Source organism: Typopeltis vanoorti, chromosome 19 (assembly GCF_054136105.1).
Source record: "Typopeltis vanoorti isolate ZY-2024b chromosome 19, IOZ_Tvanoo_1.0, whole genome shotgun sequence".
Taxonomy (NCBI): Eukaryota; Metazoa; Arthropoda; class Arachnida; order Uropygi; family Thelyphonidae; genus Typopeltis; species Typopeltis vanoorti.
This window is the reverse complement of record NC_143567.1, coordinates 84,234,338-84,306,426: the sequence shown is the minus strand read 5'-3', so window position 1 is coordinate 84,306,426 and position 72,089 is coordinate 84,234,338. Positions and strand designations below refer to the sequence as shown.

At 36.1% G+C, this 72,089-nt stretch overlaps 1 protein-coding gene across 1 annotated transcript; it reads left to right on the top strand.

The window, feature by feature from the left end:
* Nucleotides 1-33,594: 33,594 nt before the first annotated feature.
* On the top strand, nucleotides 33,595-57,550 carry LOC150096307 (synaptotagmin-15-like). Its single transcript, XM_090409028.1, has 8 exons — nucleotides 33,595-33,670; nucleotides 41,883-42,030; nucleotides 47,779-47,997; nucleotides 49,759-49,877; nucleotides 50,577-50,710; nucleotides 55,740-55,901; nucleotides 56,954-57,071; nucleotides 57,216-57,550. The coding sequence occupies exons 1-8, from the start codon at nucleotides 33,595-33,597 to the stop codon at nucleotides 57,548-57,550; spliced, it is 1,311 nt and encodes a 436-aa protein (XP_090265154.1).
* The last annotated feature ends 14,539 nt before the right edge of the window (nucleotides 57,551-72,089 follow it).

Genomic DNA, 72,089 nt, shown 5'->3' with positions numbered 1-72,089 from the left:
TCCAAGCCTCCATGGTATCCAAAGACTCATCGCAGGAGGTCGAATACTCACAGACCACATTAACTATCATACCTTGCTTTGAACACATTCAGTGTTGGAACACTCGCCACCCATTCTGGCAATGTATTCCACTTGCACACCACCTGCCAAGGGAAAAAAAATCTATTTTTCACCTCTTTCCTCTTGACCCTTGTCTCCAGGGATGACCTGTAGTTCTTACATCACCCATTATTCCATGCAGTTATCCCAACTGTGTCTATTTGGTAGGCTCCTCTCACTAGCTTATATATATATATCTCAATCATATCATCCCTACTTTTCCTATCTGCCAAACTCTGAAGACCACATTCCCTCAATCTGTCCTCGTACTCACTATTACAGAGTTCTGAAACAGTCTTGATTATTCACCTCTGCATCTCTCCAATGTTTCCTTATCATTGATATAGCCAGGTGTCCAAATCTGTTCATAGAAATCTAAATGAGCCCTAATTAGCAACTTATCCTTACATGTCAGCATTCTTTGCATTATAACAGCGCTATTTTTTTTTGGCCAACCCTTACAATTACAATACTCCAAACTTCAGTTCCCTATCCACCAACATGCCCAGATCTCTTGCTTCCAGCTCCTGAAGCAAAGTTACTCCAATGTGATAAAGCTCATTCCATCTTCTCTGGCAAGATTGCATAACTTTACACTTAGCAACATTGAAATGACATCCCCATTCTTCAGCCCCAAAGCACCAACCTATTCAAATCCTCTTACAACAATGCATCAGAACTCCCTGGTATTACTCTTCCTAATTTAGCATCATCAGCAAACAACTGAATTTTTTTTTTAATAACGAAACCTGTGGTGCGTTCATAATTAGAAGAAACACACGTATAAACCACAGTGAAAATTATTTAATTGTAAATATTTCATCCTAAGTATCTTAGGACATCATCAGTACAGTATTTAAACAAAATTAGGAATAACATACAGTTAGGGCGCATGATTACAATAGAATCTCATGAAAATAATCTAAATAATTTTCACTGTGGTTTATACGTGTGTTTCTTCTAATTATAAACAACTGAATGTCTTTTTTCACACTGTGAACTATATCATTAAGATATAAATTAAACAGCGCTGGTCCCAGAACAGAACCCTGTGGCACCCAAGTTATCACCTTCCTTATCTGAAACACTGTACCTCGTGCACAACTTTCTAGCTGCTATTAGTCAACTAGCCTTGTAACCAAGCTACCAAATGATTATCCTACTTCATCTTACCCAATTTCAACAGCATTTATCATGTGGTACTTAAAAAAATGCTTTGCCAAAATCCAAATAAATCACTGTATAAGTATCTTCCTCATCCAGTACACTAGTCACCCTATGATAAAATGTAACCAAGTTACTAAAACATGACCTCCCCCTCCCCTAAGAAATGCATGCTGCTCTTGAAAGCTTTCCATTCTCATCAATCCACGTTTGCGTTCTGTATCTAAGCAGCCTCTGTAACAGCTGCACCACTACAATTGATATACACATTAGCCTATAGTTTGACATTACTGACTTAGATTCTCCCTCATGCAGTGGCACTATTTTTCCTTCTTTCTACTCTTTTGTGACTGTGCCTGTTGCTGGACTAATGTTGAACAACCAAGTCGAGGATATGGCCAGCTCTTTTGCATTCCCTTAATATATGTGGTGATATCCCATCCAAATCCCACAGCCTTATTAACGTCAAGGTTATTTAAAATTCTAAACACTTCCCATCTCATACTGTCAGTTGTCTGCACTCCTTTATGTTGCTATTCAACACTGCTCTTAGCCTTCCTACATGAAATACACTAAAAAATGCTAATTAAACATTTCCACTATATCTTAAACAGATGTATCTCTTGTTCCATCTGCAGCAACCAAAGTCAACCTACCATATTCATCCTTTCTTCTAATAGTAACATAACTATAGAATTCTCTAGGACTTTGCTTTGCTACTTCAGCCAATCTCTTTTCATATGTCAATTTCTCTTTCCTTATTACGCATGTCAACTTCCATAGCTTGCACCGTATACTCCTCATGTTGCTAATGGTACCCTATTCTTTATACCTCCTCCATAGCATCCTCTTTCTTAGAAGTTCCTGTATAATTTCATGATTCAGCCATTTCACTCCTACTTCATTTATTCTTCGAACTTTAGGAATAAAATCTTACCTTTCCATAAGTAATTTATTGTGGACCAAGTCCTAGGTACTACTGATTTCTCTCCCTTTCAACTGATCGAGCCACTGCACATCACCAATCTGTTTCCTTAATTTATTGTAGTCCCTTGTTTTGTAATCCACAATTCTCTTGTTCCATGAAGCCTGTACCTGACTAGTAATTCCCCACGTCAAAACCACATGATCACTCTCCCCAACTGGTGGCATTGCGGTGATATCTGTCATCAGTGTATGAGATGCTATATTAAATCTAACACTCATGTCCCACATGTGGCCTAAACTACATGCTACATAAGATATTTGTTCCTGAGTAACTCAAGGAAATAGATGTCCTTACTAATGCATGATATTTCCTTCCATAATTAAAGTCTCCCATTATGACAACCCTCCTGTCACTCATCAGTTGCATCTGTCTAAACATTTCAGAATTTTCTCCCTCTGCATTCCCAGGCCTGTAGTAACATCCCAGTAAATGTCTAAAATTTTTGCTAACCACAACTGCACACCAAATGGCTTCAAATCCACTATCATTAAGTTGTACTTTGAGAGAACATAACTGTTCTGAAATCATCAATAATACCCCACCTCCTCTCATCTTTTCTGTATTTTCAAAAAATGCTATAGTCATCCCATTCAATTCCTGTAAGCACATCACCTCTGTTAACCTTGTCTCAATGGTATTTATGGTATAATTATGATTCTTCAAGCTGCATCAATCTGCTTTGCATGTCATTCTCATTTCTATCGCAAAGGACTGTATCTTGGAAATGCATGGTTTCTGGGACATACATTTGTTGGAACCTTTTCGTTAGTTTTGTGGTGTGAATCACTACTGTGTAGTAGTATGTCTAGTTTTTGTAAAGCTCTTTGACAGATTGCCACATAACAAGTTGATATTTAAAACAGAATAGATGGAGTTGAATAGGAGATGAGTAAGTGTATAGATATAAATGAGGAAGTTGTGGAGAAGCTGAATTGCAGTAGAGGAAAGCTAAGTATGCTTTAAAGTGAGTATTGTTAAATAATATTGGGACAGATAGAACTCTAGAGCTTGAGAAAGATAACCAATTACCATTTCTGGACATTTTAATCAAGAAATTAATAGATGGACGTATCAACCTTACAGTTTATCGCAAACCCACCAATATAGGTAGATACCTGCACTTACTTCTTCACACCATATTTCTCAAAAACTCAGCATTGTACACATGCTAAAAAATAGAGCCTCTCTCATTACGACAGATGATAAAGACTTCGAAGCTGAATTTTCCTGGATATCAAATGATCTTACAAAGAATTGTTATCCTAAGAAATTGATCCACAAGATACTTTTCTGTGACCCCCCCCCCCATACACAAAGACAACCTGAACATATACATTATAATTTTATCATTGGGATTCCGTTTGTAGGGACAATTTCTAATAAGATTGCCGGACTCCTCAAGCCACATGGTATGCGAGTAGCTTTTAAACCTGCACAGACCATTCGCCAATTTTTAGGATCTCCAAAAGACAGTCATCCATTTTTAAAATATGCTGGAGTTTACAACATACCCTGCTCGTGTGGCTTGAATTATATTGGCCAAACTTCAAGAAGTTTTGAAATCAGGAAGAAGGAGCACATAGGAGACGTCAATAATAATAGAGAAGACAAATTGGGGTTAGCCTTTCATATTGCTATGACTAATCACATTATAGAATGGGATAAAAGCTCAATGCCCTACTTAAAGGAGGACCTCTGCTCCCGAATTATAAAAGAAGCCACAACAGGTCTTCGTTCAAAACAAAACCTTAATAGAAACCAAGAACTGATTCTTCCCGAGATCTGGAAGACCCATATTACATCTTTCAACATGCCAGAACTGAATTTTGCCGTCAACTACAAATCATTCCTATCCAACAACTAGCAGATCATACACGCGCAATGCGTACGATGTAAGCGTTCTTCTGCTTTTATAAAAAATACAATTGTATTCGGTTTATTTTACGGTTTTAGTGTTAACAGTTTTTTGCAGGAGCGGATGTAGCTCAATAGAAGTGGCGTTTGCACTCTACAGCGCTTGACCGCACGACGAAAGGCGTTCAAATCTAGTCGCCGACTGGAGGAACTTTTTCTAAGCCTTTTCTTGACCGATTCCAGAGTCAGTCGATCTTTGGCACGGGCTAGCGGGTTATTCCTTCCGGAAACTCGGGTTTTTCGTCCCGTAAACTCAAGAAAATCGACTGTCGAACCCACACTATTTTTAGACATTAAATATATTGTGTTAGGGTTAGCGACCACCAGATGGCGGCACTTACTAGCAGCCTTCACTGCGTGCCGAATAATTAGTGATAGATAGCCTTGGGCAAGCTATCTCTGATTGGATACCAGTGGAGATTGAACTGCCCACTCAGTCTCCAAAAGTTAGATAGGGCTAAAAAACAGCCTCGCCTACTCCTTATACAGGAATAAAAAGGTATTAGCTGATTTTTTTTTCAGTTTTTAGCATTTAAGCGTTCTTACTATTTTTATACATCTTTTATCCTGATGAAGTCATCAGCCACAGTTGGTGAAAATAGTTGGCATAACTTTGTTTTAAAATAAAACTGACCAAAAAAATCCGAATAGTAGTCATTTTTTCTCTCCTATTGGGAGATGTTTGTGAATGACCTTAGGTGGGAGATGAATATGATTAACCAGTATGAGACCACTGTTATGCTTATTGGAAGCCGGAAGTGACTTGAAAAAAATTGCATATGTGCTCTCTAAAGCAGGATTTCCAGATTATCTAAAATACTAGATATAAATTAAAAAAAAAAAAAGAAATTTTAAAACATTTAATCACAAACAACCTCTTAGCCCACTCAGTACTAATGCATTACAGGTGGACAATGTTTCATGGGTAGGAATCACATAAAAACAGTTGTTTGCAATGATGCAAAATTGGGAGGGGGGGGGGCTATGTGAGCAAATGCAATGTGGTCCTCCTCCAGAAAGATTTGAATCGACTTTCTGTGCAGGCAGTTAGTCCATTCATCTGCCTGCACAGAAAGTCGATTCAAATCTGTTCAAGGCCTCGATCAGGCTAGATTTGGAAAGCTGTATGCAGGTTTGGTGATCTGATTTTGGGTATAAAGATAGATTAAAAGAATACCATTTCTTCATAGCTTGATTGATAGGAGAAGGATGATATGTCATATTCAGTAAGACATGCACTAATAGCTGTTTACTAAATTAATGTATAACTTTTTTTCCGAAGGTTGAGGGAAACGGGGACATTGAACAAGAAGCCAACCCTAGAAGTTTTTTTTTTTTTATGAAGGGTTTTAACAACAGAATGAAAATCACATGTAAGTGGAATGTATTTCCTCAAGGTGTGATGAATACAGAAACAAAGTTTAAGTTATGGTTTGACAAACATTGTGTATTTTAGTGTGGACCTCTAACATAATTAACAGATGTTAATTACAAAAAAAAGTTATCTTCTGAAAAAGATAGTGAGCTAGGTTTATCCTTGGTGGAATGTTCTAAGGAAAACAGTTAATCGACAGGAAATAAGGTAGGCAAAAGTGTTTTATTATATTGTTTCGGAGATTCCATTAATGATGGAATTGTTTATCTATTACACACGTGTATTTTTTAGTGACAGACTTGTACACATTTATGATTACTAATGACATTAAATTCGTTCGAGAGACATATTTCAATTTTTCAAGAGAATTTTTCAATCGAATGTGAGTTAGCCACTCTTATATGGGGGTAGCAGGGTTTTCCATCCTGCACATAGACAGCATTCAATTTACAGAAAGCATGCAATTTACAGACCAAAAAATACTAGTGGTAGTTGTAGTGGGGAGTAGATGGTGTTGATGTACATCAGTGGCGAATTCTCCATGCTTGCTGCGCAAGCTCATTAATTGAGAAAGAAGTAATATTTATTTGTTAATAAATGCATGCATTTATAAGCATTCCATTTAGGCTTTTACTTTTGTAGACATAAGACGTCTTAAGCTTGCACGGCAATAATTGAGCTTTGCATTGTGTATCGAAGGCCGATGCTTGCTCGTCTAGTCAAAGCTACCTTGGCTTGCTGGATTGTAGGCACTTCTAGGTCCTCGCTGCGGGACTCTGATTTCATGTGCGCGCACACACAGCCATTTCCGCTCCCTTCACGTCTTAAACACAGGCCATACGCAGTCAAAGTAGCTCTATCCAGTGAGCTTCAGCCAGCCTTTACAAGTGTGCATGTTGCTTGGGAAAATTAAGTTACAACTAACGTTTTATGACGATGTTATTCACCAGTTCATAGAGAAGAACCGTAGAGTAGAATTTGTATTCAAGTAGCTAAATTGAAAAAGACAGAATATCATTTGTAAAATAAATGTTGTATTTGTATGACTAAATGTACATAAATTTCTAAATATATAGTTTCAAATGGTCAGTAATTCATTATTCCGCTAATCAGACTTCAATCACACCTCTCACTTCCTGAATAATAACAAGAGCAAGTGTGAATTTCAAGACCAGCATTCTCCCCTGATGTAGATGATGATGGTAGCAGTGGTTTGGTGTAATTGGTGAAATAAGTGGTGGAGATGGAGAGTTGTTGAGTAGGATGCCCTCCCTCAATGACTCTTTGGACTCCGGAAATGTCATGAAATAATAATAATTCAGTTAGGTTTAAACCTAACAATATCCCACACATGATAGCAATGTATGAATAAGCGATCTAATTTAAATCAAGGTCACCTGTATTTGCACACCACAGTACTTGATCGCTCAAAGAAAGACCTAGATTCAAGCTAGTCGACAACTAGAGGAACATTTTTTTAAGCCTTTCTTTGAATGATTTCTGAGTTAATCGATCTCTGCACGGGCAACAGGATTTTTTTTTCCTCCTGGAATTTCGGGTTTTTCGTCCGGTAAACTCAAGAAAATCGACCATAGAACTTACACAATCTGAGGCGATAAATATATATAATGTTAGGATTAGGGACCACGAGATGGCGGCTCTTGTCACTCGCCTCTTCACTGGATGCTGGATATTGTTAGCGATAATCTCGGGCTAGCTGTGGAGATTGAACTGCCCCTCAAAACGTTAGGGCTAAACGGCCTCGCTTATTCCCTGCAAATCAAAGGAATCAAAGGTTCATTCAAATCAATTAATATACTCGTACTGTCACTAGAACTCATAAATCATTTTCGAAATTCATTGGTGTGCCACCTTTTGAGTTATCAATTACATTTAAGATGATCTTTTAGTTCCAGATCAAAATTAGAAGAAGCAAACAAAAAAAAATCCTAGAGCCGGTGTAGCTCAGAGGTGTGGTTTGCACTCTATTTGATTGACTGCACGAAGAAAGACCTGTAGTTCATATCTCACCACCAACTAGAGGAACATTTTTAAGCCTTTTCTCGACCTGTTCCCGAGTTGGTTGATCTCTGGCACAGGAAAGCAGGTTTTTTCTCCCTAAAGCTCAAGAAAATCGGCCGTCGAACTCGCACTATTTTCAGACATTAAAAAATTTTGTGTTAGGGTTAGGGATCATGAGACAGCGGCACTTGCTAGCCCACCACCGCCTTCACTGCGTACCGATTAATTAGTGATAGCCTTTGGCCAGCTATCTCTGATTGGCTACCAGTGGGGATTGAACTGCCTACTCAGTCTTCAAAAGTTAGATTGGACTAAAACGGCCTCGCCTACTCCCTATACAGGAAGAAAAAAGTGTTAGCTGATTTTTTTTTTAAAAACATTAGCGCCTTTTTATTTTCTTATTGGGTAGGTGAAGCTGTTTTAGCCCTATAACTTTCTGAAGACTGGGGGAAGTTCAATCTCTACCAGAGGCCAATTAGAGAATTAGAAAAAGCTGGCTCAAGACTATCACTAACATTTTCGAGACTGAGTGGACATTTCAATCTCCACTGGTACCCAATCCGAGATAGCTTGTCCAAGATCAGCAATAATTTTCAGTAGAGAGATGGCTAACAGATGTCGCTATTTCGCGTCATCTAACCCCAATGCAATATTTTTAATATCTGAAATGGTGTGGAATCTATGGTCGATTTTCTTGAGTTTCTGAGAGAAAAAACCTGGTGCCAGAGACCGACTAACTTGGGACCTGTTGAAGAAAAAAGTTCGAGTCTGTGACTAGAATCGAATCTAGTCATTTTTTTGGTGGCCTAGCGCTGAGGAACAAGTGCAAACACCACCCCCACTGACCTACAAAGGCTAGAATGAAATATTGGTTGTAATCAAATTCCTGATTTGTACTGTGAAGAGGTTTACAGGATACTATGACAGTACTACATGATGAAGTTTATATTATTATTAATATCCAATCAGCAATATTATTTCAAGTTAATCTGTCACTGGTAAGAAATCAATATTGTCACCTTAGTCTTCACCAGGACTTCTGGCATTCTGTTTAAGCAACAGTATCCCTAAAATTAGCTCTGCTCGAACATTTTTTAATGCAATGTTACATGTCTTTCTATTATTTCCATCAAGATAAAGAAATCAGCTATCGCCTTTTATTCCTGTATAGGGAGTATGTGAGACCGTTTTAGTTCTAACTTTGGAGACTGAGTGGGCAGTTCAATTTTCACTGCTAACCACTCAGAGATAGCTGACCAATGGCTGTCACTAATTAAGTGGCATGCAGTGAAGAGACAGCTCCATTTTATATAACGTTGCAAAGGGATACAAGTTATGGCTTCCAGCCAGGGCTGGCGGAAGCGAGCATGCAGAGCATGCGGTGCATGCGGGCGCCGCCACGAAGGGGGCGCAGCTGCCGGGGTATGGTTAATAAGTTCATTTTTAGGAAACAAAATTTTTATCATAAAAACAAAAAAATTCTTAGAATGATCAATATTAAAATAAATAAGGCCGGATACACTGAATAAAAATTAAAAAAAAATTGTATATTGTCGCCTCTTTGATCAGCCGGCTGTTTACAATTTCGCAGCGAGAGCTGCAGAATGTTGTGTCTACTGCAGCCTATCTGAAGTGAAACGGTGAACGGTTTTTATGCGCAGAAACGAATTTTACCGACAGCAGCGCAGTGCGGACTATTATTTCGTCTCTGTGTCGTGTTGTGTAATAATTTCATGTGTGTATAAAATAGAAATGGAATCAAAAATTTAAAAAAAAAAGTTCTCCGGTGCACAAAATCGTAAGCGTCATGCTGCGACAGAAGCAGTTATTAAGAAACAAACTGGGGCTCTTAATAAATTTGTTAAAATATTAAAATATTCTGATGCAGATTGTAACCAACTCGATACATCAGAAATTAGAGTTGAAGAACCGTGCATATCATCCAGTTTTCATGAGAGTACTATTGCAACTGAACAAGATAACAAGACGCATGATTTAAGTGAAAAACAGTTAGAAGAAATTTAGTTGTAGTTGACCACGAAACTAACACATTGTTTGTCTCTGTAAATTTAGAAGATCCAGGTGAATGGGGAAATATTGATGAAAAATTAGGAGTTGTTTTAATTGAAATGGGGCCTGTTCAAAAGAAAAATATAATATATCCCAGAGATACATAGGTCGTAAATTTGGCGACACGTATTATAATAGAAAAATGGAAAACGGGCAGCTCGTGCCAAGAACATGGCTCATTTATTCCGAAACTTTAAATTCTGTTTTTTGCTTTTGTTGCAAACGTTTTGCACCTACTGAATCAAGTAGTCTTGTAGAGGGTTATAACGATTGGAGAAATTTAAGTAAAACTTTGCATAAACATGAGACTAGTTTAACTCACATGAAAAATTTCTTAAAATGGAAGGAACTTGATAAAAATTTAATAATCAAAACTACTATTGATTGCCAGACTCAAAGCATGTATGAAATGGAAAAGAAACATTGGACGAGTGTTTTAGAACGCTTGAATTATAAAGAAATTATAAAATTCCTTGGTAGCCAAACTTTAGCTTTTCGCGGACAATTTTATTATCAAATCGAAAATCTAAATATTATTCCATAATTTTAGACTGCACACCTGATGTAAGTAAAACAGAACAAATGACCATTATTATTCGCTTTGTTTCCTGTGACAATGGAATTGTCAAGATCAGGAAAAACGTTTTAGGTTTTGTAGATATATCAGATTCCACATGACGTGGTTTATGTGCAACAATAATGGAACAACTGGAAAAATGGAACATCCCCATTGAAGACATGCGAGATCAAGGGTATGGCAATGCGGCAAATATGAACGGGAAAAAAATATTGGCTCCAAAATTTCCTTTTGAACAAAAATCCTCGAGCTTTTTACGTGCCATTTGCTGCTCATACTCTAAATTTAATCATTAACGATGCAGCCAAAGTGAATGCAGATACAATTAGTTTCTTTGCAATTATTCAAGAAATATACAATTTCTTTTCATTCTCTTACAAACATTGGGAAATCCTTTTAAAGTTTGTAAAAAATTTAAAAGTTGAAACAGCCATCAAAAACGCGATGGGAAAGTAAAATCAATGCAATCCGCCCTCTACGATATCAGTTAGGAGAAATTTACGATGCATTTTTTGAAATTTTAAATAATGAAAATTTTAATAAAGAAACTCAGTATGAAGCACAAACATTATGTGCTAAAATAAAGGCCTATATATTTATTTGCTCACGTATAACTTGGCATGATTTACTTAACAGAATAAACCTCTGAGTGAAATGCTTCAAGACAAAAATATGACAAATTGTAAAGCATTACACTTGCTTTACAATCTGTCGAAAACTTAAAAATATTCTTACAAAAGTATCGATCAGATACAAATTTTAAAGAAGTTCTAAAAGAGGTGGATGGAGAAGAAGAATTTAAAACTGGTACGGAAGTTCGACGACGAAAGAAGACACGACAATTTGACTACGAGCATCAGCGAGCGGTGAACGTTCCTTTTCCAAGTTGAAATTGATTAAAACCTACTTAAGAGCAAGTATGTCACATAAAAGGCTTGTTAGTTTGGAGTTAATAGCTATTGAAAATGATATATGTGCGGAATTAGACATTAAGACCATTATTTCTAATTTTGCGAATATGAAATCAAAAACCCTGAAATTTTAATTAAAAAAAAATTGAATATATTTATGTAATTTAATTATTTACGTTATTCTGTAAAGATGTTATTTTTTGAATACTTATAGTAAATGTTCTAATTATTTCTGAATTCTTTTGTTATTTTCCCATCTATCTTGAGTTTCTTTTATTTTCCTAAAAGATAGTTCCACTTATAAAAATTATTAAAAAATTTTTACAAGTTACTAAGAATTTACTAACTTGTAAAATGAAAGAATTTTGTAAACTTTAGTTCAAATAAATTTTAACTTTAATTAAAATTCAATTTAATTTTGTTAGCGATTTGGGTCGGTGAGGAGGCCCGAATATAATCCCTGTATCATTATATTCAACGATTAAAGTGAATTGGCTTTGTCAAAATTTGCATTAACTTTTAAGAATTTTTTGAATATTCCGGTTTTTAACGATTATCCTGGCTAGTCAACACCCCTGGTTCGTTACATTTAGCGAACCAACGTGTGGCTGTTCTGTCAAAATTTATTTAAGAAATTTCAAACAATTTAAATTTTTATTATCGTGAAAGAACCACACACGCCAGGATCGTTACAGGGGCGCTTAGATAGAAATTGCATGCGGGCGCCAAAGACCTTGGCGCCGGTTCTGCTTCCAGCGATTGATCAATTTTTATTTCTAACTCAACTCTCTGATCCATAAGTTAAAGCTGGCTTTAACACTGTATTGTATACTACTAGTTGAGCGTTTTAACTAATTTCACTCTTATTCCATATAGATATAAGCAGGTGGCTTCCCACCATGCCAACTCTGCTTATTCTGTTGTCTGCTTTTCCAAATTTAATTTGGCATCTTCGCTAAACATTCTGCCTGAATAAAGTGAATATCTCTAGTTTTAATATCTTTTGTAGTTCAGTGGAAGTGGCGTATACACTCCTCTGCACTAAACCGCCAGAAGAAAGAGCCCAACTAGAGAAACTTTTTCTAAGCTTTTTTTCGACCAGTTCCCAAGTTAGTCGATCTCTGGCACAGGAAAGCGTCGTTTTTCTCCCAGACACAAGTTTTCGTCCCATAAACTCAAGAAAATCGACCGTAGACCTCACCATTCTCAGACATCGAAAACATTGTGTCAGGGTGACATACCACGAGATACCGACACTTGTTAGCCATCTGTTCACAGCATACCATCTTCGTGAAGCCTTCAGCCCAAAGTGGAAGCAGATATCAATGTTCCTGCAGCTGATGCGAGGTCAGATCATAGTTGATTCGGGGTAGCACATCTGTTTTGGCAAGCAGATATTGGTCACCCATTGTGATTGTAGCCCATGGACTTCCTTCACTGGATCTTCAGAATACTGTTTCTGGAAGTGGTTCCACAGTCTTGGAACCACGGAATGACATGTGAAACTATCTGGCTACCTCCGCTTGACTTTAGCCAATCTCTAGTCTCACACTGGTTCACCATCTGAATTCGTAGCCATTCTTCAGGCGGCCTAGTACTGTTGAAGCACACGCCACTTCTACTGAGCTACTTGTATCATTATCTGAACTACCATGAACACCTGCTACAACATCTGTTTAGAGCTCTGGTCCAGTTCCAATCATCCATTTCACCTTTAGACTCATAGGCGTTTTAAATTAGAGGGATTTTTCTCAGATTTTAATGCCTTTTCTCGTAAGCGTATTACATACGATTCATCGTACAACAACTGCAGCATTAGAAAAATCATTCAACTTATCCTTTTTGCAACAACAAACAAGAACAGTAAATGCGTCCCCACAAAGGTTCTCTAAACCTACACCAGTGTAAGAGAAAACAAACGTTAACAATACCAAACGTGCCATTCGGAGTGGTAGAAGGATAGATGTAGTTATACACATGCCTGTGTGTGTGTATGTGTGTGTGTGTACTAATATAAACTTCATCATGTAGTACTGTCATAGTATCCTGTAAACCTCTTCACAGTACAAATCAGGAATTTGATTACGACCAATATTTCATTCTAGCCTTTGTAGGTCAGTGGAGGTGGTGTTTGCACTTGTTTCTTAGAGCTAAGCCACTCAAAAAATGACTAGGTTCGATTCTAGTCACAGACTAGATTTTTTTTTCTTCGATAGGTCCCAAGTTAGTCGATCTCTGGCACAGGCAAGCGTGGTTTTTCTCCCAGTCACTCGGGTTTTCGTCCCATAAACTCAAGAAAATCGACCGTAGAACTCACTATTCTCAGACATCGAAAATATTGTGTCAGGGTGACATACCACGCGATACCGACACTTGTTAGCCATCTCTTCACTACGTGCCGCTTAATTAGTATCATTAAGTATTAGTCATTAATCATTAGTATCATTAATCAGAGATAGCTGGCCTTGGGCCAGCTATCTCTGATTGGCTACCAGTGGAGATTCAACTGCCCACTCAGTCTCCAAAAGTTAGGGCTGCAACGGCCTAGCTTACTCCCCATATGAGAATAAAAGGTGTTAGATGATATTTTTTTTTATTTTTTTAGTTTTGATATTAGGTTTGCTGTAATTTTTCTTCATAACCTGACCGATATAGATGACGAATAAGAGTGAAGACAGTGTTTGTGCCTTACACCGGATTTTACATCAAACGGCTTTCTTGTACTTCCTTCAATTCTAATTAATGAGTTGTAACTTATATATGAAGACTGCATTGTTATATACAAGGCTCCATGTAACAAAAGTTTCGTTTTAAAAAGTTCTCGACGTTGCCGTATACCTTTTTCAGATCTACAAAACTTATATACAAATCCTTGTAATATTTCGATAATTCTCAACTATTTGTCTTAAAGGGGAAATCTGATCCCTACATTCCTGTCAGACTAAACAGATTGGTCTTTCAAGTTCCGCCTCCACCGTTTAGCAGCCTCTTCTCAAGTATGCTTGCACAAATTTTACTGGGGATATCGATTAAGGAAATTCCTCTGGAATTCTCACATTCTGTTATTTCCCTTTTTTTATGGATGACACTATGACAGCCTGCAGCTGTCATCTGGAATTTGATCTTCAGCGAATGCCCTCTCAGTTATGTTATGCAACCATAATAAAATATTTACACATGATATTGCCGTATGATCTACTCCTAGTTCCTTTTCAGATTTCAGGTTTCTAGTTTAGAGAAGCAATACATCGAAGTAGATTAGGATAGCTGATGAGCTACAGCCAAGGAGAATAGAAGTGGAACTGCAGGATAGAGAAAAGAGAACATTTGAGGCTATTTGGTGTGAGACTGAAACTAGCAGAACAAAATATACAGTTGGGTGCTGTTATAGACCAGGGGATGGAATAGATGGTGGAGATAGTATGCATAAGCAAATAGAAGAAATGAGTGGAAGGAGGGTAATTATTATGGGAGATTTCAACTATGGTAACATTGATTTGAAGGAGGAGAGGACACATGGGAAGAAGGAATTGGATTTTATGCGGTTATTATGGGATAACTATCTGCAACAGCATGTAGTGGAAAATACTAGGCGTCAGAGAGTGCTTGACCTAATAATTGCATCTTAGAATTTGGCTGTAACGAATATGACCACGTTGCCACCAACTGGTGAGAGTGATCATAAGGTCTTGACCTGGGAGGTGGCTAAAGGTGTGGAAATTAGAATTAAGACACGGTACATGTGGAATTATCGGGCTGGTAAGTAAGACAAGCTTAGGAGATTGGTTGGTTCAGTGCCATGGCATGTACAACTGCAAGGGCTAGAAGTTGATAGTGCATGAGAGGCAGTTAAGAAGTGTTTGCATGAAGCAATGGCTGACTGTATACCTAGAATCCGAATAATAAATCAAGTAGGGGTTAAATGGATGAATATCACCATTAAGCTTGAGCTGCAAAAAAAGAAACAATGGAGGAAATTTAAGGAGAAAGGTGACTGGCAGGCACATGAGCGGTATAAATCGCAGGCCATAAGGGTAACGAGTGTAGTAAGAAATGCAAAAAAAAAGATTACGAAAGAACATTGGCCATGCAGGCTAAAGAGAATCCTAAACAGTTTTTTCGATATGTTGCAAGTAAAAGAAAAAATGTATACGGCATAATGATTTTAAAGAATGCCGATGGTAGGGAGGTAACCGAATTAGTTGATATAGTTGAATTACTGAGCAAGCACTTTGCAAGAGTGATGACATTGCAGGAATGAATGAACCAGTAGATTATACGGGAATTGTGGTGAATGAAGTGGAGGTGAGTAGTCTATTGCAAAACCTCAATGTCAATACATCAGTGGGATTGGATGGTATGCCAGCTCGTGTCGTACGTGAAGCGGCTAAAGAATTGTCAGTACCCTTGATCATTTTGTTTAATTTGAGTCTTGGGTCTGGGTTAGTCCGGAGTGGGTGGAAAGAGGGGAAAATAGTTCCACTGCATAAAGTAGGTTCCAAGACTGCTGTTGTAAATTACCGACCGATTAGCATATCAGGAATCGTTGTCAAGGTCTTGGAGAAATTAGTCAAGAGAAGAATACAGGATTAGATAGATGAAAATGGGATACTGTATGGGGACAACATGGTTTTGTGAAGGGTAGATCATGCCTCAGTAACTTGCTCGCGTTTTATAACACAGTGACGGCTGAACTGGATAATGGGTTTACAGTGATTCTACTGGACCTTGCCAAGGCCTTTGACAGGATACCACATGGAATTCTAATCCGTAAACTGGAGTAGAAGGGGATGGATATAGGGTTGGTGAGATGGATAGGAGGGTGGTTGATGGAGGATACCAGAGTGGTTTATTCAGGAGTGGAGTCCAAAAGACGGCTTGTGATAGTGGTGTGCCGCAGGGTTCTGTTCTTGGACCACTACGTTTCAATTTGTTCAATAACAATATAGGAAAGGATCTTAGAGGAAGTGTTCACTTGTTTGCTGATGATGCAAAGTTGGGTAGAGCAATTGTGAGTGCACAGGATGTCAAAATTTTGCAGGATAATTTGGATAGTTTGGAAGACTGCGCTTGGGAAAATGGATGTCAATTTAATGTGGCAAAGTGTAAGGTTATGCATTTTGGAGTGAAAAGATTAGCAGGAGATTGATGAGGCCAGGGATTTTGGAGTGTTGGTGGACAGGGAGTTGAAGTTTAGGGGGCACATTGCAAAAGTGGCTAATTCAGCTCATCAAATCACTTGGTTGCTCAAAAATACTTTAACAAGCAGAGACAAACATGTTATTGTTCCTCTATATCGAGCCGTGATAAGGCCCCATTTAAACTACCGTGCCCAGAAATTCTCTTAGTTCTAGGTTACTTTTTTTCTGTAGTACGAAGGTGATCTGAAACGTTCTCGGCCTCGACCATAGATGGCAACACTATCGGCAAGATTTTTTTTCTAAGTTGGTACATCTGTCATAAGCATCCACGTGAAATTGCAAGTCATTCTATCAAGTTTTTTGGTTTATACAACTGTCTGTATCCCTTGAAATGGATAAAATTGAATATCCTGCGGTTATAAAATTCTTTGTAAAAGGTTTAACGCCAAAAGAAATTCATTCAAAGTTCATAAACGTTTATGGGCATTCTTCTCCTTCGTTTTCGACAATTAAGAAATGGGCTACCGAGTTTAAACGTGGCCGTACTAGCCATGAAAATGATCCACGTGATGAACGTCCAAAAAGTGTAACAACACCAGAAATCATTGATCAAGTGCACGATATGGTATTGGATGACCAGCCAGTCAAAGTGCTTGAAATTGCTGAGACTATAGGGATTTCAAAAGAACGTGTAGGATATATTTTGCATGAAGAATTGCAAATGAAAAAGATTTGCGCAAGATGGGTGCCGCACTCGCTCAGAGCAGATCAAAGACTTGCTCACATGAAAATCTCTAAACAGTGCTTGGAGCAGTTTAACAAGAATAAAACTGATTTTGTGCATTGATTTATTACTATGGATGGGACTTGGATTCACCATTACACACAAGAATCCAAACAGAAGTCAAATCAGTGGACAGAAGATTTTGTTCATTAACTGTCTTGAAAAGGGTAACCGGGGAATATAATTCCGATCTTTTAACCAGACTACACGAAAAGGTTTGTGAGAAAAGACCTGGTTTGCAGAAGAAAAAACATCTTTCATCAGGACAATGCACCTTCCCACAAAGGTGTTTTGGCAATGGGAAAATTAAGGGATCTGCACTATGAATTGTTGGAACATCCACCCCATTCCCCAGATTTGGCTCCCTATGACTTCTATCTCTTCCCAAAACTAAAACTCATCCTCGCTGATCAACGGTTTTCTTCGAATCAAGATGTGATTACAGCTGTAGAGGGTTATTTTGCTAATCTTACTGATAACCACTACAGGGACGTGATAATGGCTCTGGAGCATCGCTTGAATAAATGTATTAGTCCTAAAGAAGATCATGATGAAAAGTAAAAATAATTTTGAAATTATAAATTCGTTTTTTTAAATTTTAGACTGAGAACTTTTCAGACCATCCTCATAATAATCGCCATTGTGCCATTATTACTACAGAAGTATTAAAATGCTAATTGTCCACCTTTTTTTTTACAATTTATTTCCTGACAATGATGAATGAAATTTAAAATTATTTTATCATTCTATTTCTGTTAATGAAATATAAAAAAAAATGCTTATTTTAAAATATTTATTTTAAAAATACTTATTTTTAAAATAAATATTTCATTTTTAAGTATTTATATAAATATAAATATTTAAAAAATATTTATATATATATATATATATATATATATATATATATATATATATATATATATATATATATATATATATATATATATATATATATATATATATATATATATATATATATATATATACTAGTGGGCTCTGCCCCATCCCCCGGCGCCAAACCCAGAGTTCCGGGCTGGAAAAGTCGGTTCTCCATTGTTTTGAAACGTCCAACAAATTATTTTCATGAAGGCAAACACATCGTTGGAAGTGAAACGTTTCAAATTTCGGCTTATCAACTTAACGGCTTAACCAAGCTCAAAACAATGAAAAGACAAAAAACGTGACATAAAAACGGTTCACATTTCGGCTTATCAGATTAACGGCTTTACCCGGCTCTAAACAATGAAGAAACAAAAAACGTGGCAAAAATATTTCAAATTTCGGCATATCTTTTTATATATATAGAGTGGATATATTATTATTATTATTATTATTATTATTATTATTATTATTATTATTATTATTATTATTATTATTATTATGGGCAACTCCAAGGAGTCCTTAGACTCATCGAGGGAGGCCTAAACATCGTATTAAGAACAACTATTCAGCATTCGCACAGTATCTATCATACTTTGCTTTGAACTCATTCACAGTAATGGCACTCACAACAGACTCCGGCAGCTTATTCCACTCATTCACCACTCTCCAAGTAAAAAACGTAGTTCTAACACTCTTGCTAACTACATCCTTGCTCAGTTTCCATGGATGACCCCTAGTTCTCCCATCACCAGATCTGTTCTGAAAAATTTCATCTGAATTAATCTTGTAAAAATCCTTCAGTAATTTGTATGTCTCAATCATATCACCCCTTTTCCGCCTATCAACCAATTTCTGTAACCCACAGATCTTCAGTCTGTTCTCGTAAGGTTCATTCCATAGACCTGCTATCATCTTGGTCACTCGCCTCTGGATCCTCTCCACCTCCTCCCCATCAAGAAGAAACCCAGAGTTCCAGATCTGGGCACAGTAATCAAGATGGCGTCTTATCAAGGCTCGATAAAGAGGAACAATAACTTGCTTATCTCTGCTCCTCAAAGTATTCCTCAGTAACCAAGTGATCTGATGAGCTGATTTAGCCACTTTTGCAATGTGGCCCCTAAACTTCAATTCCCTATCTACCAACTCCCTGGCTTCGTCAACCTCCTGGAGTACAGCTCTATCAATGTGATATACTGTTGCTAATTTTTTCACCCCAAACTGTACACTTTGCTACATTAAACCGACATCCATTCTCATTAGCCCAGACTGCCAATCTATGTAAATCATCCTGCAAAATGTTGACATCATGTGCATTCACTATTGCTCTATCCAACTTTGCATCATCAGCAAATAAATGAACAGTTCCTCTCAGATTATTTCCAATATCATTAATGACCAAATTAAATAGCAGTGGTCCAAGAACAGAACCCTGCGACACACCACTAATAACAAACCTTCTTTTGGACTCCACTCCTGAATAAACTACTCTCTGATATCTCTCCATCAACCACCCTACTATCCATCTCACCAACCCTATATCCATCCCCATGTGCCGCAGTTTACTGATTAGAATTCTATGGTATCCTGTCAAAGGCCTTAGCAAAGTCCAGCAGTATCGCTATAAATCCATTACCTTATCCAGTTCAACCGTCACTTTATTATAAAACGTGAGCGAGTTACTGAGGCATGATCTATCCCTCACAAAACCAAACTGTACTCCATGCAGTATCCCATTTTTATCTATCCATTCCTGTAATTTACTCTTGACTAATAGCTCCGAAACCTTGACAACGATTCCTGATATGCTGATCGGTCGGTAACTTGCAACAGCAGTCTTCGAACCTCCGTTATGTAATAGAATTACTTTCCCCTCTTTCCACCCCCCTCAGGACTAACCCAGAGCTGAGACAAATTAAACAATATGGTCAAGGGACTGATAATTCCTTTTCCGCTTCACGTAAGACTCGAGCTGGTACACCATCCAATCCCACAGGTGTGTTTACATTAAGGTTCTGTAATATACTATTCACCTCCATTTCATTTACTTCAATTCCTGTCAGCCATTCGTTCTCTCATTCCTGCAATATCACAGCCTGGATGATATACCTCTTGCAAAGTGTTCGCTTAGTAATTCTACTATTTCATCTGATTCAGTTACCTCCCTGCCATCGGCATTCCTTAGAGTCATTTTGCTGTATAATTTTTTTCTTTTACTTGCAGCATATCGAAGGAACTGTTTGGAATTCACTTTAGCTTGCAGTGCTAATTTACTTTCATAATCTGCTTTAGCTTTTCTTACAACACTAGTTACCCTTCTGACATTGTGCTTTGTACTGTTCATGTGCCTGAAAGTCACTTTTCTCCTTAAATTTCATCCACAATTGCTTATTTTTTTTTTTTCTGCAGATCAAGCTTAATGGTGTTATTCATCCATTTAACTCCCACTTGATTTACTCTCCGGACTCTAGGTATGCAGTTAGCCATTACCTCCCTCAAACGCTCCTTAACCTCTTACCATGCACTATCAACATCCAGCCCTTGCAGTTTAACATGCTGTGGCACTGATCCAAGCAATCTCCTAAGCTCTTCATACTTACCAGCCCGGTAATTCCACATGTACCCTGTCTTAATTGAAAATTCCACACATTTAGCCACCTCCCAGGTCAAGACCTTATGATCACTCTCACCGATTGGTGGCAACGTGGTCATATTCATTACAGTCAAATTCTTAGATGCAATTACTAGGTCAAGTACTCCCGAACCCTAGTATATTCCATTACATGCTGTCTCAGGTAGTTATCCCTTAGTAACTGCATAAAATTCATTTTCTTCCTCCCATTTGTCCTCTCCTCCCTCCAATCAATGTGACCATAGTTGAATTCCCTCATAATAATTACCTGGCCTCCACTCATTGAATCTATTTGCCTATGCATACTGTCTCCATCGCCTGGTCTATAGCAGCACCCAACTGTCAATTTTGTTCTGCTGACCTCAATCTCATACTAGATAACCTCAAATGTGCTATTTTCACTATCTTGATATTGAACTTTTATTGTCTTTGGCTGCACTTCATCAGCTATCATCAATAACACTCCTCCCCCATTCTTTTCTTTCTGTCTTTCCTGAATACACTATACCCCTCACATTCTATCCAACTAACTATATCATCTTCTGTTAGCCATGTCTCACTAATGCCAATAACCTGTGGCCAAGAAGAACTAACCAAGGCCAAAAATTCCTATATATATATATATATATATATATAGGAAACAGACAAATATATATATATATTTAAAGGCAAAAAAAAAAATATATATATATATACAGTATACATAATTAATAAATTATATATATACTTAATAAATTAATTATTTATATTAAATTAACATAATATATATACAGGGTGTTCGGGATAAATTTGACAGTTTCGTAAGGAAAAAGAAAATCTTCTTTGTATCTATTAAATTTAATGAATTGACAAAAAAACATTACAGGCAGAGTTAATTACAATACTATCAACAAGATTTACTCAAAATAACCACCATTAGCATCGATCACAGCTTCAATTCTGCTTCGGAACCTCGAACAAGCTGATGCTACAGTCTCCCTGGGAAGGGCCGCAAAAACTGTTTTAATTTTATCCATTAACTGGGCTTTTGTATTACTGGAAGTGCGATTGGTGTCTTTTTCAACTGCGCCCCATACAAAATAATCCATGGGGTTAAGGTCTGGGGAGTTTGGAGGCCAAACATTTGGACTGGTGAAGTCGTAGAAATTTTCAGACAACCATTTTTGACTTTTCCCAGAGGTGTGGCAAGGGGCCGAATCCTGCTGCCATACATACGGCCTACCATTGGCTACCCTTGTTATCCAGGGCTTGGCTACAGTTAGCAACTCCACGAACAAAGCCCGAATTCCAATGCCAGGGTTCTTCAACACCTGTTCCTGCAGATTTGCGAGGAATTCTGCTGTACGAACGCAATCAGATCGTCTGCTAGGGATTTTTCTTCTTGCTACATCCTCGTAGTCACCATTACAAGTCTCTAGTTCATGCCTGATTGTTTTTACTGTATTCATGGAGCATTGGGCAGCAGTCGTAATATCCTTATTTTGATGGCGGGCACGAATCATCATGATACAAGTTATTCTCTTCCATGATTCAGGTGGGTTCCAGCTATCCATCCTTTCTGACATCTTGTATATGAATGAAGAAGGGTCCAAACTTTTAAATGAAGAGAAGTCTGTGTTAATACATGTAACTTACGGAAAAATATAATTAATTATAAATATGTCAAATTTATCCCGAACACCCTGTATATATATATACTACTTAAGAGTATATTATAATAAATAAAAGTAAATTATTTATAAATAATTAATAAATAATATATATATATGAAAAAAAATCCTTATCGCACCCACATACAAATGCACTAGGTTTACTAATAATCTTTAGTGAGTGGAAACCACATAAAAAAAAAATGAAATCAAGAATACGATATAATTTCTACGACTTGGCACATTTATCCCCTGGGTGATGACTTTCAATGGCTATTGAATCCAATATTATTAGCAAAACTCACGTACGTCAGTTGCATTCCATTTTACAGGTCCACTCAATAAAAGAATGTTACCTTCGAACTTCACTTGCATTTTTATTAACCGGTATTATCCATTATTCATATAATCCTCCCACATTCACTTTCCTAGAAATCGTGTAGAAACTTGTATATTCGTAAGCAGTGTGCAGATATGTCGCTGTATAATGGATGCATTCAGTCTCATTTCTACAGCCATTCCAAGCAATATACGTGTTCGCTTTTCTCGGAAAGTAACCAACCAGTTACTAAGTGCTTCGTGAATATGTCAAGCTCGTTTTAGTAGATATAAACTTTGAAATTGACTTGCCAAGCACAGTATACTGTAGCAATGTGTATCCTTCATTTACGAACATGAAGAGGTTTAAAAAAAAACAAAAAAAAACTATATAATCTGTATATTATAACAGAGGATATCAATAGTTATGTGTCACTTATTTCTTTAGGCATTCAGCAGTGATTAGGGATGCCATATTGATGCCATATATACACGAAAGACATTTTACACTCTAAGTAATTTAGCATATGCGTGTGATACACGTTTATCTGAAATACAATTAGCATATCGACGAAATCGTGATTCCTTTAAAAAAAAAGTAAAGGTTGAGAGGATTACTTTGAGCTTCAAATTCAGTACGTCAAAATGATGTAGACTTCAGTGGCGGCCGGTGAAAATTTTAAGTGGGGATGTTGCATATACAAAATAAGAAGAATAATTCATTTTTTCCTAATCAGTACTAATTTATTAATAAGTAAATTTACGTATTAAAAAAAGTGCTTTATTAAAAATATTTGACCCTCACTACGAACTCACATCAATAAAAGTACCGTACACAGAAATAACGCACGTAAGCATATGATTTATCTGTAGCTACACTGCTCGAAGTGCAGTGTCGGATTCGCTTGTTACGTGAAGTGACAAGAGCAAACGAATATCGGCGAGTCTAGCCAGAACTGATCGAACTTGATAATTCTGACACTGCGTTAGATCGCAGTGCATTTGTTTCGTAATCTAAAGCGCTAATGGAACAATTCCAACAATTAACTATTCAATCAATGTCGAAACATAAGCTGTAACCTTTAACATGTTGTATTGCATTTATATAATGTTGTAAGCATTGTTATTATTTATAAACACAAACAAAATTTAAATTTTTCATTTTTTACTTGGAGGTGCTGCAGTGTCGCAGTGCTTGTACAAGCCGCCACTGACAGACTTCCTACTTTGACCTTATATCAAAAACAATTTTCAATTTGTTTGTAAGTATGATGTAAGGCTTTGAAACATAGAAGAGAAGTATAGGATCAATCGTTTGTCAGAGTAGGTTAGGAATCTATTATAATAATTATTATCTGAAATAATATTAAGATTTACAATGATGGGTTTCATTCGTCCGGAACCTGCTAAAATGGAAATGTTTCCGCAATAGGTTTGCTTAAAAGGGAATTCAAAAATCTTCATTATCATCTGCTGCTGCTGATGATGATGATGTGAGTAAAGTTAACTATCGATATGGGGAGGAAGGAGGATGCTAGGTTTCTACAGTATTTCCTGTCAATGTGGAACTCAGTAATTCGGACAGTCAGGCACTCTAACAATACACATTTAAAAAACCCAGGGTGATTCACAAATCCCAGTTTAAATTAGAAAGACTGTTCACCAGTCACAAGTTCTACAAATCACGGTTAATTGCAATAAAACCGATGATGTTATCTTGCATAGTTGTTGGAGCACTTCCTGTCTTCTTTTCAGATAGGAAGTGCGCCAACAACAGCTCAGCATCAATAACATAACACTGCTACGAAGAGCGCCACTATCGTCCTCCATTCACGTGACTGTTCGTGTTCTCGAGGTCATTTCGTTCCCTGTCTGAATGTGTATTGTTCAAGTGCCTATAATGCTAGCTAGAGCTGGCGAAACTTTGACCTGCAAATAATTAATTTTATTTCATAAAATATTTATTTACATTTCAGGTTTGGATAGTTTTTGTTCTAGATACTTCGACATGATTCATTCGTCTCTAGACTTTCTCTAATGTTCATTTATTATCCCGATGTCCAGCTGACCAGATCTGTTCATGGAAATCTAGTTGTGTCAGAGAGGTGTAACGCAAGGAGTGACACCTCTCTGTTCCTTCTTATCATTATGACAGCAACGTTTTTGAGTAAGGTTTATAACTTTGACAATATATCCTTGTGAATTTCAAAAGTGCATGAATTTACACTTGGAAATATCGAGCCGTTCTCATTGATATGTCCAACGGTCCATCCTATTCAAATCCCATTATAAGAAAGATATAAACATTGAATTATATCGTTGATACACTGTGAGTATAATAAACAATAATCTCTTAATATATCTTGTGGCACACTGCCATATGTCCCCCTTTTTTATAATAGTAATATAATAAGTTAACGCCTTTTAAATATTTTATATGGGAGTAGGCGAGGCCTTTAAACCCTATCTATCTTTTGGAGACTGAGTAGGCAGTTCAATCTCCACCGGTAGCCAATCAGAGATAGCTGGCCCACGTCGCTGCCCATTTTTGTTTTCGGTATATTATTCATGATATTCGCAATTTGCTAGTTTATATCAGACAATCATCCCTGCTTCCAGGCTATCAAGTGACAATCCAATCTCTTCCCATTCTACTCAACAGCTGTTTTTCTTGCAATAAATATCAAACACCATTGTGAAATCTAAGAAAAAGAATTACTGTCCAAGCATCTCTGTCTCCAATACAAATAATACTGTATTAGAAAGCATACTTCGCCAACAGCTTAATAGATTTGTATTTAATATTACCATTACCAGATTTTAACATTGTCCTCTATCTAAGCTACATCTGGCATAAGATGTTCAAAACATCCATCTTGCTACGAGGAGTCTTCCTGCAGGTCATTTCTTGTCAATTTTAGTTGTAAGTACTAGTTTGATCAATTGGTCATTCATTCCCTTCAAACATGGCCAAAGAATTACTTTTTCGTTCAAAATAATAAGTTTTATATTATTTCCCTTCGTTGTTGACTATTTTTCACAACACAAATTTATACTGAGTGTAAGTATTTGTATAGTTTTCCTTTGAATCTTCTTGGTAATAATCTGGATATTAGAAGTCGTATGGTTGCAAAAGTACTGGCATTCGTAATTCTCCCCTCTGTCTCTTGATGAATAGTATTAATTGTTAGTACTGATCTTGATATTTAAAATTTTTCCACTTGTTCAAGGATATAATTATCAACAACAAAGTTGGATATTATGATAGATCCTGTAGTCTTTTCCTAGTTTGTGACAAGCCCATAGACTTACTTCCCTTAAATTATTTGTAGTTTGTATAACATTGTGATGAGAGGCCCTGCTAACAATGTTATCAGCATAAGCCAAGAGGATTTCTCCCCATTCAGTTTCATTCTCCCTTATTCATTCAAATTTCTAATAACTTTACCCCAGTAGTGGATTAAACAAGTTAAATGAGCGTATCATCCTTGGCGAAGTTCAGATTGTATTTCAAAACTTAATGAATATTCCTGTAGAACACATACCTTGTATATTTTTACCTGCCACTTCCGTACGCTAACTTACCGTTAATTGAAAAGTCCTTCTAAAGTTGTTCGCATCCTAGACTTCTAGGGTATTGTCGATCCTGATAGCTACTCAAGCTGTGGATTTTCAGGAGAGAGATTTATTTATTATTTTATTTATTTTTATTGTTTTGAGATGCTGAGTGACAAACCAGAGATTTCCCTGGAGGCAAAAAACCTTGTCCTTGCAAGAAAAAAAAACAGAGATCGAAAGAAAGACTCAGAATGGGTCGAACAGTCAGAAGATATCTCTGTAATTATTGGTAAACATCGGATCTCGTTTCTTAAAAATAGGACAAAATTTCAGTCCACTGGAATTTCCTCTTTTCACCACGTTAACTTCATAAATCCCACTTGTTAAGGGGAGATCCTCCTTTTTTGTTGCAATTTTGTTTTCATCGTCTGTCTTGTTATTTTTTAGTTTTAACGACATTCTTGACTTCAAACAAAGTGCTTCCTCAGTCGAAGGCTCTTCAACATATTCTTCTGGACACCGTATCTCAGGTATAAGGTTACCATCTTGTGGTCGTGGTGATCTGTTTATGTTTAACAGAATTCTGTTCGAATTTTACAATTTTATTTTCCTTGCGTAATTAAATCGCCTTAGTTGTTTATCAGTATTCAAATATGTGGTTTATATCCTTTTTTTCAAGTGTTCCACTGCATATGAAGTTTATTTAAGTAAAAGGTCATTTAAAAGAAATCTCACCTTAACAAACCCATGTTGCTACCTGGAAAAATTCCTATTGTCAAAATTTGGGGAGAGGAGAGGTGCGTGGAATAAAATGGTATATACACTGTCAAAATACTGACCCTGTGTAGCTCCGTGGATGTGGTGTTTGTACACCACGGCGCTTGACCGCACGAAGGAAGACTTGGTTTCGAGTTTAGTCGATGACTAGAGGAAATTTTTGCAAGCTTTTTTTCCACCGGTTCCCGAGTTAGTCGATCTCTGGCAGGTGGGCTTTTTCTCCCGGAAACTCGGGTTTTTCGTCCCGTAAACTCAAGAAAATCGACCGTAGAACCCACATCATTTCACACATTAAATATATTGTGTAAGTGTTAGGGACCACGAGATGGCGGCACTTGTTGAGCCATTCCCTTCACCGCGTGCCACTTAATTACTGATAGCCTTGGGCCAGCTATCGCTGATTGGGTAGCAGTGGAGATTGAACTGCCACTCAGTCTCCAAAAGTTAGACAGGGCTAAAAACAGCCTCGCCTACTCCCTATACGGGAATAAAAAGTCGTTAGCTGATTTTATTTATTTATTTATTTTTAATCTTTTTCTTCTGCAGCTCATGCATAGCGTCATGATTCATCCATTTTTCTTCTACTCTATTTATCCTTCTAACACCAGGGATGCAGTTCGACATTGCTCTCAGTAAATGATGTCGAGTCATGTCCAGAACATTTATACCTTCTCAAAGCTATTTATTTTTGTAATTGTAATAATACAATGATGCACACCTTGTTTCAGATTGCTTGTTGTAAACTTGCACCAGAAGAAAGAGAGAAACGGAAGCTTAGTATTGCGAAGGCGGATATTTTGAAAAGGTTTTGTACTTTCCTGCTTCAGTTTTTCTGTTCTTTAGCTTGGTGAGAAGTTTGATAGTTCGGAAGGAATTTTCGTACGGACGTGAAAACTTTATAGTGCAATCCAACCATGCTGGAGTAAAGGTAATAACGTATGTATACCATTCTTCATGTAAACAATTAATGTCAACAGTGGATAGCGCCATCTGAGATAAAAGAAAGTATATAAGGATTATGAATGCTGTTTCGCTATCTATAATTACTGGTGTCAACAGACATTCATCTAAGGTGAGCTCTGGAAATAGTAGATTTGTTTAGTTGTATTTTATTTTTCTTAAAAAATAAACATTTCTAAGAATTTAGAAAAAAAAACGAATTAAGTTTTATAGTATATATTAATATTATTAATGCTATTTTGAATTTGAGTAATTTTTGTGGGGGAGCAAGGGATCAGAAGTGAAAATTTTATTTCTTCGAGTAAAATAAAGTCAGTGAAATGGGAGGAGAGAGTTACAATTTTAGTAGTGAATTTAATCCCTAATAACAACAATTTTAGGATAAGAACTCGTACTTTTTTTTGTTGCTGTTGTAAACTAAAGTTTAAAGGCTATTTGATTGCCCGAATTGACTGCCGTAGACAGGATCAATGATAGTGAATTAATTCGCTATCACTGATTGTTGTTGTTGTGTGGGATTCCCCAATTTTCCTCATCTGTCCCTTAGGACTAGCTGACTCCTCCAGTGAGGGATTTTAAGTATGTATTTTTGACTGTAAATCCGTGCGTGTGTGTTCACTGGCCGATTTGCCTGTTCTCAGGGACGAAAAACCCGAGTTTCCGGGTGAAAATCCCTCTACCTCCGTATGAGACCGGATACTTCATTTGTCTACGTAAGCGGCTCATTTCACCAGCACAAGAAAGTACAATGAACGGCTTAGACGAGCTACTTCATCATTGTCATCTTGTACTTGTGGAAAGAAATCTCTATTTGTGCAAGTGAATTCTGTAGAAATTCAGAGTGGTATTGTTGTGTTTGTTTTGCGTGATATCTTACGAGACTACAGATTCCCAGTTTGTTGATGGTTGTTGGTTGAACTGCAATAAAGGAATCCCACATCTACTCATCAACTTTACGAGTATCGTGGATTTCAATTAAACACTTAGTTTCGTCATATTTGATGTAAATTTGCGGTTGCTTTAGATTTTCATCATTAGAGTGTTCAAATTAATGGGGATAATTTACTGCAAAGGTCATCCAAAGATTTTTTTAAAATATTATTATTATTATAACCAAATTTCCATATCTATGTGTTTACCACATAGTTTTTTCACATGTGTTTTCCACAAATATATATAATGGATAAATGATCCGTAATCTCTACTCGAGATGAATTTTTTCAAGCCACTTCGAGCTTCCAGTAAAGCACGGTGATGGTCTGACATCTGCCAATGAAATGATCTCCCATCTAAATACATTCACAAATATTCTTGCCCACATTGAAATTCGAGCCCATAACATGTCTGTTAGAGAAAGGAAACGCATTCTTATAGAACCAGCAAATATACTGTTTGTTTTGCTTATACTATCACTTTGTTGTTCGTTGCCTTTATTTATAACCAGAAGTTTATCCCGGCTAACTACAGCAGCAACTGATGCTTAAAAAAGGTGAAGGACTTCTTATTATCCGCTTATGTTGATCTTAATTATGAATTTGTCGTATCATATTTGTTTACAACGTAGTATTCAGATGAAAAATAAAATAAGCGGAATGAGAAATATCGATTGTCGCTCATGTCTATGAGAATGATTTTAATGTTAACAAGCTGGTAATATTAGATTCAAAAAAGAAAGCATATTGCAGCAAAAAAAAGGAATGTTAATTAATGTCATAACATATTCGATATTTTTATAACGACAAAACAGGAGAAGCCAAACTTTTATTTTTATTCATCCAAAATTTTAGAAAAAAGAACTTTAATAGCCTTCTAAATCTCATGGCTATTAAGATTTTTTTTTTAAGTAACTCATTAAAAGCAGTTTTTTTTTAAACCTTATTGGCAAAGAATGTTTTTTGTAGCACTCTATATACGGAACAGATTTATTTTCTAGTGGTAGAATAACTCTGGACTTTGCACAATGGAATGGTGAAATAGAATAGTATAAAAGATATACGTGTAAGCTCTAAGGATATTGGGAAGGATTTGACAGGAGACATACAGCTATTAGCTGATGATGCAAAGATAGGCAGGGTAATCAGGAATGCGTCTGATATGCAGTACTTGCAGAATGATTTAAATTGGCTAGAATTACGAGCATGTGAAAATGGCTATCAGTTCAATGTTAATAAATGTAAAGTCATGCACTTTGGCTTGATTAGATATCCAATGTCGTGTTATATTGGAGGGATTATGCTATAAGAAACTGACCAGGGTAGGGATCTAGTGTTTCTAGTAGATGGGGGAAGTTGAAGTTCAAGGGCCATATAGCAAAATTGCTGATTCATCTCAGAGAATCATTGGAATGCTGAAACGAACGTTGACATGTATAGATAAGGAAGTCGTTTTGCCTCTTTACAATGCCTTGATAAGACCACTTGGACTATTGCGCGCAGGTCTGGTCTCCTGGTTTCTGTAGTGATTCTGGTACGGTGAAGAGAGTACAAAGGAGAGTGTTAAAAATGATATCAGGATTGTGGAATACTGATTATGAAGACAGATTGAATACTTGAATAGCCTGCAGACATTAGCTAACAGTAGGCAGAGGGCCGATATGAGATGAAACATCATTTATTATGCAAGAAAGAAACTAAGTAATTTGGGAAGGGGATGCTGGTATAAATAGAAGACTATGAAAATACTGATGACAGAGATAAATAGATGTCATTGAGGAGTCTTATCGTAAACAAATATTTAGGTTCTAAGGAACGCAGTAAGCAAGTCATACTAGTTAATGAAAATTATTTCAAATTTCTTGTATTTATACGAATGAACGCTGGAAATATAATTAATAAACTTCTTAAATTTCGACTAATCATCATTTTCACGAATCATAATTTAATATGTCTAACAAAGACATGATAATCGTCCTGATATTCAGGACTTTGAATATCGTGTAGGATTATGTTACTGATTAGAATCACATCCTGTACGAGCATTTCTATTTAATGATCCTGTTATGGAATTTGGAGCATTATTATATCTTCAAAATATTCCCATGTATGTATGTGGTTAAGCTCAGTAGTAGTTTCCAGCTCAGTTTGTTCCAGTGGAACTGCCCTTACTACTGAGTTTAACCACATACACAACACTTTCCTCTCCAATGGCTACAGCGAACACAGTATCAAAAAAATAATCAGTTCCTCCCCCATTCCCCGTCCGTCTCGTCAACAAGATTTTAAAAATGCCATCGCCATACCCTACATCCGTGGCACATCTGAAAAAATAGCCAAGATACTAAAAAAGTACAACCTACACACAGCATATAAGCCCTATCGCAAACTTGCTACCCTTATCCGTTCTACGAAAGATCAGCTCCCTCCTCTTTCGCTGCCTGGAGTTTACAAAGTACCCTGTTCCTGTAAGCTGGCGTACTTTGGACAGACAGGCAGATCAGCATCCATCCTCCTGGAGGAACACAAGTCTTACATCTGTAAACACAACTATGGCCATTCAGGCTTGGCTGACCATGTTTTGGACACCACCCACAGAGTATCATGGAAGAAAACCACCATGCTCTACCATAGCAAATTCAAGAAAGAGAGACTTTTCTTAGAAGCAGCAGCAGCTCTCAGAAACCAACCAAATCTTAATAAATACGGTTCATTAAGCTTCCGAAGATTCGGGAAACACTCATCACCAGAGGTCCCACCTTACATTCCAGGCCACCTACTACCGCCCGTAGAGGGCGCTCCACCTAGATATGACTTTAGTGTCACCCACGTGGTTGGGCTTAGTATTGTAAGATTTGTGTGTGCATGTTACATTAATTGTTTTTGTGATCCCGGTAGATGTCCTAATGACTAGGACGAAATATAAGAGGTATTAAATTCTATTTTAATTCTTTTTGAGTGTTGTAAAAAATCCATTAAGCCTCCAACATGATAGCTTCAAATAAGTCCTCTCGAGTTTACACTATTCATTCTTCACTGGTAAGAAACCAATGCGAGACGCCATGAATCGCATGGTTGCAGTTACTGTAACAACACGAACAAAAACAAGTCATCCTTTCTGATAATCCATATTAATTACCAACGGTGACTTTCAATGATTTTTTACATACCTTAAATGCACCCAGAAATACGATTGAGGACATTCAAAAGAAAGTAATACAGAATTTGAAGGTATTTATAAAACAAAAATTAAATTGCTAATGCATTGAGCAGTAGCAGAAGTATCGATGTAAGTTTTATTTCAAGATTATTTTGAACTGGATAAAATTAATTAGAATCTATCAATAAAATATGTTTTTGTAATCTTATCTCGTATAGCTTAGAGCAGCTCATCTTTCACATTGTCCAACAATTTCATTTCCTTTTTTTTTTTCAATGGAAAAAGTCGCTTGTTTTATTTATGTTGAAGAACCAATGTGGTAGTAGTTGAATTCTTTTAGCGAAGGTTGGAAACGGCTATCTACAGTTAATTAGAAAGCTGTTCAGTCAATCAAGATGCAGAGAAATGGGAAATTGAGATGTGGTGTACTGTTTCATCAAAACAACATGTTGTCTACGGTTTTCTTTGTTTGCGAAACCATTGCAAATACTACAGTCAAACTACTCGGTCTATTTGCGACCCACGAATGCGTTTTGTTTGTTTCCAAAGAGAGAGAGAACTTTCCGGATAGGAAATTCAACTATTTCAAATCCCATTGCTCAAAATAAATAAATGCATTTCGATAGCCAAATGGGGACTCAAAAATTTCGAAATTTGTGTCTTTGTTTTATTAAATGTTTATATTTTTATAGCACATTATAATAAATAATTTATGATTTCTCTCATCGGTATGCCAAATTAAAGAGTAGTTTGTTTTGTGAGTCACCGAATAATTCTTCATAATGTTTAACATCTAAGTAATTTTTTTATTGTTTAGAAATAGTGGATAAAATTGTTTCATTCGAACATTTTTAATTTACGAGTTCAAACTACTCGATTGGTTTCTAAGTATTACGTCATGGTATCGAAGCCTATCCATCCCAAAACACTCTTAGATGACCGAATTCAACACCTGAAGAGAAATTCCATGTTTCAACTGAATTGTCCTATACGAGATGTCCTACAATGTTATTATTCGCCATCCCTCGGGATGAATGCTTCGGCAAACGAATTGTTTTTGTGAAGAGTGGATCGATTTTAACAATCTGGGCGCGTACACACACACACACACACACACACACACACACACACACACACACACACACACACACACACACACACACACACACACACACACACACACACACACAATCAATAGATCCAGTCCCAATAAGAAGTCACTTGGAGATGATTTTGTTGTGTGGTTGAATTTCTAAAACAGAGTCCATTTTGAGCAGGTTTCAAAACGGATATTTATATTCAAATATTTTTCAATTGTGATTTTATGAAGTGAACGAAATTCCCCAAACTTTTTTTTTGTATTATTATTATCCCCTTTTGACTTATATAATAAACTATATTGGTTTGGTAGGAAATGTGCAAAAATACCCCTTTCGCATGGACCGTAAACATCAAATTAACGAACCATGCTCCCGTTCCAAGCATCAGTGCTTTTGTAATAACATTTACGATCGATTGTCATAGCAAATGCTGATGTGAAACTCCCACATTACCCTTCAGTGTCGCTTCGCTGCTAACTACGCGTGCCCAGACAAAGCCCGACAGATGTGAATAAAAGTTTTCTAGCGACTCTAGTTCTAAGTTACTACGACAACAGGTGTCACAGCACAGGATCGAAGAGACGATGCCGTCGCACGTGTCTCTCTTTCCGGATAATGCTGAATGGACAGGAAATAGCACGTGCTCTTCATGCAAGAAAGGTAACTAAAAGATATATTTTTTGCGAAGGAACATTATAGGCTTGGGGTTATTGAATTTTCTGTTTAATTTTGGAATTTCGTTTTAGATACAAACCATGTATGTGTTTTGGATGACGTATATCGGTGACCTTTATTGATAATAGAAGATTCTTTCAAAATCTGAACCGAAAATTAGGTGCATGTTTTGTTTTATGCTTTGGATTTTATTTAGCTAAGGTTCTATTAAAAGTTCGCTAATAATCGTTTTATATTTTGCCCGTGTTGAATTTGTATAACGTGTTTTTTAACTGACTAGATGACATTTGTGCTTGATTTGGGTTATGCTCATTGTTTCGTGGCTTATTTACTGTCTTTCGAATGGTAATCAAATGAACAGATCTGTCACCACGTCTCTGGATGAGTCCTGAGACTCGATGAAGGCTTCATGTAATGACAACAATTCAACAATCAAAACTGATATATTTAGTGATAAGCTTCAGTGACATCTAGAAAATTACTCATTAACTATCCATGTTAAGATATATTTGCATTTGCTAATGTCAGATGTGTAGATTGATAATAATATTAGCTGTGGTCTTGAGAAAACGTTTTTTAGACATTATGATTTAAAACACCGTATTCGAGACTTTTTTTTTATGGACTTAAGTCTGCTACCCACCCTTTCTCTACCATACAGTGTATAGATTTAACTTTTAGTCATGTTCACCATTAAGGATACTCACTGATATAGGTTTTCTATACAGAGATACATTAAAGAACCAAAACGGATTCCGTAGACTGCAGCTATTATACAAGTAGCTAAAAATAACATCTGTGATGTTTACACATCGGCACTGCTAAGATGAGAAGCGAACAGGTTGCGACGCAGAACTGGGGGTTGAAAAAATTTATATAAAATCCCTTGGTAACGATTTTTTTTTCTTTCTTTCTGGAACGTCTGTCGTAGGAAGGGTTGTATTTCACATTCTGTGTTAACAAAATTCTTTACGGTCATAGGAGATATCCTCGAAAAAAAAATTGTCTAACAAACAAACGCATTGTAAATCAAATTTGCCTTTGCAATATAACATTGCAGTGTTGAAAAGGCAAACCGATTCCAGACAGTCTAGCAAGGTTTAATAAACAGATGCAAGTCTAGCAAGGTTTAATAAACGGCAGAAGGAAATATTAAAAAATGACGTAAGGCATTGGGCATTTTGATGTCAGTCACCTTGCTGCTTATTTATATCCTTTTAAAGGTTGTATCAATACTTGCAAAATTTTACTAATACAGTGATCATCGGTTGATTGCTAAGGTAGCAATGTGATCGTCAGACATCCGATGTATAAAAGAAGAATAATATCTCCCGTCCGCGATGTAAACAAGATTTTTCCCTTGATTGGTTGCTAAGGTGTATATATATATATATATTTCGAAATCTACGAGCTTAACAGCGTCTTCAACAGGGGAAAAATTGTGGTGAAAGAATTAAATCGAGCAGCACTTTTTATCTCGGTTGTTGTCAGCTTTTAATAATGCATTGGTAATTCTAATTAGACTATGAAAAGTCTAATAGTGTCGTCATGTAGTACACGCATGCAGGAGGGTATAGAGGCTTACTGCCATCAGGAATTAGGAAGTGTAAAATGACATTTTTAAGGGAAAGAATGCATTAATTAAAAAAAAAGAGAAACAAATTCCATAGTTTTACAAATTGAAAAAAAAATCTTCTTAAACCAACTGTTTTCATAATGAGAAGTCTGCATCCATATTGCTTATATTACGGACATTGCGAACTCTTTGCAGTGAATTCAGTTAACTGACCAAATGATGTGTTATACAGCTAGTGGTAAATTCTCCTCAAGCTGTTTTTTTTTTCTTTTCCCTCCGGAAACTCAGGTTTTTCATCCTGTAAACACAAGAATATCTACTGTAAGAACCGATATTTTTCCGACTATAATATATAGAGTTAAGGACCACGAAATGGCGGAAGTTTACCGTATCTCCTCCCCGTTTGTCAATTAAAGTCAGCCTTGAGTCAGCTATTCTGTGATTGGCTAGGGATGGAGACTAGCAGCCCACTAGACTCCTTGCCTATTCCCTTTAGGGAATAAAAGGCATCAAAGGATTTTTCGATTAGTAATCCTTAATTCAGAGTTCTTCCGTAAGACAATTAGAAAAAAAGATGCAGTACATACGTTTCGGTAGGTAACCTTCTATGAAGAAAAGAGACTTCCACAAGTTCTTTAAGATACTCTAAGTCAGAAAGTCACACACGCATGTAGTTAGAGTTTTATCTCCCCCCCCTCCCCCCAAAAAATTTTTCTGCCTCAATGCATGCAATTAATAGACAGTTACTAGTAGTTTCATGGCTTTAGTTGACTTTTCTTTTCTAATTCAAATCCATGTTGATCTGGTATGGAGGCGACAAGTTTTTATTCCCACAAAGCAGACAAACTCTCTTGAGAATGCCCTCAATAGATAATTTACTTTCCTTATCGTTTTAGTTATTTTGGCCGTCATTCCAACCAATTCTTCAAAGCTAATTAACATTTGAGAGCTTGTCCGAATTTAAACAGTGTTTGCTTCTCCCATACCTCGGTTGTTAGATTCGTGTGTACGTATATATATATAATTAGTATACCTTTCTTTTTCTTCCCACCTGTAAAAGCTTTATTACCACAGTGTTCCGAATATGGAAAATTTTATGCTTTAAATTTTCGTTTTGGTTTCTGCGAGTATTTTATAGTAGTCACACATCCGATAGGTTGCTCAACCTTATGGTGCATTAATATCATAGATGGACAGGAAGTTTAGGAGAAAGAAAGAAGTAGTTAATATTGGATTTGAACACTTCTAGTTGATTACAGTTACAGACGAAGTTTAGGCAACCTGTAATTCCAAACCAGGTCGTTCTAAGAAAAGGATATACGTCACGACAAATTACTGAGGCTCTTTTCGAAGACCTGCGAGTTGTAATTTAGAAATACAGATGATATGAATAAAATGGATTTTTTATTTTTTTTTAGTAATTTTGAAGTTAAAATGTAAAGGATTGCTGACAACATTGCATTTACACATTTATTGGAAGGATGAAAAAATTAATTATGAAAAAAAAACAACAACTGGAAAGATGAAATTACCAAGTCTACTCTGAGGAAAAGTGACCATGGAAAGATCTGTAGAGAAGGCACACAGAAGAATGTTGTCTGCTGACTTTTATGGTGTGTCCTACCTCCACCAACAAGCAAAGTGGAGGTAGGACTTTACACCAAAGGAAATCCATCTTTCATATAAAGACATTCACAAAAGAGTTTGAAACCTATGGCCTATTCGTTGGAGAGAGAATTATCGAGATAAAGGTAATTTGCAGCACCCCCAGTGTTTCTCGATATATAAATATATTTATTAATTTATTTATATTTGCTTGTAATATTTAATTTTATCATCAACAGTTCTATACAATTCTCTTATTTTGTATTAAAAAATAATAAAAATCCATCTTGTAGCGCTTAGGAGGGCGAAGGCTGCTAGCATCATTGTGTTTACCGCAGTGTCATATTGCTACGCGCGCAAGCATATGCACGTCATAGCGAGATGTGAGCTATTAGCGTAATGCGGCACTGTCCGTCGCGCAGTTCCACTGTCGTTTATATGCAGTTTGCGCCAGTAGTAGAGTATTCGTAGTGCTTATCGTGTTTACTCCGTCTCTTTAAATATTTGGACATTACAAGTAAAGACATAACATTTGTTATAGTTTTTATTTTAGAACATTATTGGGGTTATTGATAATTATGACCTCAAGAAATAAGTACGGTGACAGTAGTGACTATAAGTGAAGTAGAAAAACTTAAATTTTCACAGTTGACTCTCGCTGAGAAAGTTTCTATTAAAATAAGAGGCCGTCCCTTTACCCGATATTTAAATATCTCAGCAAGCAATGATAAGAAGAACATTAGAAGTTTTAATACAGAGTGGTATAAAAAAAAGGTTAAATGCACTGTCGATGATTTCAACGAAGAAAAAATTCTTCAACAGTCACACAAACATCAAGGAAAAAAGTTATTGACCTTTTCGCTCGAAATAAAACAAGAAGAATGGATTTTATTTTAAGTAATTTTGAATTATACTAAACTGCATACTTTTATCGATAATAAACAACATTTTTTTTATGTTTAATGTTTTTTAAATTTTTACCATAATTTTGATATTTTATCATAATTTGGTATTTTGCAGTATACACTGTACTTACAGTGTGTATGTATATTTCGAAAGTCGCAGTACCCCCACGATTTCAAGCCACGAGCCGCCACTGTTTATCACCATGATTACTCTTTTCAGTACTGAAGGAAGGAATTTTAGGGAACCCTTAGGGACACGATCTCAAATCTGAAAACAGTATTTATGGATTGGGCTGATCTGTGTGAGATACGAATGCAGGGTCTCAAATTACTTAGGGGAAAAACGCACACCTTGGATAGAAACATAAAAACAGTTATAAATTCAACAATACGTTTATTAAATATATTACATGCTACAACTTGCAAAGAGTTAACAGTCTCCGATTTTCGGCAAAGTTATTATGTTCTCAACTCTCTTAAATTTTTAGCTGCTTCGTTTTGCGGTCGAACTAATTGAAAGTTACGACAAAGCAGTGTTCGTCTAGAGTCTAGACAAACACATGTTGACTGACGACGCTAGTCGGAGAGCTCATAGTTACTGCATTATTGTTTCACTTCAACACCCACCACCGTAACCATCACAACACAAATCTCCAACTTTCACAAATGCCAACGCGTTTGCTTCAGAAAAAAATACACAATTTAATACAACGGATTGATGAAATGTTCATATTTATGTTACGTACCAAGTGCAGGACCCTGTTCGACTATGAATCCGGTCCCGATTTATGTCAAGAAAAATTGGAGGTTAGAGTTCTCCGAAGAACCAAATTCTTTTCTAGGGATTTGAGTAATTTTAAGACATGATTGAATTTATCAAGCATTATTGTTAACAAGAACGACATGTGCTGTAAAAGCTATCAGGTGGATTTACTATCAAATGAAGAAGCTCGATGATATACAAAAGAAAGAGAATAAGTGAAACAGCATGGTCCTGTAGTATCCTATAATTAATTGCAAGGTCTGAAGCAGGTAGAGATTTATCCATCTTTGAAAATAATGTGTCGCTACAGAGTAAGCTAACTACCTAATTTCAGAAGCCAGAAGGTAGACCATGGAAAGATCTCTTCTTGATTGTCAATATCGGAATCCATGCTGCCAATCATTTATCAGTTGGTAGTTGCATGTTAGTAAATTTCTTCATTATTCTAGAAAGGATCGGGAAAAGAAATATGCAGCAACAATTTGCGATCAGAATCAGTTGAGTATGAACTGATTTCCAAGCTTCACAATAAATAACAATGGAATTAGAAATAAATTTAAAAAGGTGGCATAAAAACGAGTTTCAATGCTGAGAAACTTCGAATTCGATTTAGTCAGAATTACTACCTCAGGAGCAATTAAGGCTAAGATTGCAGTAACTTCTGTCAGTTAATTGTGCTCATTCTTTGTACCAGTTTGTCTGTTCTTTTTCTTTATGGAAAAACCGAGTTTCTTGGAGGGGGAAATTTTGTCACCTCTGCATGACACCAGATAACTCTTCTTCTTTGAAAGCCCTTATAACTTCGTTTGCTAGATGGATTCGATCCAAATCTTTCCACCCAATATAAATGTCGTGCGATTGCGCTAAAGAACAATGGGATAAAAATTCATAGACTGCTAGTATCCAATTTAGACAAGATTTAGGTCTCTTTCAGAGGAAATTAAGATGGCTTGTTTTTTCTGTGGGTAGCAATGTAACAAAGGTTATCAAAAATAAGTGGATCTAGGATTTGTGACAGCCAATGTATTTGGCAAGGGACTAAAACATGACTGTCAAGCAACTCTGTTGCATTTTATCCCTTTCGAAATCAGTTTTGGATGTGTTGATAGTTTGATTACAACCATTTCGAGTTTTAGCATAAACAGAAAAAGGAAGACTGAAATTTCAATGGAACCCGCTTGCAAAATTATTTTCTTCTCTCGAACTTACTTAATACACTTCTTGTAGTAACCAAAGAGAATTTAATAGCAAAATGATGTTTCTATACGTAAGAAGAAGAATTGTATCGGGAATGCATTCCTTCTAAATGTATGGGATTAGAAAACTGGAAAGAATAATCCAACATAAGAAATGAATCAAGGAATCACGCTAATGTCATCCGAACTGCCTAGAAGGAAAGAAAAAAAATGTTCTAATTAGAAGGATAATTGATGAGGAAGAGATAATACTGTTCGGAGAATGATTAGGATTAGATAGTGTTCTGATAAGCATGTCAGCAACTTATATTACTTTGTGTGGGACAGCAAAAGACTTGGAATCTTTACCTGCTAAGCCAGTTGGAGTTTTATTATTATTATTATTATTATTATTATAACGTGACACCTCCAAACAGTCCAAAGACTCATCGAGGAAGCGCACCTACTTTTACAACTCTTCTTCTCCACCACTTAATCCACCAACCATCAGCGCCATCTACCTCCCACCACCACCACCACCACCACAACAACAAATATTTTTTATCTGTAAACTGCGTGTGTTCTCAAGGCTGATTTGTCTGTATATGGGATGAAAAACCCAAGTTTCCGAGAAAAAAACCCTGCTACCTCCGTATGAGATCAGCAAGCTCACCTTCAATTGAAAAACCCATATAAAGATTCCTCTCGTCACGACCAGAATCGAATAAGGCCTTTTTCCAATCAAAGGACTCAACGTCCTGTCGTTCTTCCAGTTGCGCTACGGAAGCGCTATGAACATTAAACATTATAAACATATGAAGATTAAAATCTCCACAGAAAATGATCTCGCTATTTGGAAATTTCTACTAATAGCAAAATCAAGATTTAAAGAAAGGAAATCAAAAGTTTGGAATTTTGGGTGACATGCTCTATAAAAATAACAAACGACTTGATAGAATAAGTTGAAGAAAAGTGTCCAACTTAGAATATAATTCGTTTATTCAGATAAATGAAGAATTTTTAGGCCTATTCAGCCAAGGTTGAATCAGTTAATAATAATATTATTACGTGATACCTCCAAGGAGTCCAATAACTCATCGCTGGAGTTCGCTCTACTCCACTACGCCACAAACATCACACCGTCTCTCTCTCTACTACTTAATTTTCTCATTACATATAACTACGCATCTATCGCCCATCACCAATAGTTTTTCTTTTTCTTTTTTTTTGTCTGTAAATTGCGTGTGTTCTCATGGTCGATTTGCCTCTACGCGGGATGAAAACCCTGCTATCGGATTAAAGTGGAAAGGTGTTTCCCCTTGCCCTTCTTTGAATGCGTCTTTTATTCCCTCTCTTAACACGGTGCCATTTAGAGGATCATAGCTGTCGTAGAAAACATAAAAAAACATGACACCCAAATGTTACCACATAGTGTATACATTTCATTGAATATTATTTGCATATGTTTTTCATTCTGCGGTGTGCTATCACGTGTGAAAATCGGAAAGAAATCCAAATATTTACAAAATCTTACAGCGGCACAATATTAAAATCATTGACGATGAACATCTTACTTAGATTCATCGATCCGATGCGCAGCAGTCTGGTTCAATATTGGCACGTGCATCGTCAGATAAATAATGAAGAATTGAAACGAAGTTTATTCTGAAAAGAATAGTCGTTGAAACCTTCTACGAATGCATCGCTATAATAAATTAAAATGTTTAAAATCATTACATCAGTCTATTTCAACCTTCATAAATGGTGTTGTAAGTGCTGTGTTACTTTCTGTCCTTATAAACCGTGCAGCAATATAACAGAACCCAAGAGAAGATGGAGCGCTTCTGTTTCCACTATCAGACAACAGTTATGCAATTCTCGGAGCTTTCTGAGCTTCAAGGAAGCTGTTAAAAGACGTTTTATCAGCTTTACATCAGATGCCTACCGACTACAACATCTTTTACAGATTTAACGTAGCGTCCAAGCAAACACATCAACTTACCAGTTTCCACTAATCCTAACCTTTATCTGTCTGTCCAATTTCGAGCTTTCTTCAGCTGATTTATGGTAGAGAAATCTCGGTCAGTTATAGCGCATTGCGCCGATGTAAATCGTCTACTGAAGCGTGACCTTTACAGGCTAACAGTTTTCTCTTTTTGTCTCATTTCTGCAGGAACATCACCGGTGTTCGTGGGTGTTAGCGTGGGAGTCACGGCGCTTGTTGCTGTGGTGCTTCTCATCTGTGCCTATCATAAGAAGCGTTCCTGGGCAAGCGGCAAGGTGATAAACAAGACATCCCCAGATTCGCTCAAAGATAACTGGTAAGCATAAATAGAATGAAGTTCAAGGGCAATCCATAAAATGTTTGCATTTCGAAATTACACTTACCAAAATCCTATCGTCTAAAGAGTGTGTCACAAACTTGAATGTAGTTATTTAAGTTTTTTTTTTTTTACCTTGCTCGATTCCCATGCGTACATACCACTAATAATAATAATGCACGCAATTTCTTGTGATTGTTTGGATTACGATTGGTCTGCTGCTGCTGCTTATAGAACGCTATAGTGTTTATATTAGTTCGCTATACCTGCACTTGGGCACTCATAGTGCAATCCTATTGTCTAGAATGTTTCTGAAAGTTCTTTGTCATAATCTAACACGCATTTCTGAGAGGAAATGCGTTTACTATTGATGACAATGTTGAAGAGACGTTGACACATATCAATGGTTACCAGACTGGATACATCAAAATCAAAGAATCACAAATGTAATTGTAATTGGCATCTAGTCTCCCCTGTGCGCATCAGTCTAGCGAAGCGATGATTAAGAGCCAAGCCAAAAATTGCCCGGGTTTTGAATTATAGAGGAAGCTTGTTCACAATTCATTTAATCTTATTTTTAGTATTTTAGATTCCTCTTACTTTCCTCTTTCCCTCAAAATGAATTCCAATAGGATAATGTGTGCTCAATTATGAGCACACACACACACGTATGAATTCCTAATTAACTAATTAATTACTAAACAAATAGGAATTCTTATAGGACAGTGTTTGTACTCACAGGCTGCAATGCCCTTTTATGATTAATTGGTTTATTATTGCTAGCCTATCTTGGCAGATCAAAGCACACCTTTTCCTTGCTTAGTTATGCAAAGTAGCCGTTCTGTGCTCTTTCGTCTTCTTCTAGGTACACTCTATTACTGCAACTCACTCACTCATTCTCTCTCTCTCTCTCTCTCTCTCTCTCACACACACACACACACACACAACTACTGAAGAAAAACGGGGGCATTTGTTTTAATGAATTCCACTCAACAAACGTTCTAAACTCACTGTGCATTTAATATTCTGAGTAGATTATACTTAGATAATCCAGCAACCCCGCTCTAGATACAAAAACATGGAAATTTACAAGATACTATACAAAGTCTACCTCTGAACAGCAAAACATATAAAACTTTGAGCTAAATTAAGGTACAGCAATTTGTCATTCGTCTTATAAAAAGAATTTCGTATCATGAGTACCTTAATTGCTTTACTTGGAGTTAATCGCCTAGTTTTAAAAAAATACAATGTTAATAAAGAAAAATGAAGACCTCCAGTGTAAAAAATTCAGAGTTGCATTTTAATTAAAATGTAGTTTTGCATCTTAAGCAGAATGGAAAAAGATTAAAAATGTTTATTAAATTTACTCTAGAATTCAAAGAACGCAATTAGTTGGTAAACATACAGAGTTGGCCTTGATACGTAGCTTTTTTCAGAATGTCCTTGAGGTAGTCCAGGTACCTAGAACCACCCACCCACACACACAAAGTGCTGCGCTTTCTCGAAAATCAAGGTCTGAAGAAATTCGAGATTCTTCTAAGATATTGGTTTCTGGAACTCCTCCATTGTATACTTAAGATTTCGTGGGAAGTAATAACTCGACATCCGGATTTCCTGTAAATAAAAAAAAAAAAAATCTATATATTTTGCACTAAAACGTAAACACTTATAACGCGGGAAATATAATTTCTTCAAGAAATGTTTTCCGCTATTCTGCCTCTCAAAAGATTAATATGTTGCTTTTCTGTCATTCAGTGAGTGGCTGCTGAACATTGGCAATTCCACTGTTACCACCATGTAAAATTATTTCTCCAACTGACGACAATATGAAACAAAAAAAAATTAATTTGTTCTTCTATCTGGATCTAGCATCCTCTGCATCTCATTTCTCATTAACGACAAGCATCCTATTTTCTTATGTAATCGTTTTTCATTGCGGTTTTCGGCCCATCTGAATACGTCAAGAAGAGGCATAAAAGGTTTGCGATAGAATGCGTAGATCTGTCATAGCATTTTCTTGGAGAAGTAAGAAGAAGATTTCACCTTTAATATTTTATATTCAGCGAATATCTGGACCAGCTATCTATGATTAACTAATGGTGGAGATGACTGTCCCAGTTTTCAATTTAGGACTAAACGGCCTTGTTTACTCCCTCTGGGGAATAAGGGGTGTTAGCAGACTACTATTATTATTGTTATATTCATTATTCCGAATATGTTCCTATCTACGAAGGCTGGGCAGATAAAAAGTGGGATATAAAACATACACTATTTTTTCGTGTTATTCACCTTACTTGCTGAGAGGCATTCCAAATGCAAAGTTAACACATCCACTCATTCATAGAATAACTTCATCTATTGCATAAGGAATTTTTTGACCATGCACAGCAGGGTCTTCCATCCCAAAACAAATGCACATATATCGCTTGTTTAACAATGGAAGCTTGAATGCTTGAACTTCACTTAAAGGCTTCCATTTTTACTGATACTTGCAAATGATACTGGTTTTCATAAATGTCTTCTACATAGATATTCATTTCCTTGTGTGATTTTTTTTTTAAATTCTGTAGTTTTCTTTTATCGTTTTCTTTTGTTTTTCCTATCTCTCTTTCCTTGTCATTGTTTCCATTTCGATAATTCTGCCAGATGCCACTTCAGTAATGTGAGTATTAGGTTAGAATCTGCACGTTTTCTTGATTCCATGCTAATTTTAAGTCTGTTTCCATAACAACCTTCCCACGCCAAGCGCACGTCATTTTCATGATATAATGCAACGATGACATTTTACGACTAGAAGTCTACGAGATAATAAATTCAATGTTAGGTTAATCCAGATAGGTAGGGTGTGGCAAAAAAAAAATGGGGAACATGGTTTGATTGCAAGATTTCTTTGCTGAAATGATTGAACGGTCACACATTTTGACGAAGGAAAAAAATTTCCTTGCTTTTTTTTCATGAGTTTTAAAAAATGCAAGAATTTCAAGAATTTTGAATTTCTTTCTTTCACATGTTTGTGCTTGCATACATGGTTTCGTTTAAATAGTTGTAGTACACGTCATTCACAGAAAAAAACAGTGAAAAGAGGCACATTACGTATTTATGTATCGACCCACATTGTTGACGTAATATCATTCATGTTTGGTTTTACCCTCTTATTCACTTTCACGAGGACCTCTAGTGGATGAATGGAATATCTCTGCCGAAGAAAGTTTATAAGGCTTTAATGTTATTGTAGAATGTTATTGTAGAATAGAAACTCGAGTTCTATGTAATTCACTTTAAATGTCATTATCCTTCTCCGTAAACAAAATGAAGAGAATTAATTTCTCCTGAATTCAAAATATAATATCAGCAGACGATTTCGTAAATGTCATGCTACTTATAAAAGCAATAATTTCTTCATTTTACAAAGGCAGTGCGCATGCTCTGAAAATTATCTCATTTTACATAGAAATTATTTACTGTACCCTGCTGGCTAATTTCATAAACATTTGAGATTTTTATATTATTATTCCTTTGGAATTGCTCACATTTCAGCTTAGTTTAACTTATTATAATAACAACGCATTAATATTTATGTTTTATTAATTTAGTTTAAGACAGAGAGGTACGAAAAGAAAGAGAAATAAATAAACCATAAGTATTACTAGAAAATGTTACCTTTAACATTCAAACGAAGTTGTTGAACGGCATTTTGCACGTGTGGGTGTCACTCTCTGTTAACGATGACAAAACATAACATCAATATGGAAAAGAAATACTTTTCACAATACTTTAAACAAACAAAACAAACCTAAATCGAGTATCGCCCATGTAAAAGTTAAATTTGGAAACTAACTCGCTTTTGAATTTTTTTACATGAATCACACTAACAAAATGTAATAAACCTGTCATACATTGAATACCATAGGTAACTTTTCCAGCCACTTTAGGCCTCCAGTAAAGCAGGCTGGTAGTTCCATACTGGGTAATAAAAACCATTTATGAACTATAGACGTTCATAAGCACCCATGTTGACTGTCTACTGGTTGAAGATCGGCAAAACTCGGATAAATGATTCTAGATGACGTAATAAATTGTAATACCGATATCTTGCAATTAACGGAGATTTTACGAAGGAAGAAAAAAAAACATGTGTGGACTACAAAAGGGTATTAGATTTTTTTTCTAACTTAATTCTTTCTCTTCTCTTTTATACTATGGGTATCCTTCGAAGTGTAATGGGCACGGAATACACTATTCTCTATGTACCATAGAATAGAATTCTCTATTCTATGGTACATCAGTAGAATAGTTTTCTAAGACAGGTAAAGCTTTTGGCCCATCAAATTTAAAAAAAAAAATACCGATAACACATACAAAATCAAAAAAAAAAAAAAAAATCAGCTAACGCCTTTTTATTCCCGTATACGGGAGTAGGCGAGGCCACTGAGCTACACAGTCAAGAAGCAATAAAGGAATAAAATTCTCAAAACTATTGCAAATCAGTTTCACTGATATGTGGCTTAAATTTCTGTCTCAGAAGTTCAGCATTATGTTGAATATTATGTTGTTACTATAATACACGGAACCAAGCTATCTTTAATTCCAAGAATTGTAATTACTTCTACTAATCTCTGTAATTTCCTCCGTAGCTCAGACAGGAGGAAAATGTGACATTCGCTTTTAATTAGAAAGAAAATTAGTTTGAATCCCATCAAGGTGGGAACCGATGCAATTTATTTTCAAGTAAATAAAATTTACCGACTGGCCCCATTTGTTGAGAGGTTAGCTTATTTGTTCTCCAACCCATAAATCCCCATTTGGACTTGGATGTCTGTGACTGTCTTCAGATGCAAGATTAATTTCATGTGAGACTAGCTTCCCGCTTATTGGAGGCCTGAAGTGGCTTGCAAAAGTTCCATGTTTGGTCTCTGGAGCAGAGTTCCGGAAGGATTATGTACAAAATAAAGATACAAAAAATTAATAAGATAAAGGAAATTCTTTAACCCGTTTACGGTAGTAATATACTATGGGTTTACAACATTTCGTGGTGGATGTCGACATAAAAGTGAAACAAAAATCTTAACATCCAACTTCTGCATCACCTAAGATGTATTCGTTGTGATAACAGTATCCGAAGAAATCCAGCCTATGTCAAGTGAACTGGGAAAATTACCATGGGAAGGTGCGCCGAAGCTCAGGGTGTTACTCCTCACAACTATGAGATATTTCACTAGATCTCTCATAAAGGCTCTCTGAAGCTACTCCCATCTTCCTTCTGCATTTTGCAATACGATATCTACTTTTCTGCTTACTCACTCACTGCGTGTGAATAAATAAGGATTAATTTTTATCCCAACATAATACACTTAGTAGTTCCACGATTCTTTAAAACGTTTTTGACTCGTTCCCGTCTGTGCTGGATTACTCAGTAAGCTTGTTTCCAAACGTAAAGAAAATTTGATAATAAAAACAAATAAGTTAATAAATAAAATGCAAGTGACCATTTTCGTGTTTTCTGCGTGTTTTATTATTTATTTAATAAAAAAATTTATTTTGCACAATAAAAATATTTTTCAATAAAATGTTTTTGGGATCGTACCTTGTGTAACGTATATTTATAATTCAGTTTACCCTGGATGAATCTATTAAAGTAAAATAAACATTAAAAACATCTTTGCATTCTGGATCATTTGTCTTTAGAAAAATGTTTAATATTTGTGAAAATACTATAAATCGAGTCTCCCTTTTATTGTATCTTAGGAAGGGATTACCACCAAATGTAGTCTGCAACAATTCTGGTGATTATACATTCAGTGCTCATCGGCGATTATTTCAATCAGCATCAGTTGATGTACCTCTTGTTCATCAGTTTCAACATCGCCATATCCAACCGTCGGTAGCATTACCTCGATGGAATTCTCTTGGAAACTCTCACACAATACGCTGCTCAATAGGAGAAGTTCAGCCTCAGTTGTATAGGTAAGTTAGTTTTACTGCTTCTGGAACAAATACGAGTAGATCACCCGAAACACACAAATTGCTTTGTTGCCTGTAATAACCATTTATAGACTGCTGTAACTGCTAAATATAGGGACAGAGTTCCTATTACTACTTCTTTCAGCAATTTCCCGTCAGCTTTCTGTTTTGTATTGTTTTTCTCAGAACAAAAATGCTAGATTTATTTAAAATTGGAATGCGGGTTAGTTAAGAGTCGTCCGTTAGATACAGAACTCCAGATTCCTAAGTCATAACCTTTTGCCAAGTCACTATTGGAACCCACGGCTTTGAATCAGTTGATTTGTCATTTGTTGAAAAATAAGTCAACGTTACTATCCTCATTATACCATTCAATTTATTCTATTATAATAAAAATGCTCGTTCTTTAAAACCTCTGAATTTCGTTTTAAGTCTTTTGCCATAATAGAACGAATGATAATCAATTGAGGCAAAAGCAGAGCAGTCAAGCTGAGCCTCGTAAATATGCACAATTTATTCAAAATGCGTGGGAGCGTACTTTATTGTCTGGATAACGAGTTTGACAAAGTTACCGTGGAGCTGTTCTTTACGATTTCTCTCCTCATATATCCTTTTTATGTCTCGTGCTGAGAATAAATCGTAAAAGCTTTTGTAAGTGTAATAAAAAATGGAAGAATAATTTTACTTTCAGAATCGTGCGAATCTCTGAGTACTCTAGTATGAATCTCCTATTAACCATGTTCATCTAATGCTCTGGGGAAAAAAAAAAAAAAAAAATATATATATATATATATATATATATTGTTTTTTTGTGGGAATGGATGACGAATAAATTAATACTAATATGTGGTTACGCACCGAAAATAATAAAAGAAAGTATTTTATTATTCAGATAGAAATATTTTGATCATTGGACTTAGATTTTTCTTTTAAAATGAGCAATAGGTTTACCCTTTTTTTGAAGAACGATTCATTTCCAGATTCTTACTTAGCCAAATTACTAAACCAAATTCTTACTTCACTATTTCTTAAGCCCAACGTGTATAACATAACAGTAACCTAAAGGTGCGCAGATTATCATGATGCACTGAAAAAAGATATCTGAGTGTCATCACTAGTAGTAAATGAAGAATTTTTTTGAAGGTATTTTCCAAATGAGAATCGGTTCGGACACTCTCGGATGGTAATGGCGTGGCTTTATTGTCCTGAAAACGAAGAAATCGAGATAGTCCTGTAAACAAACTCTGGAAGCAGGTAAATTGATGATGATTCTAGAAATTAACCTTCCCTAAAAGCAGTTAAGACTCAGCACTCGCAACTTATAGTATCTTTTGCATTTCAGACCTAAAAACTAGAGTTTTTGGTGCAGTTAAACAGACTAGCTGCATGGAACATAAATAATCAACAGGCGTACTGGTCCCATGATCTTAGTTATCTCTTTCGTAATTTCGAATAAAATCCAAAACATTTTGAGCTAATTCAAATAAATCGCTACAGTTAAAATCATGTGTATTTGTCTGTACGATGATTGGTCAGCATCACTTGAATCCTTGAAAAAATACTATTTTTATAGTATAAATGATTAGTGGCCGATCATGTATCCAAAGTGTTACTAATGAGAAACAACTAGTTTATAGGGAATTTGAGAGGGTTTTCCTAAAGTGTTTTGTATTAATATTTCTTTATCACAAGCTTTTATACAGCATTTTATTACCTACGACTTTTGATACCAAAAGTGTAATTTAATACAAATTTTTGTCGCAGCTGTCCGACAAGTGGAAAAGACGCATCACCTTCTTGCAGATATGGCAGGATTTGGTTCTCCATGAGGTATCAAGATCGACACGTGGAAGTGAATCTCATGAAGGCAAAATATTTAACAAGTGAGAAATGTTTCCGAACTTTGTCATTTATTTTCCACCTTCTTTGAATTTCATTTTATTATATATATATATATATATATATATATATATATATATATATATATATATATATATATATATATATATATATATATATATATATATATATATATATAAGTATGTAAGAATGTATATACACGGTAAGAATATATATATATATATATACATTCTTACCGTGGATGGAGCTAGTTGTTTATTACTAAAATTAAATCGTCTTTTGGCAAATCGCCTCGCTTTTTTCTATGGTTTTTGGTATCAAGTTACCTACAAATATTAAAATAATATTAATAGGCAATTTGATACCAATAACAGCGAACTATGTGCTAAGTGAGCATTGCCTGTAGTTAGATCAACAGTCCGGACAAATATGAAGGATGCAAACATAAAGTTAAAGAACATAGAAATGTCTATTACGACTAAGACAGAACACATTTTATAGCATCAGATTATAGCGAGGTGCGTAACTATCTGATACTGTTTATATAATGTTTGACATATCATTCCCCGTTTAGCAGTAATTTTCTTAATGCTTTTTTAAGAAAAACATTAAGACAATGTGACTTCTCTGTTCTTTACTTCTAGTCCACACTCTGTGTTAATTACTTTAGTTTTTCTATATCTACATTTTACTGGAACCTTTGCGTTTAATTCTGATTCAAGGTCGAGAAGCAAGAAACAGTGGAGGTGATTTAATAGTAACAGGTTGCCTGCTTCCGGATGAAAACTGCATACAGAAAAGTCAAGTGCGCCGAAAAGTTTCTTCTCCAAAATTTACAGACACGTTTGTATTTCAGGTAAGAGCAGAAAATATAAACTAAATATAAATACAAAAAAGATTTTTTTAGCTTTCTGATTTGATATTGCAATGCCTATGAAGATTTCCCAATATACAAATGAAACAATCTATCCAAACAGCGCCACTGTTTTTGCTGCATTCCAAACGCGTCATCTGTTTTCCCGAGATGAAGACACAATGACGGCTTGTGGATGTTGGTGATCGTAGAATTGCAGACTAAATTGCATATATCGACCGATGATCCCTGTGTAATGAAGGAGGGGGGGGGATTCACTCCTGGCAATAAACTGTTTTTGCGAGCAGTTCAAACATGATAATGAATTTACTAATGTTGATCTGGCATTAGGGTATAAAAATTTGTGGATCAATGGACAGATACTACGCAGTCAAATTAAAATGTTAACGTTAAAAACAGCAAGGAGTATTGCGGATTTGTCTAGTTTTGTTTATATATATATATATATTTTTTTATTTTTTTATTTTTTTATTTATTTTTTTTTTCCAAGACAGTTTCCTAAGAGCGAATTCAGTTGTTAGTTTCTGGTAGTACTGCTTCTGGATGGTAGACCGATAACAGTCAATTTAAAGAAAAAAAATCTACCAAATTACTCCAATTAGGTTGATTGATTTCACTATTATGAAGTTGTATTTCTTACTCATTTCTTTCTCATATTTTTTACAATTAATTTAATTTCTATTTTTTTCCAGTATGAGGCTTTTTTTAATAAGCTGTTTATTGAGATAATACAATAACCATTGACGAAATCCCTTCCCATACTCATCATAAGTCTTTAACTAACACTGTTATAGTCACCTAGAAATAATGAATAGAAACGAAGGATAATAAATCATATTTGATAACAATAATATCAGAGAATATGGAAATTAATGATTTATAATTCAATAATTGATGTGAGACTTATTTTCCTGTTTGTGGTTCAGATAGGATTCCAAGCCACTGTCAGACCAGTTCTGGAATGACTTTTGTAAAACCAGACATAAGTCTGAATTCATGGGAAGCCAATACTCCTGAATATGGCTCTGCATTCTCGGATTTAGTTTTATTTATTTTATTTTATTATTTTGTCCTGTTGCAAATAGTTTTCCAAACTATCAAAACTAGCCCTCTGCCACTGCCTTTAAGACATTTTATAGCAACTTAGTGCATTTTTATTTTTTAATTCTTTCTTCAAAAAGAATCTGTTTTTCTTCAAGAATGGTTTTCTTGAAGAGTTGGAGATTTATAAGATTTGGGAAAAAACTGTATGGGAAACACTCTGCTCAAGGATAAAGATATATGTAAATGAGGTTCGGTGGGTCTGGAGCTGAACAGTGTATGTATGTTGACTAGCTTCCTGTGTTCATGTATGGTTACAGGGAAGTAGAAACATAGTGGTAGTCATCTCAGAGGATCAGCGTCCATGGAAAATACCCATAGAAAAGATATAATGCGCTTCTAGGAGAAACAAACTGGAAAAGTTAGAGAGAGAGAGAGATTTGATGCGCTGCCCCAAATATGAGAACAGTATTCTAAGATTGAGAATTATAAAGTGTTAGGAGTTGAGCAGATGAGATGTAACATTTAAAAATGAAAAAGAATACCAAAGTGTTTAGAGACTGAAGATGCTATAGATGTATATGATTATGCCAGGACAGGCTACATGTGAAAGTCAACCCAAGAAGTGAAATCTGATCTTGGCTGGGCTATCATCATCAGAGTAGAGTAAAGCATGACTTTTCTTTGGGAAATAAGGTAGGTTAGTGTTTTGGTGGAATTCAAATTTACTAAATTATCTTCACCAAGAGTTTGTGAATAAGGAAGATGAATGGATTGTACTGTCATTACCAAAATTATGAACAGGACTGGACGTTAGTAAGAGAAGATTACCGATGTATATGAGAATATTGGTGTGTTATGGCACTAATAGAAAAAGCAGATGAGTTTAAACCATAATGAACAAAGTGGAAGCTGGCATCCACGAAGGGTTGGAAAGAGACCATATGATGATATCTTGGAAAGAAGGCTACAATGCCATACTACTCGATCAAGTGCCTCGGAAATATCAAGAGCGACCACTTGAGATTATCTATATTTTTCCATGGCTTCTGTCCAAAGGCAGGTAAGGTTAGAAAGAAAGTATGTTGCAGAAAGAGAATGGCCGAATCCATATTGGTGATCACTAATTAACCGATGAATCCCTAGGTAGTGAAGAAGCTGGTTGTTGATAACCTCAATGCGAGTATCGAAGTGAGGGCAATGGGACGATAGTTTGAGGTCCGACTTTTACCTTCCTGTGTTTGGAAAAGGCTGGATAAAAGCTTACTTCTAAGGTGGTAGATCAATGCCAGATGAAGAGTACTTGAAAAGGTGATATGATACATGATAGGCGTTTCTTCTAGAGCACGCGCTCTTAATACTATTACTGAAGGGATGCCAACTAGAACGGAGAACATATCAGCATGAAATCATTTGAATATTTCCGATACCCTGCCATTGAAAGATCAGAGGAGACATATTATGGGTGGTTTGTACACTAGAAGAGGGACATTTACCTTAGTTATATAAAGATTTGGAGGAGAAAACTGGCGCCAAGAAATCTGCTTTATCTTTAGAAGCTGTTTTCTTTGTTCTATCAGGATGAGAGTGTGAGAAAGAGAGAGAGAGAAGTAGAAATATAGTAAGGCAGAAATTTTGCCTCATTGCCTTGGTAAATGACTAAAAGGCTTGATTACGATTTGAACAGAAAGTATTAATTGCATTTGGCTTACAAAATCTGCATTAGATGTGCATGTAATGTAGACCAGCCTGTAATGTAAGCTTGTTCCGGCCTGTAATGTAAGCTGAGTGAGAGGCTAGAGTCTACTTAGGCCAAGGCCAAGAATAAAGACTCTCATCCCAGCAAGAATAATTTCATTTGTTATATCAAGATGATAGAATAATATACGCTTGGATAGGGATAAAGGAAGCAATAATCAGAATCTCGAAATCAAATCAGGCATAGAAATCGCGAAGAACTTTCCAATTAGCACCATGTAGTGCTGCGGGATACAAGACTGAAATTGGCTGGGAGAGGGATACTTGAAAGATACTGTGTTGAAAAAGAAACATGGACAAGATTGTTTTCACTGTTGCCAAGGGGAGAGTTAACCAGTGCATTTGGAGCGAAAGAGCTAAGATAATATCCATAGCGTTAGGAGATTGCTGGGATTATCTGAAATCTTTGTAGTCAGGTTAACTTGCATTAGATTGAGGGCAAATTATTCTTCTCTTCCACCTTGGAAGGAACGAAATATGGAAATATTGAGCAAAAGAAGATCATATAAAGGAGATTCTAGTTTGATAAAACTTGCCATGGGATATGCCGTCCTATCCTATCCTACTCATCCATCCATCCTAGGACGCGTTGAGTCTCTCCTCCCAATGAGGTGGGGGAGGCTTACGACTAATTAATGCAGGCGGGTCGTCACTCCTTGGTGCATCTCCTAAGGGCAGTATTTCTGACTGTAATCCGTGTGTGTTCACAGGGTCGGTTTGCTTACTTGCGGGACGAAAATCCCCAGATAAACTGGGGAGAAAACCCTGCAGTCCACGCCCGAGACCGTCTAACTTGACTATGTCTGAGAAAGATCCTAAGCTCCTCACTTCGGCGACGGGAATCGAACCTGGACACTCCTTTTGTTGAAGCGCATAGCCACTCGGTTAACCGCGCGGACAATATCATATCCGATAATATCATATGTTTCTTCTGATAGAACGATATCTTGCATGATGTCCTACACTTCTCGGAAATCAGTGGTTTCTGTATAGGCATACGACTGCCAATACCTATCCTCTTCGATTCCCTGCGCATAATTCGGTGAATATGGGTCGGGAACAGCCTTCTTCATTAAATGTTTTGGTCAGTTGTCCACAGGAAGTTCTGTTTATCCGTATAAGTCTTCTCAGAGACGGCGGTCTCGTTCCCGACAGACTGTCTTAGGACCACACTTACACCTCTTAGAAAAGCAATGTTATTTTTCCACTGATTAAACATCCTGATTAAACACTGATTATCTCACCTTTTGAGAAATCAGTCACCTCTGCTAGTCACACTTTTCAAAATACTGGTTCCAACACACGGACACCCACAATAATCCCTTTGTCGAACGAAAGATTGTGTTTTAAGGGATATTTTTAACAGCAGAAACACTATCATTTTTATGCGGACTTTCATATTAGAATGTTGGGAAAATTTATAGCGTAGTTATATGCAAGGGTATGAAGGACTCTAGTAAACACGACTCCATCCAAGATATGCTGAGACTCCAATTCGAGGTCTTGACAGTGTCCTCTGCAAGTTGCTATTCTCTGAATACCTCCAAGCACAACCTGGCAAAATATGACGTAGCAGGATTATTCGCCACTTTATCGGGAAGCTTCCAAAGTGTCATTAGCAACAGGTTCAGTACAGTGTACTATCTGAAGACTAGTTCGGAAAACGCTTTACTATTGTACTCTTGAATGGAGGACGTGCTGCCCCCCCCCCCCCGGTTCAATAATTACGATGTGGAGAGCATGGTCAGCAAAACCACCCAAGAACTGTATGAAATTCATCTACCACCTAGAATACACCTTGCATTCTGAAGATATAATGTAATTAGATGATTAAAATTTTAAAGAGAAATCTGAACAATCTATTTATGTTCACTGGGAAACTGCAATTCAGCTCTTAAAACCAAAAGTGTAAAACTCCTTGCAGACAGTAAACACCTCTGATGCTGTGACATTACACGATCTTATTAATGACATTTTCGGAGATGCTGTAACTGACTTTATAAAAGTAGCTGATTCCTGCTCATTAATTTCTTTAGTTTACATTCTCCCTGAACCATAAAGCAAAAATATTTATTTTGCAGAACTTCGATTTTGATTTTTAAGTTGATTTTACAGGAAAAGCATTAAATATTTTAAAATCGAATACAGTATGGAGATAATCCAAATACCTTTTGTATTTCGGCTTATTCTGTATTTTTGTTTCTTTTTTTAGGTCACGGAAAAGGAATTGCTAGAACGTACGCTTTTGCTATCGGTATATGACATTGATAAACGCAAGGTGAGACATCTCCTCGGTTACACTCTGGTACCTCTACGTACTGCAGGAGTCACTACTAGCAACATAATGTGCAGAGACTTAGAAGTACCTTTTGAGGTAATTAAATTTGAATTTGAATTCTCCGTGACTGTTTTCATTCATGCTCCTTCGTTTAGATATCCAAATATAGCTTAATTAATAAAGTAAGCATAATTATTTAGTTAATAAGCAAATGTTCGTTTTATGGACAGTTCTGTTAGACTAAAACAACATTCCCTGATTTAACATCTTTTTAGACACCCGAGCTACTCGAGTCCCAAAAACTTTTATCCTAATTTCGATATTACTCTTTAAATAACACTTGTTTTTTATTACATGACGATCTGACAAACTGACATAAGAACACATGTATGTTGAGACGTGTGTTCTTGAGCTAGTTTGACATCTTACTCACAGATGTCAATCCCACTCAAGAAAGATTGGAAACCTAGAACACATTGTATTGTAGTTGAGTTAATCTGCTCCTCTAAAGACCAAACATGGAATTTTTTTCAAGACGCTTCACACATCCACTAAGCATGGTTATACATCGGCCTGATTTGGAAATTCATCTTATAGGGAAAGACATGCACAAACATCTACATTATTTGAGGAGTTTTTTTAACATTATGATATGTAGATGAATTTTTTTCAGAATTATTTTTAAAACATTTCAAATTATGAATTACAGGTTATAAGCGCAATATAAATGACATCTCTATTTCCTAGAGATATGAAATGAATTATATTCAAAAGAAAAAAAAAAGATTTAAAAGATATGCATAATATCATTTCATTCTCAAAAAAAACAGACAAAAACATTGAAATGTATATTCCATTAATTAAAAAAAGTTTCTTATTTTATTTAGTTGATAATTTTTAAATTATTGAACGGGTCTTGCAGCAGCAGGGCTTTTCTGCATCATAGCCATCCCTCTGACCCCACTCCATACTCTGTGTGTGTGTGTGTGTGTGTGTGTGTGTGTGTGTGTGTGTGTGTGTGTGTGTGTGTGTGTGTGTGTGTGTGTGTGTGTGTGTGTGTGTGTGTGTGCACATCCACAAATAATAATTTTTACAATAACTTTGAAAAACAATTAGTCCTCACATTCTAATAATTGCTGTCTTTCCAGATGCCAAAATCAGCAGGTGAAATTGAAATAGCTCTTTCATGTAATCCGAACAGCAATCGGCTTAAAGTATTGATATGCAGAGTAAGAGGCATCCAAGGCATCGAGTCCGGAGAAGCATGTAAGACCTCTACATATGCGATTAGATTTAATGCTGCAATTCAATGTAAATTATACTTATAACAATTAATTCTTTCAAGAACATTACTTCACTTATAGCTAGACTTTATATAAATGACCAGATTCTTTCTTTTTTTCTCTGCAGATATCTTCGTGAGGATGCACATTCTTAACGCAGGCCAATTGCTAAAATCCCAGCGCACTTCATCCCAGCATGTCATCTGCTCATCCTACAGTGAAGTTATATTCGACGAGGCATTCAATTTCGTCATCAGTAACAGGTTCCAATATTCTCACAGTCTTGTTTTTAGCGTGCTAGTAGCAGGGGCAGGGCGTTTTGTTAAAGACGATCCTATAGGTAAAGTTGTTATCGGGCCTGTTCTTTATGCCAAGAACGAGGCTTTGCTACATTGGCAGGACATGGTAACCAATCCCCGCAGTGTGGTGAGAAGATGGCACAGTTTGGAACCAGCATCGTAATGGTGGTGCTTATTCCTTGGTGCTTGTTTTTTTTTCTTTTTTTTTCCCATGTCTCCGTTTTAAATCCCAGATTGTGTACTTCCCCTAAAGTGTGCCAAATATTCCTGTTGTAATACAAAGTGTCTTAATATTTGCAAGTTCAGTGTGGTGGTTCCAAATGCAGCACACCTTGCGAGACGTTCGTTTCTTATAAATCCAGGATTCTATTTTAAATAAAAGTTACATAAGATAGGCGTGAACTTTATAAAGTTTTTTTTTGTCCAAGTGTATGACAATCAATAAAGTGTTGTTGTTTTTTCTAATATAGTTTTTTTATTTCCCATTCATCATTAGGATATTATGATATCCCATTTTATCTATTTTAAGAAAAACAAATAGAAAGTTTGATTTCATTTTCAAAATATGACAAAATTAGAATAATAAACGATTCTAAACAACTTCATTTTAATCCTTTTAAAAAGTTTATTTATTTGAATTTACAGATGTTTTTTTTTTTAATAAACACGCACACGTAGAGATGGCGCTGTGGTCGTCGATGATACTGAAGTGTTTGTAGTGTTGCAACATATTACGCAATGTTTGTTAAGAGGACGTTTAATAGCCTATGATAGATGACGAAGAATTTAACGATGGTAATTTTCTAAAAGAAAGAAAGTAGAACAATTCGATTTTGTGATCTGCTCAACTTTAAGTTAAGGTAAGGAACTTGAATTGTTCGTTTGGTATTTCGGTGTTATTTAAAGTCAACTGCTACTTCATTCGTCTGCGGTGTTCATAGTGCTGAGTTACCGAGTTTGACTGATGTGTGGTGTTTTAATTTATACTTGTGTTATGAGATGTTCGTTGCGTTTTCAGTTCTTTTGCTGACCAGGAAGGTCAGGAAGCTTGCTTTATTTACAAGACACACAGTAGTTGCTTATTGTTAAACATTCATACCATTTTGTCAGTTCCAATTTTGGCCAGAAATTAAAATTTAGAATTGTTTGGAATTATATTAAAAAAAAAAAATAAATAAATAAAACGATGCAAGTATGACGCAACGAAGTAGGTTTTTCAGTGTGCTAGTTTACAAACGTATCTGACGTACTTTTTTACAATTTTGTTCTGTTTAACACTACATCAAAATTAAAAAATAAAAAGAAGTATCAGTTAAACGTTTCTCATATTCGCTCACTTAAAACTTTCAGTGGTTTAATACGAGTTACCATATTGTTTCAATAGCCGTCCTTTTATCATAAAAATATCATCGCTAAAAACTCGTAAGCATGTTGTGGTCGAAACTTAATATATCAGCGAGAAATGAGAACTAAACTAATATGTAATGTTTTTGTAAGTAGCGTACATAGATAGGAAAAAATAAGCATGTATTCAGAATACTCTTGCTTTGTATATTTTTCTACGCTTTATTTCTAATTTAGTATCTCCTCAAACCTACACATGTTTCTGAAGAGGCAACGAAGAGCTCACAATGCTTACTGCTGACTTTCTATAAAAATTTGTTCCAAAAAGGTAGATAGTACATCTTTGGCTGTATGCTTTTTATCATAGTTGCATCTTTACCAGCCTCCGTAGCTCGGGCAATATCGATGCATTAAGACTCGAAGTTTTGAATGCTTCATTTGAAGGTGAATTAGCTGTTCTCATACGATAGCAGAAAGGTTTTAAATAGGTTTTAGATAGGTAACTAAATTTTGCAACCAGGTGGATCCTATCAGTTCGTGATGTGGAAACGCTCTTATCTTCTGGTTACACCCTTGTATTCCCACTACCCACTTATATTTAGTAATACCAGGGAGCCAACACTTTCCCTGCTTATTTCGTCTTCTGTATCGTCTCCACGCTTTTGCTTTCACAGTCTAAAGTAATATTCAACTCCAATTGGTTAGCAGGGGCAGCATAATGCACTTTGGAGACCTGGGAGTGCGGCAGCCGGAGTTGGAGACAGCTGTGAGTTTGACTATTGAGTTAGGAGTATATACTTTGAAATTATGTACGAATTCAGTATTAGCGAAATTAAAAAGAGAAGAATTTGACAGGCTTGGAAAAAATGTATGGACATAATATGACAGCAAATACATTTCTTAAATTTTCTGTTCATCGTTTTGATCTCTATAATGTGATCAGTTTCCCAGTTTGGGAAAAGTCGTCCCGAATTGACATACACGCCATGTGATTGCTACTCAACTTCACAGAATTTCACCAGGGGATTTTCAATCAGTTTGACTTGAAAGAGGCTTCTGATTGTTGCGCTGAAATGACAAGAAGTAATAATAAAGTTACTGAAATCCAACACAGCTCGGAGGAAGGAAAAAAAATCTAATTAGCTTCAGAATACAGTATGTTATTTGTAATACGTAATTCTGGTATGTCTTTATGTAATGAATGAAAAAAATATTAAAAGTAGTCTGCATTAAATTGATTTACGATTGACAACTGTAGATTCTGTACATTCATCTAATTTTTCCCACGAAGTCGAACAATTTTTTCCTGTTATATGGCATCCAAATAGACTCCGCAACTAGACTGCTATTCTTCTGTTGTAATCACTACAGTATAAAATAAGCGGACTTTATTAAATTATCTTTAAATTCCGTAATGACAGCAATTCTCAATGCTCGGCCTCGTATTTGGGATGTGTGCTCTAATTTATATTCAGTTATACCGCAGGCCACAGTAAGACAATCCTTGAGATAATCAGAGAAAAGGAATGGTCTTATATATATAATGCAGTTTATTCAATAATTTCTCGGGTTACTTTCAAATTCCGATTTTGGCAATATTTCATTTATTGCAAGTCCATAATTACCATAAAGAATGATTTCGGAAAGATTCGTCTTGAATTTTTAGAGGAACTTGGCCAAGTAAAATTATAAAAGAATTTTACTTGGCCAAGAGGGCAAATTATAAAAGAATTTTACTTGGCCAAGAGGGCAAATTATAAAAGAATTCGCCCTCTCAAACAAAATTGAATGTTCTGTAATGCAGTTCCATGGTTCAACAAGGCGTCGTCTTGGAGCGAAGCCCAATGAAAAATATTTCCTTTCCTCCTTATAAGTGACCTAGAATAGTAGGAAAATTCATATTTCCGAAACACTCAATACTCTGATTAACACTAACTTCAGATGTATCAAACTATATGTTTTCAGAATATTTCTACAAAACCTTTCGTCCCTTTATAGATAGTAGTCTAGGAATGGATTAACTTTTGATATTAGCTTCTGTACGAAAACTTTTATTTCTACCTGGCTACGCTATGGACTTCGTACCGAGTAAGTTCTGAAACTACCGTTAATCATTGGGACTGTAAATACGAGCGAAATATTGAATTAAGCAGTGTTTACTCTCGCGAGCCAAAACATGATGACCGCTTATCTGGTATAGTTCGCCCACCGATTAGAGATCCCGCGATACTTCTGCGCATGTCAGAAAAAGGAGAATCCATTCCGATAATAGGGTAATCAGTCTGTCTTCTGGGATGAGTTTGTTTATTATTACAGGTCGGAAAATTTAGCTTTTCTTTTACGAACATTGCTGTTCTTAAAGTGTAACTATTTTGCTTGTATAACAATTGGAAAAATGTACGTAGAGTGTTAACAAAATTAAAAAAGGTATAGCATAAAACAAAAATGTAACTAAGTTTATTTTTAAGAAAGTTTTCTATAAAATAAAAATAATTATAACGAAAAACAGAATTTTTTTCAAATGAACTTAAATATTCTAAACTTACAGTTGAGAGAACTGAGACACTTTAATGTCCTAAACTGATTAATTATTTATGCCTTGTTGTGACTTTTAACAAACCCATGAAAAAAAAATGTTGAAAAAATACCATTGTCAAATCCTTTTAATCTTCAGAGTCCTCTTTAGACTGCCAACATTTTCCATAAGTTAAATTACTATCAATCCAAGTTTCATCTAGATACACAATCGGTCTTTTCTCCTCCCTGAAACGTCTTATTGCTCTCAAATACTGCGTTCTAGATAAAACAATATCACTTCGCTCCATGATAAGTTTCCTTTTATTCTGGGATTTTTTAAAACAAAATCCGATTTCATGAAGTATTTTCCTTAAAGTTTCTCTTTTCCAAAGAAAATTAATTTTTTCTTTAAGCACAGGAATCAATTTCGGAACAGTTGGCACTCTTTTCTCGACCACGTAAAATTCGTGAATAGCTCTTCTTATAACGTCAAAATCATTCAAAGCTACGGTTTCGATGGTTTTCTTTCTCTAGTGATTTTTTTAGGCGATTTAAATTTTGGCGCTTACCTTCACCTTTTGATCCCCTACGAATTCTTTTAACAGTCGACCCCGATACGCCCGCAATTGCACATTTTATGACTTGAGAAAGGGGAAAACAAGGAGACGGCCTTCTGACGATTCTTTTTCGCAGAATGTCAACACGTTATTCAATATTCTTTTGCAAGAGCTACTGAAACGTTTAACAACAGAACTTGTTGACTGTACTGGATCCATCATACAAATTAATAATGAAAAAATAATGCAAAAAAGCGACAACAAAAATCAAGCTAGTACTAGTACAGCGACAGACAAGAAAGCACGTGATTTCGTATGTTGGCGACCAATTCGTACATCCTTCATTTCTTTTTCCCCTTCAGCATGAATCGACTATTTTTGGCAAAATTCCAAGGAGAGACCTGAAAACGGTGGGCGAACTATAGCGTGTTGGATTTCCTTTGGCCGGGATAACTACTTACACATGTACTTGACATTGACTCCTCAAACCACGGAAGGTGTCTTGGGGTATTTTGGACCAATTAGACAGAATAAACTCTCGGAGATCAGCGACCAAGCGAAGGCCCGATACTACGTTCACACAATTCCATAAATATTCAATGGAATTTAAATCAGGAGAATTAAGCGCGTTGGGAAGCACATGGAATGCTTGCATATGCTCTCTACAAGCTCTCGGAACGAAGCTTGTAGAATGCCAGCCTCGTAACACCCAGTGATGTCCATAAGAATAATCCCCATATAGGATACTGCAACGAAAGATCTGTTTTCGGTCAGTGGCGCGCAGTCCGGTCCTCAGGAAACAGGTTGCAGGGTCATAATGTTTTGGTTCGTGTGTGTGTGTGTGTGTGTGTGTGTGTGTGTGTGTGTGTGTGTGTGTGTGTGTGTGTGTTTAATTTCGAATACCTTTCATTATGCGTCATAGCAAACGATCCTGTACATCCCTAATTACATCCGAGAGACAGTTTCGCTGCAAAGATGAAACAATGTTTATATGCTATCAGAGACAAGAGATCAAGAAACCAAAGATTGAAATGGAAAATACAGTTGTAAAATAATAACAAAGAAATAAATATTGTTGGTTATCAAGATCCATATTAGAAGAAAAAAATATTTCCATAGCAATATAGGAAAAAAATACAGCAAACGTATGAATTTAGTAGTAGATCGGCAAAGGCCCCGAAAGTGTAAGGCGCTTCTTCCTTTGTGGATGCTTTCTTGCAACATGCCTAGCAACTATTACATTGTTCTCTCCTTCATACCCATAACTGATTTCAGCACTCTAGATGCAAGAATTTTATTGACATTAGGCATTTTGAATCGATCTTCAATATTTGCTTCGATCAGACTGTTTGGAATGGGAGGGGAGGCACAAAGAGGCGAAAAATATCGAGATTGTATGCTGCAATCATTCAAAATTTTCTTTTGATTTTTAGATACCTCAGAAAGATGGCCATGGGATTCAATATTGGTGTCAATCTATCACTTTTTTGGCAAATTTTGACAAAAATGATTCGAACTGGTACTTTCTCATTTGAAAGATAGAAACTGAAGGAACTGGCATTTAGGATCTCTATTAAAATTTTGTCTAGTCAATTCGATTTTAGATTTAGTCGGAGCATTTGATGGTAAAATTAGACAAATCCAAATTTTTTGTAGTGCATATTGCCAAAAAAGGCTTCATGATAATGTCACTACACAAAAGAATACTATTGTGAAAATTACCTCGACTATTATTAATTATATGAAGAACCAAAGGCTTCAATTCGGCGACATGAACTTATTTAAGTTAAGGGATATTACATCCCATATTGTTTCTTAGCCGAATAAGAAACTCAAATAGTTTCATGCCAAACTGATACCTACTCACTGATGAGACCTCAAAAAAGGTTGAAACCGGTCTGGGTAGTGACCTTCTCTCATAATGTAGAACAATAATACAGCTCCTAGGAGCTAAGTTCACATTATGGGTAAATATCAAGAATAGTGATCGGAACTTGCTCCACCTTTGATATGAGTTGCCTCAGTTTGCACTACCAAATGGATCAGGTGTTGCACTATCCAGGTATTTGCTTACGCTTGGAATCGCCGAACTTTATATAGTTTCTATATTCGGCATGAAACTCTTTGAGTTTCTTATTCGGCTATAAAACAATATGGGATGCAATATCCCTAACTTAAATACCTCGACTATGATTGTGATCATATCCGTTTATTTTTAAATGAAGCTTATCTTGAAAAGTAACTAAATAAATATGATTTCTTAGTAACAACTTTTTATATGTGCCCTTCGACATTCTTCAGTATAGAAACTGGAGTGCTTTTTATTTTAGACACTTAATGTCTAAAATTGTTGACACCAAACCTGTTGTTATTGACACTATTTGTGACTTTAATTGGCACTCCAGTAGACAACTGCTGGACTAACATTATATACCAGGTGCTCCCAAAAGTTCGGGGAATTTGACCATAAAAAAATTACTTGCCCTAACTCCTAATTTCTACCGTCTCCTTCGGAAGAATTCCCTTTGGGCATGTATACAACGATGCAAGTGATTTTCCGTGATTCCATGCATCCCTGGAAACCATCAAGTGTGACTGTGTTGAGTACCTTCTGTAATTCTGTTCGGATCTCTTCAATTGTATCAAAACGACGCCATTTCAGCCGGAATTTCATCTTGGGGAACAGAAAATGTTGCAAGGGACGAGATCAGTCGAATTGGGGTGGAGTAATGAGTGTCGCGCTTTCAGAAGCCAGGAACTGGAACGCGTAATGGTGGAGAAACCAGTCATTGTCTTCTACTTGTCTGCACTTTTGAGTCGACGCAAGTGACAAGTGGTTTTGAGCTATTCAACTAATCAAATTTTAGTGTGAAGTTTTGTAGTGGCTAAGAGAGAGAGAGAGAGAGGCGGGGAATTCCTTGTGCATCATGCCTTGGATGGAAAGGCGGTTTTCTGTAGCAGTTTTTTTGAGACTGAAGCAAAATTTGATGGGATTCTTTGCCTCCTTAAAATCTGCCATTTCAGTTGGAGAAGTAAATTGCGATTTATTAAAATATGACGTTACAAAAACGTATGCAACTCATCAGCGCAGCCGTTCAGCTTGCCGGCTGTTGTCATACCGATTCATAAAGAGTACTGCTCGTCCCTTATAGTGGCAGGAGGTCGTTATACTATAATCGGTTTGCGCATGCTATTCAAATTCCCCAAACTTTTGAGTTACACTTCGTAGTATTGTACGAAATAGTGAGTCATACTGTCGTGTTTCTTGAAATGAAAAACCTGAGTTTTCGGGAAGAAAAAGAAATCGCTTATTGATGCCAGAGATCGACTAGCTCGGAACCAGTCGAAGAAAGGCTTAGAAAAGAATTCCTCCAGTCGCTGACTAGAATCGAACTTGAACGGTCTTTCTTCAGAGAAAATTAGCTGTTCTGTCAACTGTCTGCAGTCGTTACTTCAGGCAGTTGAAAATGAATTTTAATGACATTCTTGACCTTTCTTATCTTTAACTTCCTGTTTACACAATCAATTCTTATGACAATTTCGCTTTGCTATTGTGCCTGAGAAAACATCTTCGTATTCAGTAAAATGTAATTAACTTCTGTATTAATTTTAATAATTGATTCGTGAGTTGTATAATATAATTGTTATTCATTTTGAATACGAAAGAGAAATTCTTCCTCTTCTTTCGTGCAGAATTTCCGTAGAGCGAAGTGGCTTTTGTTCTGAAACTGCTCTTTTTCTGTTTGCTTAAAATGAATTATTTATTCATTTATTATTTTGCAGAAGCTTCTTACAAAACGCTTAGGTTACTCGACGAGCAATGGTTGTTTACCTTCATTCATATTTTAACACCAACATTTAAAATTCTAGAGATTCTTCTTCACTCTCTTCAAAGTAACTGCGCATAAGTGATTAGTCTTAATATTCGCAATAGCCGTTAACATAAAAAGTGATTGCAAATGTAATCAGACATCAATTTTTTTTTTAGATCACAAGATTTCGAACTTCATTCTGCTTATTTTATAAGCGATAAGATTTCCTATTATTTATTTTTAAATATTCAATTTTTTTTTGCGGTAACTATTATTGATTTCAACGGACAACTTCATATCTTCGCTCAGTAATCATCTGTTTACTCTTGGCCAAAAGGAAGAAAAAGATAAACGTATCACAGTCAACCATTGTCATGTAGTCAATGCTCACTTTTCAGCGGAAGCAACGAAGGAAAATAAAATGAAGTTGAGCGAAAGAATGCGCTCACACCAGATTAAACCAGTTTTGTACACGAGTCACGCTCGAAAAAGAAAAAACAATTTCAAATTTTATTTCATATTAATTATAGCTAAAATGAACGCAAGTAGAGTAGCAAATATCAGTGAAAATCGCAGAAAATGAATCCTTTATTACGCAATAGTAGGCGAATAATATAGCGAAAAATATTTGCAACAATCCAACTTGAAGTATCGCAAGGAATCATTCGTAAAGCAACTGGCTGTCCGAGATTATTGAGTTGCATTGTAAGTAGTCATTGGTATGCAGATAACGAATCTTGCAAGTCAAATAAACGACTGAAAAATAAAATAAGTGGAAAACGAATCTTCTGGTATTTCTGGATTGTATTTCTTGGGTGTTTTTGTGTGTTTTTCACGGATGTGTTTTTCTTTCGATTCCAAGCGTCCTTTTATTAGGTGCGTTTTGCAAAGAACCAATTAAATTTTTGTCTGTCCTGTGTGCGCTTGTGAATGTTATTTCTGTATTCTGGTTAAATGAATTTCATAATGCGGACAGAATAGGTATCTAAATTAGGAGTGTAATTTTCCTTCTGCCAAACCAAAACGGTCAGTCAAGACACGTCTTTTGGTTGGTTTGAATGAACGCTTTGTCTGTTTTTCAGAAGGACAAAGAAATCAATGAACACACGTAAATTGACAGATATGATACGCTTGCCTCGTGACCATAGGAGTCATTCTAAACCATTTTGCTACATTTGCAAGTACAGCAGCGAACCGGTAACATCACCAGTAACGATCGTTTTTTCAAGGAAGTTTGAGTCCTTACGATCGGTTTGAATGAGGTCCTTGCAGTATTCAATTCGATAAATTTTTTGGTCGTCGATCACCTTGCGGGGAACAAATTGCGAATTCAATTACGAAGGCCAAACTTCTCGGTGAAAATGTTGTGCACAGTTCATTTTGGAATCCCCAATTCATCTTTAATCAATCTCACGGATGATTTAGGGTTTTCTTTGATGGAATCACCCACTTTTTGGATGTTAACTTCGCTCAGTCCAGTGTTTGGACGGCCCGGTTTTTCGGCGACTTCAAGCGTCTCACGACCACTTTAAAATCGCTTAAACCACTCGTAAACTTGAGTACCGGATAAGCATTCATCACCGTATGCGCTTTGAAGCATTTGATGCGTTTCGGTAAAACATTTACCAAGTTTAACACAAAAGTCAATCGCAGCTCTCTGTTTGAAACTCATTTTCCGACCGTTCGTCAAAACACGCTTGTCACTCTTGGCACTATAACTCGGCTTCTAATAAAAGAAACGTCATATTGATACAACAGTAATGAAGGTTGCCGCTTTCGACAACCAATAGATACAACAGGTGGCGCCACTAGTTTCTTCTAATTTCGAAAAGTTCGGTTTCTTTTTGGACAGAGGGTGTAGCTACATGACGCCCAAATTTGTTTACCATTCATTGGTGCTATCTGAACTCATACAGGTCCGACGCTATAATGATTGTAGGAGAAGGAGGACCATTGATCTATTTAATATTGTGATCCATCGAACTTTGAATGCTGTGTAGCATCCATTGAACTCGTAGTTTCCCATGGTGTTCCAAAAGAGTATGTTGAACAAAACTACTTTGATTTAATTTTAGATGTTTCAAGATAGGATGATGTATGACAGCATTAATATTTTGTTTTGTCCATTTTAGGTGCATGTTCTAGTGGCATGCTAAGAAAATCTTTCACTACAAAATAGGCGATTCCTTAATATATCTTTTGTTTTCCGAAAAGTGAATTTACTGCCTAACACAAAGCAAGTACCTTTTCTATAGGAAGTGTTTTGCAAAACAATTTATCTATAATTCCAACTATCTGCTTAATTATAATCACAATAAGATTCCATTTATCAACACAACTATTCTTCCACAAATCAGCATCATAAACAATAGTTACTAATTTGCTGGATAAGTCGCAAGTCATTGTACATCAAGTATTTTGTGGATAATTTGCTGTAAAGACAGGTTTCAAATTAAGAGCCAAAGAAATAGACAAATGTAATTGTTTATACTGATTTCAAAAACTAGTTGCACACGTTTCTACTGCGCAGCCGTGGAATGATGTAAAATGAATAATGATGTATAATCGATCTATTCATATACATATAAAGCGAATGTTTGTTTTTCATACAAATTTCGGCATCAGAATTTGCAACTGAAGGTGAATTAGCCAGTCTCGTACAGAAACTCGGGTTTTTCATCCCTTAAACACATCTTCTTCAGTCACTTTCAGTCGACTTCTGGACGAAGGCCCCCTCCCACAGTTCTCCATTCATTCCTCATATCTTGAGCCACCGAGTTCCAGTCATATTTTTAATCCCATTCTCCCATTTGCTCTTTGGTGTTCCTATAGATCTGGGATATCATTCAGAGATCAAGTTTGTCCATTTTCAGTGTTACTTGTTACAATACCTGTCTACAGACATGGAATACTATTGTACAAGGAAGGCAAAGTGAAGCTTTTGTTATATTGTAACTCCTTAGTAATGTAGCATTGTTACCCTACCAACTATTGGACTGAGGAAAACACACACATTTGGGTAAGAAAACATCGAATTATCTACACCCAAAATGTAATCTCTAAATGCCTTTGAGAAGTTAATCCTGTGTTACGCGATTGTTTCCTTACATCTGGAAAACTCTTGGATATACCTTATAACAAACGTTGTCTAGCACATACATTTTTCCTATTTAGAAATTATGGGATCAAACATTTAGATACTTGTGTGGATGAGAGCAAACTATTATCTAAACTGGAACGGAAGACATTCTTCTCGATATAGTCAAGATGGCCCTAGACGATGCCGTCAATCCTCCAAATCTCAGAAATGAAACCATTAACGAAACTGACCAATACGCTCTGGAGAATGCCGAACTTTAGAAGTCCAGTCGGTTTGCATCAACTTGACCCTTTGTTTTCACCTTCATGCAGGCGACTGAAGTAGTTTTGCATATATCCCCCAGCCAAAAAAGCATTGACCCATAAACTGGAGGAAATTATCTAGGAGGAAACCAACACAGTCAAGGTATAGGCATAACAGTCACATTTCTCAGAGGAAAAACTGAGCTTCTGTAGTACTTGGCACCACTAGGTGGCTGATGACATTTTTAATCGGCCAGTGTAATATCATTTTGCTTATTGAAGCTTAAAGTGGCCAACAAACATGTGTGAATTTCTGTTCTTCTCTTCCTCCTCAATCAACATGAATTTTCAGAGTTATATTCAACATCTTAGAGAGATCCGACATTCCTTCTTTTCGAGTGCACACCTTTCCTTAAAACGGTGATTCTGCAAATGGACCGCTGGACCGAATCGTAATGCTTCAGGATTTCTGATCAGCTAGTGAATGTTCTTGCCACCATTATTTTGCCAAGCGTAACTGAATGGAGTCCATATATTAGTATATAAAAGACGCTGCCGTGACCACGAATTGCAGTGGACTTGAATGAAATTCTTCAGGAGTACGACTTCTTAAGGAGTCAGCTATTGTATATTCCATATTTCCAATATCAACTCAAACAACTATGAAAAATCAAACAGAGAGAAATACTTATATGTGGATAAAGGTGCACCTTCCAAAGCCTTCCAGATTCAATTCGCAGTATACGTATGTTCCACTCTCAGTGATGTCTGTTTTCATATCCTATCTTGCAAACGTACAAATACTTTTTTCTAGCAGACTTATTTCAGTTTCTTCAAACACTGGTCATCACAGCCTTACCTCAGTACACACTTATCGAGTACGTACCTGGGAAAGACTGTGTAAGACGTTTTCATCTCAAAGGTATTCATGCTCGATATCATATGCTCATTACCAACGTAGTTTTTAATATATCAGACTCAAATACGCGAAGTTGGCAAACCTGTATCAAGTTTCTATGCTACGCATAGGGAAAAATGTCCTAGTTTGCTTTTCTTTGAGTAAGAATATCTCGTCCCATTCTATCAGATTCATTTGCTGTTCTGTGTCATTCGTCGAACCCCACCAGCATTTCAGAACGTTTTTGATTTCCTTTCTTTAAATGATGACTTTCTCCAGTCGAACTTTTCTAATCGTAAGACGATTTTAAAATTCACACCTCCAGCTTGAATTTCCATTTACATTAATATGGTAGATGGATATTTCGAGGTAGATCTTTCATCCTATAGATGAATATTCCGATTTGGTAGGCATATGAGCAATATGTAATATTGCTCATATGCCTACTAAAACACCAGATAATCTTTACTCTCCAGACACATGCAATCACTAATGTAATGCACATATCTACATGTATATGTTGTTTGTCCCCAAGGCAATTCAGACCACAATCTAGTGTTGATTTCTTCTTCCATAGAGCAACACAATATTCATACGATCGCTCTCATCTACGATAAGACAACAAGAATGCTAAGTTGGTTCATCTTCAATTTTTTGCCTCATTTCCTTGGAACGGGTCTTCATATCCAAGCATTGCTCCGAACGTATTACTGAAGTAATTCTTATTATATGAAAACGTTTATTCTCCATTCCACTTTAAATTCTTATCCCTTGGTTCCCCCCAAAAAAGGTGCCAAGCTAGTAACAAAACAGAAGTGAGTATTCACAACAAAATTTCGCTTTTGTTTTGGGTTTACAATAAAACTCGAAACACAATAGTTGTAATTTATGGATATATCTATAACAGACTTGCCAAAGACCAATATCTTTGGCAAGAGATTAGGCAGCATGACTGTCATTTGGACACAAAGTTTCCTGCTTTTTCTCTTTCAAAAAGCAGGAAACTTTGTGTCCAAATGACAGTCATGCTGCCTAATTTCTTGCCAAAGATATTGGTATTTATTTTACCTAACTCTGCTTCTCCCTCTTTGCATTCATTTGGTTCTTTTGCATCGCTGTCCACAGTAAAAGCCGATCTCTTGGATTCTTACTTTACTTTCAGTTGTTGCAATGGCCATCTCGGTAAATATTCTCTTATTCCCAGACATCTTATGTTTGATGCCTCCTTTGATATTTCGGCACAAAGTAATAAGAAGAATCTAGTCCAAACTGGATACAAAAAAAGTCCCCTAATCCTGACGGCATTTATCCAATTATTCTGAAGAACATGCGCTAATTTTCAACCTATAGTACAATTTCCACTAGCATTTATTCTATACCTTGGAAATTAGCTCATATTCAGCAATTCCTAAGAATGTTAATCTACCAAAATTGTCGTCTAATTTTTCTCATTTCAGTTCTTTGTAAATCCACGGAAGAAAAACCGTAGCATTTAACTTCTATGCTCTTTGCAAACTTCTAAATAAATTATCACCAGTATGGATTCGCTCACTTCCGATTAGCAGGAGATCATCTTGCTTATGCTTGTTCCACGAAATATCACTCACCTTTGAATATATGCCATGGAAAAGTGATGATCTGAAATGGTAGCTCTTGATATCAGTAATGCATTTGGTTGAATTTGATGCAAAGGCCTATTAATAAAGCTCCCATCATACGGTCTGACTTCTCCAACTGAGTTGTCAGCTTTCTCCCTCGATGCATATTACATGTGCTGATAGGCTGATGGATTCACTTTGTAACTAATGCTAGGGTTTAACAAAACTCTTCTATCACCTTCTATCTTCCCCATATATATCAATACCTTAGCGTCCAAAAATTAGATTTTTTTTCTTATGCTTGAGATGTTAATTTACCTGTAAACAGCTCTGCAATCGCAAATCTATGTGTTCCATTCAATTCACGGTGTTGAAGAGCTCCCATAAAAATACTTGATTCAGAGAAGAGAGCATTAACCACCTAAAGATATTTATGAAAGATATTAAACAAAAGATATTTATTTAAACACCGAAAGATATTACGAAAGAGTGTCAAATAACCACTTACAGTGGTTATTTGACACTCTTTCGTAATTCAACTTCAAACTCAGAAGTACTTTTGAAGAGTTCAGCTGACTTTCAAATCCAGTGTTAAGTTTCTTCTCAGTGTTTTTTTTTATCAATTCAAGATATT

Bases quoted from the DNA above. Each gene is read 5' to 3' on its own strand.
- LOC150096307 (XM_090409028.1), top strand. From the start codon at position 33,595: ATGCCGTCGCACGTGTCTCTCTTTCCGGATAATGCTGAATGGACAGGA. The intron at 42,031-47,778 runs GTAAGCATAAAT...ATTGTATCTTAG, and splicing joins GATTCGCTCAAAGATAACTG to GAAGGGATTACCACCAAATG. The intron at 55,902-56,953 runs GTAATTAAATTT...CTGTCTTTCCAG, and splicing joins ACTTAGAAGTACCTTTTGAG to ATGCCAAAATCAGCAGGTGA.